This window comes from Lissotriton vulgaris, chromosome 1_1, assembly GCF_964263255.1.
Source record: "Lissotriton vulgaris chromosome 1_1, aLisVul1.2, whole genome shotgun sequence".
NCBI classification, from domain to species: Eukaryota; Metazoa; Chordata; class Amphibia; order Caudata; family Salamandridae; genus Lissotriton; species Lissotriton vulgaris.
Genome location: NC_141685.1, coordinates 176,245,401 through 176,317,489, shown reverse-complemented (window position 1 = coordinate 176,317,489; position 72,089 = coordinate 176,245,401). Strand labels below are relative to the sequence as shown.

Genomic DNA, 72,089 nt, shown 5'->3' with positions numbered 1-72,089 from the left:
TTACATGAAAAGACATTTGAGACATAGATGACTACCCCCTATATCGGATGTACTGCTAAACAGTACAGATACACCGTTGTAACAGTGCAGAAATTCGGAGATTCGGAATACTAGATATACTGCTAAACAGTACAGATACACTGCCTAAAAACAGTGCAGACCGGACTTGTGTACCCAAACCCGTCTAGATACGTCCCAGCAATGGTACTCACCGGGAAGCACGGAAAACAGAAGGCCTCGGAAAACTCGACTGGACTCGACTCGGAACTTCGGAAAACTTCGGGAAACTTCGGAAAACTTCGGAAACCTGGTGGGCCTCTTGACACCTCGGACCTTGCTTCTTTCGGCTAGGCTCTGGTCGGGATCCTCCGCACTCCTCACCGCCTCGTCTGGGCACTGATCGCAGTCTTCGTCACCTCCGTGGGTCAGAGGGAGATGCAGGAAATCCTGCCGGTACGCGTATGGTCCTTCTAACTGATGGCAGGGGACAGAGCTTGCAATGCGCCAACCAGCGCGTGAGGTGGGGGAGGGGTCCCTGTTCGGGCGCCAAAATGATGTAAATAAATAATTTACTCTCTTAATTTCTATGCAGGTAAGTACTTAATCAATAATAACTCAGATCGGATGAAAAAAGACAGAGTCCGTGGTGTTAGAGTTCTAAGGGGTTTTATTCCTTAAAAAGGAATGGTCATGGCCAAGATATCATGTTCTGACCACCACAGGGGTGTCAGAAGGGATAGAGCGCTAACATTTTATTAACAGTACATAGCTTATATACTTATTGTACACCATTGGAAACAGTATAGAAGGCGTAACAGCTGAGAGAAGACAAGATAACAGTATACACGTGGTACAAGTGCGTAATCAAGAGGCGTGAACTAGAGGTGTGTGCTAGAATCGTCACGGGTAGGTGTCACGAATGGGTGGCACTAACAGGAATGTTGTAATGTCAGCAGAAATCGGAAGCTTGGATGCGCGCGCAGCTGCATGACGTGTAATTGGAGGGGTGCAGGGGACTTGACATTTACACTGACGGAAAGAGACAGAAGTCTGGCATGTCAGATCAACTTGTACTTCTATCAAATCTGATATCTGATGTTTAGGAACTAAGCTATCTGGGCAGAAAGGTCTCTAGAGCAGAAGCTATTCTATACTTGCTGTGGGTGCGTGTATAAGCGCCTGAGTGTCTGTATGAGAAGCGTGGGGGCATGGGCCTTCCATGGAAGCATGGCAACAGAAGCTATGAATTACTTGCACAGAGACAGGCCGGCCCTTTAGCCCTGCAGCTGAGGAAGGATGTTTACTGAAGCTAGCAGGCAGGAATGTATTTTCGGGGAGGGAAACAGATAACTCGAAGGTTATAGTCAATCTTGGCAGGCAGCAGGCTGAGCTGAGCACGGAGGGCCGCGCTAGAAGTAAGTCGGAGTTCACGGGTACGGGGGCAGCCTGGGCAGAGGCCCTTGCAGTCAGAAGCCAGAAAGGAGGCTCGGTGGCAGAGATTCAGGGCCTACTTCAGCCAGGGCTGGAAAACATAGGAGTACACTACAAAAAGACGTTGGCATAGCATACTTAGGACCATTCAACCCATTCATGGTGGGTCTGAAAGAGGACATGTTAACGGTGGACGCAAACGTATTTGCGTCTTCATAGCTGATACAGGAGGGAAGTTACATGCACTTTAACTCGTACATGGAGTCGGTGGGGTACGCGCTAGGGAACATAACTTGACCAAAAATCTATATTACCTCAGTTCAGAGGTCTCAGCTCTCATAGTTATACCCCTAAATGTCTTTGAAGTTTGTTGTGCTCAGGGGTCCCTGACCCCTGCCTAAATCAGTTCTGCATGTCTCCCTCCCAGTGTCGCCTTTCTCTCTTTGATACTGGGGGTCTGTAGCCTTAATCACTCAGCAGGAGATGGGTCAATTATTTTATAGCAGCAACCCAGGCCTTTTCACCTCCTGGGATTCTCCTCCCCCTACTACTCAGATGCAGGGCAGCTGGTGCCATCTCAACCCCTCCCTGGGTCAGGACCTCTCCCAGCTCCTCTCACCTCTCACATCAAGACAGTCAATCCACATTCAGCAGAGACCCACAGAAATGCTTAAAGCACAAAACTCGAAAACAAGGAGGGAGCCAGGCCCAGATGGACAGGTGAGGAGGCAGGGCCTTCTTTAAACAAACACACAAAAGAGTGCCTCACCACCTACATTAGAATCCACACTTAAGGAGAGTTAACCACGCAAGTTGTCGTAATCAACTGGGTATTTTTATTTATACCAACGTTTTTTATCAATTAATCAAAGTTTGTCGAAAAATCATGAATGAGAAAACACACAAAGACAGTTATCAGCAATACATATTTACACCAAAATTAATGGGCTAGTCATTAAGCAAATGAATTGTGGTCTAATGGAAAGCATTCAAGCATAAATGACAAAATAATTTCAAAAAACAAACAGAATAATTTAAGCATGTGCAGTATTAAACAGTGAATTTACACAAAATGGGAAATGGGTTTAGTGCCCAGAGAAGGTAAGAGAAAGGGAAAGAAATTAGCAATGAAGCAATTACAGTTTGTAACTCTTTTTACAACCAACAAGAGCTGGTGTGAGGGAACAGATCACAATAATTCTTTGCTAACTGGCCGACGCGTTTCGATTCCAGGTAGTGGTTTCCCGGAATCTCATCAGGGCGCAATGAATCTGTCTGTGGGGTGAAAGAGGGTAACCAAATTTAATTTATGAAATGGTAGACACTAGGCCCTATTTAAGTGACACCTCGTTGTTTATAATGAACCTACCAGTGTAGGCGTTGAAATGAATTCAAAAAAGAGCACGTTGGGTCAGAAAGTGCAGGAATGGGCTTTTTGTTATGCAGTCACAGTGAGGGCGGGGGCCACCTGAAAGAGCGAAAGAGCCATTAGATTGCTGGCTCCAACTTACTGTGAACAGCCGGTGAATGGAAAAGAAAAAAGCTTACTGTCAGCTGGGAAGCTTTAAGGAAAGCTGGCGACTGGCATTGTACTCAATTAGTTTTCCATGACGATATTAGGAAGAGCCGTGCAGGGCGGGTACTGTAGAGGCAAGAGGGCATTCACATCAGGATCACATACGGGAGTCACTCAATTGCGCTTTGTAACCCTCGATTGGAAACGTACCTGACGGAATCAATCCCGGTACCGGGTGGCCTCGTGTTTTTAAATTTTTCTTATCCACGTGAAGTCAGGATATTCAACGGCATCCGCTGCAAGAATTAGCGGAGTGGGTTGGTAAAAAAGTTAAGCCAAGCCGTGAATTCAATGGCACGGTAAGAGTGTGGAGGAGCGTATCATACCTGTGTCTGCCTCAGTCCTGGTAAACGGCGTACTGCACTGGTTTCAGCGTGAAAGTGGGTGTGTGTACCTAATACAAGCCCTCAGATGGAGAGCTAAGCCTTATGGGAGATGTAGTTTTGCATGTGTCTGCACAAAGCACGTAAATGCCTTGCATCAGTGAAGAGGGGCCCCGTGTATACGGGATTTCTGCAATACATTTTTTTGAGGAGGAACGAGGCAAGGCGAACAGCGGGGGCTGCTGCAAACCGCCAAGGCACTATGGAATTAAAGTCTTGTGATTTCTGATAGACTGTTGAGGCCTTTTTGTACACTGTTCAACTTAAGGATAAGATATGCCTCCTTTCTAAGGAGCATTCTGTCCACGTCTGCGTTGCGGCGTAAAGGTCGGAATGCGTGCAACACAGTCCATTTGAGGTCATTTTCGTTATGTTTGGCTTCCAAAAAGTGTTCAACCATCGGGCATTCAGGGTTTTGTTTTTAATCCGGGACCTATGCTTGCAGATGTTGTCTTGTTTTCCCTATATAGATTTTTTCACAGGGACACAAGACCAGATACACAACATTCTTGGTCTTGCAGTTGGAAAATTCGGTGTGTTTCCATCTGGTCTCTCCATATTGGAACTCATCCCCTTCAATGGTATTGGGGCAGACAACGCAAGTGCCACACTTGTGGTGCCCTGTGACTGGTTTGAGATTCCACTGGGTTAATAAGTCATTTCTCTTTTTAGGTAGTGAAACATCTGCCCTCATGATTTGTTGTCCCAGATTTTGATTTCTCCTGTATGCGAACAACGGGCGGGGAAATGGACATTCAAGGTTACCCAGCAAGTGCCAATTGTTCAGTACAGTTTTCCTCAATTTATGGGTATCTGGTCCAAAAGTGGTGACGCAGACTAGCCTGTCCAGTGCTGGTTTTGGACGCACTTGTAACAGGGTTTCTCGAGGGGTAAAGCGCGCTCTTTTAAGAGAGTGCTTCAAAAGTTGCTTGGGGTACCCCCTTTCTTTCATTTCTAGACAAAATCTTTCGGCATGGGACGAGAAGTCTTCCAAGTGCGAGCAGTTTCTCCTGATGCGCAATAACTGCCCATATGGGAAATTTGATTTTAGTTTTCGATGGTGGGCACTCTTGTGGTGCAAGATCGTATTTCTATCCGTGTCCTTTCTGTAGAGGGATGATTTGAGGTGACCGTTCATGCATGTTATTTCAACATCAAGGAATGTCATTCTTTCGTTGCTGTGTGCGATAGAGAATTTGATATCCCCATGCCTATTGTTCAGTCAATCGTGGAACGCCAACAGATGGGTCTGGCTCCCCTGCCACAGGAGCCAGACGTCATCTATGTAACGAAACCACTGCGTGACATGTTGTTCGAAAGGGTTGTTGTTGTAGATGAATTTTTGCTCGTATTGTGCCATATACAATACGGCCATTTCTGGGGCATAAGGGCACCCCATCGCGGTGCCCTTGACCTGCATGAAGAATTCCCCATTGAATGAGAAGTAGTTCTTCTTGAGGGCGATTTCTGCAAGCTTAAGAATGAAAGCAGTGGGTACGTGGTGTGGCCTTTCTCTCATATCGAGGTATATCTCCATCACCTCTAACGCTTCTTCCTGTGGGATCTGCGTGTAGAGTGAGGTGACATCCATTGTCACCATGAGTTGGGTGTCTGGGTTGAATTGGGTACCCTCTACCTTAAGAAGAAAATCCGTAGTGTCTCTTAAGTAGGATTGAACCCTGGTCAGGAATGGTTTTAAAAAGAAGTCTACATATTGAGAAAGTGGTTCAAGGCAGGAGTCGCACCCGGAAACAATGGGGCGTCCTGGGGGGTCGTGGAGGCTCTTGTGAATTTTGGGCAAGAGGTAGAGAACCGGAGTTCTGGGGCATTTTTTGAGGAGATATTCATGTTCCTTTTTGCCCAAAAAGCCTTCATCTAGCCCTTTTTGTAAGATGTCAGAGATGAGCCGTTGGATTTCATTCAAGGGGTCATCTTGTAGGCGTCTATACCAGACTTGGTTATTGACGTGTTTACTCCCTTCTGCCAAATATTTCTCACGTGCCCAGACAACCACTGCCCCGCCTTTATCGGCCTGTTTGATCACAACAGAGGTGTCTTCCTTCAATGCTTTTATGGCTGCGCGTTGTCTTTGGCCCATATTTTGTTGCACAAAATGTTTGCTTTTTTCAAGTTTGTCGATAGATGACAATTTATTTATTTATTTATTTATTAATGAAATTTTTAGAGCGCGAACAAAGGCCCTTGGGCGTCTCGGCGCTGTAGTATCTGCAAAAGTCAACCAAGGAGGGGAAGAGAGGGTCTACTGATTAAAAAGCCAAGTCTTGAGTTGTTTACGAAATGACCAGAGTGAGTGGCTTGATTTAATCGAGGGAGGCAGAGTGTTCCAAAGTCTGGGGGCTGAGACAAGAAGTCTTCTGTCTCCCCATGAGACAGATTTGCTGCGTGGGACCACCAGATCATTCAGACTGGAAGAGCGTAAGGTTCTGGGCGGGCAATAGGGGGTCAGATTTTGAGTGAAAAAAGCTGGTCCCATGTTATGCATGGCCTTGAACACTATGCATAAAACTTTGAATTTTATTCTATTCCTTATGGGTAGCCAATGTAGTTCTTTGATGGTCGCAGAAACAGAATGAAATTTGTGGATTCTGCCCAGAAGCCTAGCTGCTGAATTCTGGATTAATTGCATTTTGTTCAAGACTCCTTCTTGAGCATTCAAGAACAGGGCATTGCAATAATCCAGGGTCGACAATACCAAAGAGGTGACCAATGTTTTGCTGGCAGAGTCTGGGAGAAAAGGAAGAATTTTCTTAATTAATCTCAGTTTGTAGAAGGCAGCAGAAGTGATCTGGTTAGCATGAGGGAGAAAAGTAAGACGGTCGTCAAAAATGACTCAGAGGTTCCTCACCTTGCTAACGGGCTTAGGGGGAAGGCCCAGTGACGCGGGCCACCAACAAGAGGACCATTCCGGTGTCAAATGACCGAAAATGATTACTTCCGTCTTGTCGGAATTTAATTTTAGGCAATTGGAAGCCATCCAGTTTCCAATTGTCACCATGCCTTGATTGAGGTCAGCTGCTTTTTTGTGTCCATCGTTCTTAATGGCAAGAACCAACTGTGTGTCGTCGGCATAGGAGGTCAGGCTCATCCCGTGGGCACGAATGGTGTTGGCCAGGTCCGACACATAAATGTTAAAGAGTGTCGGACTAAGGGATGAGCCTCGAGGAACTCCACATGGCAGCGACAGAGTGGGGGAATGGAATGATCCCAGTGTAACCCTCTGTGTTCTATTGGCCAGGAAGGACGCCAACAGTTTCTTGGCGTTATGTTGGACACCAATGTTTTCGACACGGCCGATCAAGGTGACATGATCGACCGCGTCGAAAGCAGCCGACAAGTCGAGCAGTATTAGGACTGCGGTCCCCCCAGCATCCCGGATAGATCTTATATCATCCGCAGCTTTGATCAAAGCCGTCTCCGTCCCATGATATTGGCGAAAACCAAAATGGGAGTCGTCGAGGAGGTGGTGTTCCTCTATAAAGGCCGACAGTTGTAGGTTCATGGCCTTTTCGGCTATTTTTGCCAGAATTGGAAGATTGGCAATTGGTCGGTAGCTCTTTAAGTCGTCCATGTCAAGATGAGGTTTTTTTAGCAGGGGTTTAATGAGGGTTTGTTTTAGAGTGGTTGGGTAAATACCTGAGGTAAACATAGAATTGCAAATGGAAGTGATGATAGGCAGCACCACTTCAATTACAGGAAGTAAAACTTTAAAAGGACATGGATCCAGAGCTGAACCTGATTTTATGGTGGATATAAGATCCTCTACCTGAGAGCTGGAAATGTCTTTGAACTGAGAAAGAGTAGGTCCAGTCCGAGGGGTAGTCGATGAATTAGAGGGGGAATTGGTGGTATTTGCAAAGGCAGCGTAAATGTCGTTGACTTTGCTATAGAAGAATTTGGCTAAGGAGTCGCATAGCGACTGAGAGGGTGGAGGGGTTAGATTTGGGGAGCAGCCGGCTAACTGTTTAGTAGTTTCATACAGTGCCTTACTGGAGTTTCTTGCGAGTTCAATTTTGTCGCTAAAGTATTTTTTCTTAGCCTCGAGGATCATAGATTTGTATCTGACCAACATTTCTTTATACTTAATTTTAGCCTCGGCGGTGTAGTCTTTCCGCCAGTGCCTTTCTTTGTTCCTGCACTGCTGTTTTTGAATTCTTAGCTCCTCTGAGTACCAGGGGGCCGATGGAACGGATCTGTTCCGGGATCGTTGTTTCAGAGGGGCTAGAGAAATAGCTGCGGAGCCTACCCACTCATTGAATTGTATAGTGGCAGTGTTGGGATCATCTGAGAGAGAGGGGGTGGAAGTGGACAAAAGAGTTTTTAGTTTGGTGGCGTCAATATCACTCCAAACCGGGAAAGACTGCTGTGGGGAATGGGAGTGTGATTTGGGGGAGGCGGAATCATGGATCGCCAGCGATGCCAGGATGACATAATGATCTGACCATGTTATGGGGAGGATTTGGTCAACATGTTGCTCCGGTAAATTAGTAAAGATGCCATCCAAAATATGGCCTTCCTCATGTGTAGGGGCTCTGACCAGCAGGGAGAGACCGAAAGTGGTCATGTCAGCCAGGATGGTAGCTGTGTCCCTGTCCTTGGTGTTATCAAAATGAAAATTGAAATCGCCGAGGACAGTTAGGGAGTTATCCAAGGCGGAAGTTTCAAGGGTTGCCCTAAGGTCCGACATAAATCCGATCCTTGACCCCAGGGGTCGGTATAGTAAAATCCCTTTAAAATTATAGGTTGGAGACAACTTAATGGAGAATTGCAATGCCTCACATGATGCTGAAGATATTGGGTTACTTCTCACGGTCAAATCATCACGTAGGATGATTGCAATTCCACCACCTTTCTTACGCTGTCTATCCAATCTCTGGATAGAGAAGCCTTTGGGAACAGCGATCACTAAGTCTGGGTCGGACGAACTGTCTATCCAGGTTTCAGTCAGGAATAGTATATCAATTTTGTTGTCTTCAATCAGGTCAGCTATGTCCTGTCGGTGTTTACCGAGTGACCGGACATCAATGAGAGCCATGAGATAGGGTTTGGATAAGTTTGGGAATTTACAGGTATTGGCAAGAGCAGGTTTAATCAGGAATGGTATAGATATTTTGCAGCAAGAGCAGATGTGGGCAGAGTCACGAGCCAAGAGTGAAGGGTCGAGTGCAGAGCATGATTGAAGTTGAGGGGATCGTAGCTGGGGCAGCATACTCGCGGAGTATGTAGTTTGTAAGATCATAGCGGGTGAACCAGGGGGGGTGGCCCTGGGCCCGGTCCAGGCGCGGGCGGGCGCAGACGGGCCCGCCTTTGGCGCGCCCGCTGCACGGACGGGTAGATCTGTTGCTTTTATCCATAACAGAACAGGGTGGGAGGAGGGTGGGAGGAGCGATCACCTGGGCCGGCAGCCTTGCCCTACCCAAGATGGCGGCCAAAGTGGCTGTGCTCGATGTGAGCGCCTAATAACGACGGCGCTGAGAGGGGAGATCAAGAAAGGTCTTGGGCGAAGCAAATCTCGCACCAAGGTGGGGACTGAGCAATTTAAAAGAGGCAAATAAAAATTTATACAAGTTTTAAAAAATGGGTTATTCGGCAGTCAATAACTCACGTTGTAAACAGTTTTGCACAAGGAAGTGCTGAGCTCCCCCGGCTTCCGCCTCAGGGGTTGAATACAGAATCCACGAGGGAAGTGGGAAGCGCCCTTAAATGTCCTGGGAGGGCGGGAGGAGCGATCACCTGGGCCGGCAGCCTTGCCCTACCCAAGATGGCGGCCAAAGTGGCTGTGCTAGATGTGAGCACCTAATAACGGCGGCGCTGAGAGGGGAGATCAATAAAGGTCTTGGGCGAAGCAAATCTCGCACCAAGGTGGGGACTGAGCAATTTAAAAGAGGCAAATTAAAATTTATACAAGTTTTAAAAAACGGGTTTTTCGGCAGTCAATAACTCACGTTCTAAACAGTTTTGCACAAGGAAGTGCTGAGCTCCCCCGGCTTCTGCCTCAGGGGTTGAATACAGAATCCACGAGGGAAGTGGGAAGCGCCCTTAAATGTCCTGGGAGGGCGGGAGGAGCGATCACCTGGGCCGGCAGCCTTGCCCTACCCAAGATGGCGGCCAAAGTGGCTGTGCTCGATGTGAGCACCTAATAACGGCGGCGCTGGGAGGGGGGATCAAGAAAGGTCTTGGGCGAAGCAAATCTCGCACCAAGGTGGGGACTGAGCAATTTAAAAGAGGCAAATTAAAATGTATACAAGTTTTAAAAAACGGGCTATTCGGCAATCAATAATGGAAAGGGGCGACCACTCGGTCCCCCCGAACGTATGGTAGGGGGCCCTGATCCCCCCGGGAAACCATTTTGGGCGGGAGGCGTGTCTCGGCTGGTATGCCCGAAGCGGCGTAGCCGGGACGCGCCTTTTTCCCGCCCAAGAGGGGTTGTCCTAGACACCTACACCGTTGGCCACGCCCTGTAGGCAGACCGGAGGAGGGTACACGCCCTCCAGAAGAAGAATAAAAGGAGCAACATCCAAGGAAGCATCCTCTAGTTCCTGTGCTTGGAAGCTGCACCTCCTCGTTGCACGTGAGACCTCGACGGAACAAGGAGCCAATTTTGAGAACTTGTAATTTTTGTGTTTCTCTTTCAGCGACTCGGAATCTTTGGATCCAGGACCTCGTCGAGCAGCAAGGTTCGAATATCCGACAACGATGCCTGGCAAGAAGGTCGGAAAGAAGGCTGGAACCGAACAGATGCTTCGCATGCTGATGAAAGATATGGCGAGCATGAAAAAACAGATGGCGGCAATGAACAATACGGGCAGGCCGAAGAAAGTCATCGGACCAGCATTGCCGGGAGTAGTCCCCACTAGGAGAGGTAAAAGGGCCAGGAATAGGGCGGCACGGGGGGAGGCCCCAGTTCCCGAGTCACCCCCGGCAAGCCCGGTTAGTCCTGTTGAGGCCCCGGTTCCGATCCCGGACGCGGGACAACCGATCCCTGTTGTAGTCACGCCTAATAATGAGGGGGATATGCCTCCGGAGTTGGCCGCCCAGTTAGCCGCATGGCTGGGAAAAAATACCGAGGGTGCTACGGCGCCAGGAGACACGGCCGAAGAGGCCAAGCTACTAATGAAGCAGTTGCGGCAATCGAGGGATGCTGCAAAGGCGAATCTCCCTCTTGTTTCCCCTCAGGTTCCCTCGGAACGACCGGCGTCTGGCGTTGGAACAACAGCACGACCAGCTACCGATTCGGGTAAGCAGCCGTTGCCAATGGCAAGGGAGGGATCGTTACCCTCGAGAAGGGAAAGGGTGGTCCAACATATCCCGCTGGCCACAAAAGAATTGATTTGGGCTGATAAATATGTGAATATGTTTTCTCTCTTGACTGACCACCACGAGGTGGAGCATGTTAAAAGTCAGAAGGATTTGTTGCACCCGAGCGCATGGCGTGCAAAAATGGCGGGATTCAGGGTGGATGAGACGATCTCTAATTGGGCCAGGGCATTTGCAATGTTCACTGCGATCATGGGGGAACGTAAGCCTGAGGTGTTGACTGAATTGGCTTGCTACCAGACACGTATAATGGATTTCTATGAAACTTATGAAGGCAATCAATGGTTGGGTTATGATAGTAAGTTTCGTAAGGCCAAGGAGCACGACTCATCCCTGACGTGGGATTGTTTCGACTCCATCTCTTGGCAGAAACAGCTCCTGCCGGGCACGACGAAGTCGTCTTCGCTTGGTGGGAATGGGTCGGAGTCCTCCCGCCATTATTCGGCGGCGCCCTTTCGAGCGGGCACCACTAGTGATCACCAACCAAGGAGTGGTGGGAGCGGGGGTAGAAAAGGGATCTGTTGGAGCTTTAACAGAGGCAAGTGCACGAGGCCACAAGGGACATGTAAATTCAGGCATGAGTGTGCGGGGTGCGGACACTCTTCACACCCTGAGAGTTCGTGCAGAGCCAAGAATGGTGATACAGGGGGTAGAGGAGGGGCCAAACAGGTCTAATGTCGACCAAGGGGCACCGCTACCTACCCCCGTGGACATCATGGCAATGATCCCCTGGCTGAATGAATACCCTGATCATGTCTCCGCTGGGGTGTTGCGAGACGGCTTCTCGTATGGTTTCCACATCCCGGTGGGGGATTTTCGGGGGGAATCACGGTGTAAAAACGAACTGTCGGTCCAGCAGCATACGACGGTGGTGGAAAGTAAGATTGCAAAAGAGGTTGCCCTTGGCCGGGTTGCTGGCCCATATAGGCACCCGCCAGTCAATGATTTCGTGTGTTCACCACTGGGTGTAGTTCCCAAGAAGGACCCAGGTGAGTTTAGGTTAATTCATAACTTATCGGCTCCTAGGGGTCTTTCGGTAAACGATGCGATTGATCCAGGAATCTGTACGGTACGGTACGCATCATTTGATGAGGCCGTCACCATGTTGAATCGCCTGGGGCCTGGAGCGCTGATGGCTAAATCGGATATTGAGTCAGCGTTCCGGTTGCTCCCGGTACACCCACAGGATCAGCGTCTGTTAGGTTTTGTTTTTCAAGGACGCTATTACATGGATAGATGTATGCCAATGGGTTGCTCCATCTCTTGTTCTTATTTCGAGAAATTTAGTTGTTTTTTGCAATGGGCATTCACCAGGGCCACGGGCTATGCCCAGGTTATGCACTACCTAGGCGATTTCCTGTTCTTGGGGCCAGCCGGTGACACGGAATGTGCACAGGCTTTACTGGAATTTTGCATGCTCATGAAGCAGTTTGGTGTGCCATTGGCACCAGGGAAGACGGTGGGGCCATCGACTTCACTCGAGTTTCTTGGAATTGAGCTCGATTCTGTGAAGGGATGCTTCCGTCTGCCTAAAGAAAAAGTGGTGAAGTTCAGGGCTTCTCTAGAACTACGCATTAGCAAAGAGAAAGTAACTCTCCATCAGTTACAGCAAACTGTGGGACAGCTTAACTTTGCCCTTAGAGTGATACCAATGGCTCGCCCCTTTTCCCGCTCTATTGCACAAGCCATGGCCGGTCTCAAGGAAGGGCACCACCCACCGCACAAGACTGTCGGCAGAGGTTCGCCAGGATATGCGCATATGGTTGGCATTTCTGGCGGACTTCAACGGTCGAGTGGTGTGGAGCAAGCCACCAGCTTCCTCAGAGGAGCTGGGGTTATGGACCGACTCGGCGGGGAGTGTGGGATTTGGCGCCATCTTCGGTAATCAATGGTCGGCACAAACATGGCCGACGTGGTGGCACGACAGTGGGCTCACAGGTAACATTGGGTTTCTTGAGCTGTTCCCCATTTTTGTGGCCTTGAATGCATGGCCAGATGGGTTTCGTGATCGCACAGTGGTGTTTTGGTCCGACAACATGACCGTGGTCGAATGTATAAATAATCAGGCAGCACGCTGCAAGTGGATATTGAGATTACTGAAGGAAATTGTACTACAGTGTATGAGACTGAACATCCAGTTTAGGGCAAGACACCTGCCGGGTGTACTGAACCAGGCGGCTGATGCACTCTCTCGTTCCCACATGCAGGCCTTCAGGGGTTATCTACCTTCCGCGGACTTGGTGGCGGCACCATTTCCCGAAGCTCTCTGGTTACTCGGTGCCCCGGATTACAGGACCTCGTGGGAGCAAGTCTAGCCCCCAGGGCAAGGAAGGCATACGAAGGAGCGTTCCGTTCCTATTGGTCATTTTTGGGTCCAGCAAGAGGGGATCATTGGGGGCAGGAGGAGTATGTCCTGAAGTTTCTAGTGTCACTCCACCAGGCAGGCCGATCAGCGGCAACGGCCAATAGGCACCGGGCCGCCATTGCCTTCATGGCGCAGGCGCATGGCATCAAGGACCCCACATCGTCCTTTCTGGTAAAGAAGGCTCTGCGTGGGTGGCAACGCCCCGAGGGTCGTAGAATGGACGAGAGGCGCCCGATTGGGCTAGAAAGGTTGTCCCTGTTAATGTCCGTACTCCCTGCGACATGTTCATCCCAGTCAGAGGCAGTACTGTTCCGGGCCGCTTTTGCATTAGCATTCCATGGGGCTATGCGGGTGAGCGAGCTGGTGGCGAAGAATAAGCAGGATACGGGGGGAGGTCTGTGTCGAGAACACATTCTGATCAAGGGTGATTCAATGGTAGTCACAATAGCCAGGTCCAAAACCGATCAGGGAGCTATCGGGGACAGTTGTTGTCCAGCGCGTGCGAGAGTCCCCCATGTGCCCAGTGAAATGCGTTGAGGAATATTTAGCGCAAAGGGCGGTATCATGGGGGGGAAGCCTGCTGAGACACAACGACGCCACCCCACTGACTAAGTTTCAGTTTCAGTGGGTGTTAACAATGGCAATCGCGGCAGCGGGCTTGGACCCGAGCGATTTTGGGACCCATTCCTTTCGGATAGGGGCTGCTACAGAGGCTACAGCCAGGGGTCTGAGTGTTGAAAAGGTGAAACAATTGGGACGTTGGTCCTCGAACTGTTATAAAAGGTATATGCGGTTGCACATGTTGTGAAGCCAATGTCATGCACTCACGCTTCTTGTCTTCTGTTTGGTTTACAGTTTCGCGGGCAGGCTATGCGGGGCGGACTGTGCAGTTGACCCGACCCCTGGGGACCAGCGGTCAAAGATCACCGGCTGAGGAAAGAGTGGTGTGGGTCGTTGGCCACTCATACGTGAGGCGTGCCGGGGACGTATTCAAAGCAGGTGACATGATTCACGTCGCTGGGGAATACGGGTACAGGGTGACCTTCCACGGAAGGGGCGGGCTCTGTATTGACCATTTTCAATGTTTTATTGAGGGACTGTTAGGGCGGACGAGGTCACCGCCGTCTGTAATCATAGTACACCTGGGAGGCAATGATTTGGTGACCATTGGTCGACGAGTACTACTCGAGCGAATTCTATCCACTGTTAGTTGGTTGGCAAGAAGGGTCCCAGGGTGCACGATAGCATGGTCACACATGATCCCCAGGAAGGTGTGGCGGGGGGCCCTCTCTGTGACCGCTTTGAATTATTCAGTGAAGAAAGTCAATAACAAACTTAGTAGGTTGTTTCGCTCAGGACAGTTGCATTGTATTCCACATGGATGTATCCGAGGGGACCACTTATATCTCGAAGATGGTGTCCATTTGTCCCGGGAGGGGAATGTCTTACTCATAGGAGACTTCCTAGCTTGGTTAAGGGGTTTGTAAATCCATGACCTTTAGTAGGAGTTTGTGGGGGGTCCGGATAGCCGGTCAACTATCCGGCCTGTGGCGGTAAGGTCATGATCGGTGAGCAGTAATTTCAAGATCCCTAGAGGTGGGGCGCCACCCATTATGGATGGGAGCGCCCGGGGGGAGGCGGCCATTGGCCCCTCACACGGGGAGGCGGCACCCTCGAAGTATGGGGCCGCCTAAAGGGAAGGCGGTCATAGGCCCCTCCCAGGGAAGGAGGCGGCTACGTGCCCCTCCTACGAATTACCCGGGCCAGGACATCCGCGACGGCGGATGTGGTAAGCAGTGTGGGGTGGGAGGGGGGTCTACGCTACCTTCTAGACACCTCACACGAGTCCTCGGACGACCACTAAGATGGCGTCGAGTTAAATAAGGGGCCCCCGCTAAGACAAGGGAAATTGGAAGTTGGCACAGAGGTACAGTCCTCTGTGCGCCCGCCCCTCACAAGTGAGGGGGGAGTTCTGGAGTAGGGATCTGACACCGGTTACGACCTTGCCGTTGGCCCGTAATGTTAGGATGTACAATTTTTATTTAGAAAGTATGCATTTACAGGATGTCTAGACTCGGCTAGGAGAACCTTTGTATTAGAGATTTGTTGAGGTTAGCCAATACGTGTGTCTGCATCGTAATGTCATAAATGAAAATTGTACATGATATGAAACTGTTATTTTAATGTTTTAATTTTGTTTCATATTTTAATAAATACGGCCGGGAGGGTAACTCCCTCCCGCCTTCCAAAAGTTCAAGAACTGTGTCCGTCTTCCCATCCTTGGGGATTGTGTTGGGAGGGGGTGACAGGCATCCCGGCCATATGGAAAGGGGCGACCACTCGGTCCCCCCGAACGTATGGTAGGGGGCCCGGATCCCCCCGGGAAACCATTTTGGGCGGGAGGCGTGTCTCGGCTGGTATGCCCGAAGCGGCGTAGCCGGGGCGCGCCTTTTTCCCGCCCAAGAGGGGTTGTCCTAGACACCTACACCGTTGGCCACGCACTGTAGGCAGACCGGAGGAGGGTACACGCCCTCCAGAAGAAGAATAAAAGGAGCAACAATCCAAGGAAGCATCCTCTTGTTCCTGTGCTTGGAAGCTGCACCTCCTCGTTGCACGTGAGACCTCGACGGAACAAGGAGCCAATTTTGACCCACCCACCAGCCCCTTATGGCAACGATTAGTATTGCAATTCAGTTGATTTGCGGTGACAATATCTCTTTTTTCCAGGTTTTTATGTGTAATAAAGTTTGGATTGTTTTTTGATGCAATAAAATGATTTGCTTCATAGCATGTTTTCTCACTCAAATTAAGCGGAGTATCACAGTCTAGTTTAAAGATGTGTTACATGTGTAGATAAAGGTTATATCGCAAATGTCCAGTTTAACTGCTTTTCCGCTCTTCATTAGGTTCAAAACGTCGTATTTATTTAGGTCGGGCGGTAAGGTCATGATCGGTGAGCAGTAATTTCAAGATCCCTAGAGGTGGGGCGCCACCCATTATGGATGGGAGCGCCCGGGGGGAGGCGGCCATTGGCCCCTCACACGGGGAGGCGGCACCCTCGAAGTATGGGGCCGCCTAAAGGGAAGGCGGTCATAGGCCCCTCCCAGGGGAGGAGGCGTCTACGTGCCCCTCCTACGAATTACTCGGGCCAGGACATCCGCGACGGCGGATGTGGTAAGCAGTGTGGGGTGGGAGGGGGGTCTACGCTACCTTCTAGTCAAGTCAAGTCAAGTCAAAACATTTATATAGCGCACTACATACCCAGAGGGTTTCAAGGCGCTTAGGAAGGGGGGGTGGATTATTTGTCAAAAATCCACGTTTTAAGCTGCTTTCTGAACGCAAGGTGGTTCTGGGTGAGGCGAAGGTAAGCGGGGAGTGAGTTCCATGTTTTGGCAGCCAGGTATGAGAAGGATCTGCCTCCCATGGTGGTCTTGTTGATGCGAGGAACAGTGGCGAAGGCTTGGCTGGAAGAGCGAAGTTGGCGGGAGGGGGTGTAGAAGGACAGTCGAGAGTTGAGGCAATCTGGTCCGATGTCGTAGAGTGATTTGTGTGCGTGGGTAAGCAGTCGGAAAGTGATCCTCTTATTGACGGGTAGCCAGTGGAGGTCTTTAAGGTGACCAGAGATGTGTTCGTTGCGTGGGATGTCTAATATGAGCCTGGCTGAGGCGTTTTGGATTCGTTGTAGTTTCTTCTGGAGTTTGGCGGTGGTACCTGCGTAGAGGGTGTTTCCGTAGTCCAGTCGGCTCGTGACTAGAGCGTGGGTGACTGTTTTCCTTGTTTCGGAGGGGATCCAGCGAAATGTTTTTCTGAGCATGCGAAGAATGTTAAAGCAGGAAGAGGATACGGCGCTGACTTGTCTGTTCATTGAGAGTGAAGAATCAAGGATGACGCCAAGGTTCCGTGCGTGGTCTGTTGGGATGGGTGCATTTCCGAGAGCTTCCGGCCACCATGAGTCGTCCCATGCAGAGGGGGATTTGCCTAAGATGAGGACTTCTGTTTTGTTTGAGTTCAGTTTCAGACGGCTTTGTTTCATCCATTCGGCGACTTCTTTCATTCCTTCGTGTAGGTTAGTTTTAGCGGTGCTGGGGTCCTTGGTGAGAGATAGGATCAGTTGAGTGTCATCTGCGTAAGAGATGATGTTGAGGTTGTGTTGGCGGGCGATGGCCGCGAGGGGGCTCATGTATACGTTGAAAAGGGTGGGACTGAGTGAGGATCCTTGTGGTACGCCGCAGATGATTTCAGAGGCCTCAGACTTGAATGGTGGGAGGCGGACTCTCTGGGTTCTTCCGGTGAGGAACGAGGTGATCCATTCCAGTGCCTTTCCTTGGATTCCGATGTTTCTGAGGCGTTGTAAAAGGGTGCTGTGGCAGACTGTGTCGAAGGCTGCAGAGAGGTCGAGGAGGATGAGGGCGACTGTGTCTCCATTGTCCAGGAGAGTTCGAATGTCGTCTGTTGCTGCGATGAGGGCGGTCTCAGTGCTGTGTTTGGCTCGGAAGCCAGATTGTGAGGGGTCGAGTGATTTGTTGGCTTCGAGGAAGGCGGCGAGCTGGTTGTTGACAGCTTTCTCAATGACTTTGGCCGGGAATGGAAGAAGCGAGATGGGGCGGTAGTTTTTGAGTTTGAGACACCTCACACGAGTCCTCGGACGACCACTAAGATGGCGTCGAGTTAAATAAGGGGCCCCCGCTAAGACAAGGGAAATTGGAAGTTGGCACAGAGGTATAGTCCTCTGTGCGCCCGCCCCTCACAAGTGAGGGGGGAGTTCTGGAGTAGGGATCTGACACCGGTCACGACCTTGCCGTTGGCCCGTAATGTTAGGATGTACAATTTTTATTTAGAAAGTATGCATTTACAGGATGTCTAGACTCGGCTAGGAGAACCTTTGTATTAGAGATTTGTTAAGGTTAGCCAATACGCGTGTCTGCATCGTAATGTCATAAATGAAAATTGTACATGATATGAAACTGTTATTTTAATGTTTTAATTTTGTTTCATATTTTAATAAATACGGCCGGGAGGGTAACTCCCTCCCGCCTTCCAAAAGTTCAAGAACTGTGTCCGTCTTCCCATCCTTGGGGATTGTGTTGGGAGGGGGTGACAGGCATCCCGGCCATACTCACGTTGTAAACAGTTTTGCACAAGGAAGTGCTGAGCTTCACCGGCTTCCGCCTCAGGGGTTGAATACAGAATCTGATAAGACCAATAAGACCTGCTCAAACGCAAGGACCTCTTTGAGGATGTTTTGATAAGGAACAAAATTGGACTTGTTTCTAAGACCCGTTACTTCGGTATTGGGTAGTGGCGGATGGTTCCAGAAAAAAAGTTTTTAGACGAATTTTGCGACAAAATTCAATCGCTTCTAGCTTTAATCTTGTGTAGTCAGTCTTTTTACATGGGACAAACTTAAGTCCTAGATTTAAGACAGAAAGCTCGTCTGATGTTAACGTTCTCGCAGATAAATTGACTACAGTGCTCGTGCTGTCTATGACTTGTAAGAGCGATTCCTGGTTCGCATCTCCCATGGTGGTTTGTAGCGGGATTTTGGCTGTTGGCCCTGCTCTAAAAAAGACACCTGCTTTTTTGTGGGGTTACGGTTGTCTGATCCAGATGAGTCAGATGAAGAAGTTTCCGAGAACGTTGTGAAGCGGTTTCTCAATCGTCCTTGATATGTAGATAAAGCCCTACGGGACTCTTGTTGGGTTTAATAATCCTCTTTCAGAAAAGGATACACCTGCTCAATTTTGAATGACTTGCTGTCCCTCTCATATTTGAAAGTTTTATCGTTAATGGTGTTGTCTTTGAAAGTTCTAATTTCTTTGTCTATTTTTTCCAATAGTGCCTTGGCGTCCGCCACAACCGGACTGCTCTTGATTGCCTCGATTAATTCCTCAATTTCTTTTTCCTCTTGTATACATAATCTTTGAGCGGTTTGTATGGTATGAACCATGAGGTCCCGGCTGCATTTTGTATTTATAAAGCTAAAGCCTTTTTTGTACTCTGTGTCCTCAATGAATATAACAGGGACATTTTTGACCTGTAGGCCCCAAGGAATGGTCCCACCCTTGAGGTGCCTAAGGAGAAAATGCCCGTGTAGTTCTGTTCGTACATGCTTTTTCTGTAATCTTATCAGCCTATCTGATTCGTTTTGCTGTTTAGCAGTAGTACTGAGTGTCACATTGGAGAAGGGAGAAGTGTCTATAAGGTTCTGGATATGGTTTTCGCTAAAAGATACCGTGTCTTTGTCTGCCATTGTGGAGGGAAAATGAGAAGTTTCCCAAGGATTGGTCCGTTAAGTTAAAGAACACGACAAGGGTGTCCTTAGACTCTCACGAGTGAAAACCCGCACTTTACTAGAAAACAAGGAGGGAGCCAGGCCCGGATGGACAGGTGAGGAGGCAGGGCCTTCTTTAAACAAACACACAAAAGAGTGCCTCACCACCTACATTAGAATCCACACTTAAGGAGAGTTAACCACGCAAGTTGTCGTAATCAACTGGGTATTTTTATTTATACCAACTTTTTTTATCAATTAATCAAAGTTTGTCGAAAAATCATGAATGAGAAAACACACAAAGACAGTTATCAGCAATACATATTTACACCAAAATTAATGGGCTAGTCATTAAGCAAATGAATTGTGGTCTAATGGAAAGTCATTCAAGCATAAATGACAAAATAATTTCAAAAATCAAACAGAATAATTTAAGCATGTGCAGTATAAAACAGTGAATTTACACAAAATGGGAAATGGGTTTAGTGCCCAGAGAAGGTAAGAGAAAGGGAAAGAAATTAGCAATGAAGCAATTACAGTTTGTAACTCTTTTTACAACCAACAAGAGCTGGTGTGAGGGAACAGATCACAATAATTCTTTGCTAACTGGCCGACGCATTTCGATTCCAGGTAGTGGTTTCCCTGAATCTCATCAGGGCGCAATGAATCTGTCTGTGGGGTGAAAGAGGGTAACCAAATTTAATTTATGAAATGGTAGACACTAGGCCCTATTTAAGTGACACCTCGTTGTTTATAATGAACCTACCAGTGTAGGCGTTGAAATGAATTCGAAAAAGAGCACATTGTGTTAGAAAGTGCAGGAATGGGCTTTTCGTTATGTAGTCGCAGTGAGTGCGGGGGCCACCTGAAAGAGCGAAAGAGCCATTAGATTGCTGGCTCCAACATACTGTGAACAGTCGGTGAATGGAAAAGAAAAAAGCCTACCGTCAGCTGGGAAGCTTTAAGTAAAGCTGGCGACTGCCATTGTACTCAATTAGTTTTCCATGACGATATTAGGAAGAGCCATGCAGGGCGGGTACTGTAGAGGCAAGAGGGCATTCACATCAGGATCACATATGGGAGTCACTCAATTGCGCTTTGCGCACAAAACTCAGCCACTTTCTAAAAGAGGGGCTTCTGAACACACAGACAAAACCACTTTCATAGAAAGATGTGTTATGACACTGTGAGTTCGTACATACTACACTTCACCTCTCCATTTTAAACTTATGGGAAACTAGGCTAACAAACACAATACCCAGCCTCCCCCATTCTGTCCTATGGGCAGGATGGCCTTTCAGCAGTGGAAAATGAAATGGAGTGTTTTTCCCTGTCAGGACATAGCACACACCTCAGTATATGTCCTGCCTTTTACTTACACTACACCCTGCCCAGGGGTTACTTGGAACCTACCACAGGGGTGCCCGCTGTGTACGCAAAAGGGAAAATGAGGCCTGACAAGTGGTTGCACTTGTCTGTACAACATGCTAACTTAGCAAACTGTGCGCAGGCCCTACACTGCCAGCCTGAGTTCCCTTTTCCGCGCACCTTTGCATTACTAGCCCTGGCACACACAGTGCACATCACTAGGGACTTTACTAGTAAGGCAAACATTCCAATCATGGCCAACCAATTACCATTACACTTTACACAGGGAACAATTGTACTTTGACACTGATCAGCAGTAGCAAAGTATACAAAGCATCTAAATTGGCAACTCCATGTCAGGAAAACGGTCTAAGGGGAAAGCAAAGTTTAGGGAACTTCAACCAAAAAGGACAAGTCCTACATTTGCTTTCAAAATAAAATCTTCATTAAAAAAATAAAAGCAGAAAAATAACATTTAGCTATACTACTGTAACATTTCGGGTACCGTTTCTTTGCAGCTGCAGCATCATTTAGTAACGTGTTACTAGTATTTCCCCAAACTATTCATTCTGGGAAATCAGTGTAACCAGTTTCCGTAAGATTATGGGAACAAAAATAAACAAGCATCGGCAAAGCTAGTAGGTCTGAAATTCCTGGTCAGCTTTTTAGTTTTGTCAATGTGCGAATTGTTTTGGCATGGTTTATGTAAAACCTTATTGGTGTGGGAGCTGCCGGGCCCCTCACCATTATAACAAACTTTAGCAAAAGCAACAATTGTTTTTGGTCTCAAATACCATACACTGCCACTGTAGTTACTGGCATTGAGCAAAATACTGTGTGCTGATATGTTCCTTGTGAAAGCAGAATGCTGTCACTCAAAGTGAAGCCAGCCTATACAGAGAGAGAGAGACAACATTTTAATAAACGCAAAGCGTCATGGTCAACGCCAGACCAAATTAGGGGCTCAATTATTAAAGGAAGTCTATGTCCTTTGCATTAAGGGCAGCTATACAGCTTTTGTGAATTCCCAAGAATTTACATAAGTAGGACAAAAAATAGTACCCTTAGAAAATACTTGTGAACTGCATTTTGTCATGAGCAAATATGCATGTGTATCTTTGCTCATGCGAACATCTGAGTGTTTGCAAGTTCACTTTCTATCCAACCACTTTTTCCACCCAACTCTGGAAGGTTTACGGCTGCCATTGTAAGGAGTAAATTTCCAACATTTCTCAGTATGGGAAAAGATCAGAGAAGAGTTGTTGAAAACCCTTAAAATATGCAAGTTAGTAGGTTTGCACAGACTAAAAAGGGCATTCTAACCCTAGAACTATTGTTTACCACTACCTTCAGCCCCAGTATGTAGATCTGCAGAAACGTGGCAACATAAGGGGACCACAAGTATTCAAACACTACTCTGGTATGAGCCCTGGCATAATCAGAGAGGCTATATCGGAGCTCTTGTATAAAGAGATTGCTGCCATAATTTGTCACCACACTACATGGCACTAAAGGGACAAGAGGATTTTGTTACAGGACAAGTCGATTAATGAAGCAACCTGCCCCATAGACAAGTAGATATTTTTTTTAATTTCACACCCCTGGTCTAGATTATGTGACGGTATGGGGTCAGCTATGTCTTTGGCATATTTAGCTGCTGATTGCAGTTGTGCAGTAAGCTTTTCAGTGTCTTTTTAGGCTCTCTTTTTTTCTGTCTTGATTACCTGTGATGAAGGTGATCTGTCTTACTTTTCAGAGGTTTTTAGTACAAGCTATGACTCGTTGCGCCAGAGAAGTATTTATAGCTATAGTGTGTATTTTATAAGTTGTTTCTGTGTGAGGGTATGTTATGTAAGATTGGCAAAGGTCATCAATGTCCACCTCTAACATCTGGTTTGTAGTCCTGTTGAGGCGTATTGTTGTGTTTGGCAAAGGCATAGAGATCCATCTAGGTGTGCTTGATACTGTGTGTTTGTGGTGGTTGGAGATCTATGCGGTCTCCTAGTTTCCTGAGCCGTAGTTATTTCAACTCCCAGCTTAAGGTTGGCCATGATATTCCATAATTCTTGTCTTGCCTATTGTCGACTTTAAGTTGTTAACACATGCTTGCCCGGTAGAAGTAAAAATGTTTGTGGTGCTGGGAAGAGGAGGCTCTTATAAGGGTGTGCGTGCTTGTTCTTTGAGATATTGCTTGTCTGGTTTGGTGAGTTGTGCGAAGAGGTATACCGCACAGTGAGTGGTAGGAAGTTTTGATCAGACACTTGAATAGCTTACTGATGATTACTGATCTGCACAAAACTGTTCATCAGAATTCCCATCTTTCGACCTCCTCAACTAGTGTTCCATTGTTCTCAAGCTTTCTCTCTCGAAAATGCCTGGAGTCCTCTCATCCATCTCTCAAAATGAGCTCAGACTGTCTGTATTAGCTAATAAATGTTATTCCTTTGTGCCAGTTTCCATTCTTTAACAATCTCTGGTTTTAAATCCACAGGTGATTGAAATGTTGGCGTAGAAGACAAAATGGTGATCAGTAATAAGCAAATAATTGAAGACTATTAAAGGACCGATACTAAAAAAGTAAAGTTGCTTCAGAGCTCCAACAAGAGAAAAGTATCTAGGAAAAAAGATGTGGTGAGGAACTTGGATTAGAGTAAAATAAAGAATGTGAAAGCAGTTTTTCTAAATAGATTTCCTGCTGCTCTAATGGTATATGAAGAATGCCTTGGAGATGCTAACCCAGGGCAAGAAACCATCTGTCTGAACCAGAGAGGATAAGCATCAGTCTAAAGTTATATCCGATCCAAGAGAAGATAATACACACAGAACAAGTGGGACTTGAAGAGTTTTTAACAGACCTCTGCTAAAGGTATACTTGAGCATCATATCCAGTGAATTGTCTTTAAATCAAAAACACATATCTGTTCATCACTTATACAGTGTTAATGAAGCTGCTTAAAAGACCAGGTTAGGACGAAGATATCTGCTAGTTAAGAACTTGCAATCTGGGACCAAGGGAAGGAGAATGAGGGAAAATAAATGCACCTCTGTGACCAATGACCTATTGCTTGTAGTCCGGGTCCACATGTCCACTACCATTCTTACCCATTAGTAGTGACCTCAGGCATTTGTTACAGGGCAAGACCTGTAAAATCCTTAATATCCTCATTGTAGTCTTATATACAGACATAGAAGACCTCCGTTAGAAGGGTGAAAAGAAACAATGTGCTGCTACTGATACACAAGAGTATTCTGAATGTTCATGCCAATACATTATGTGAATATGTACCTAGCTTTCAAATACTGAACACTAACCAAATACCTAATCAGTGCTTTATTAACTCATAAATAAATATGTATGAGAAAAGGGTGAGAGAATCCACATGGATGTAATAAAGATGCAATAATCCCATGAGAGGCTTCCCCATAAGTATCAGGGGCTTCTGATGTTAAGGTTGTAGGGTGAATTAGGTTTCCTACAGAGGTTATAAATTGTGAATTCCACAGAGAATTGATCTTTGGCTAAATAAATGTCCACGGGTTAAGTTGAATAAGTGCAGCACATTTGAGTGGGTTATGCTAAACACCTGCTGAATAAGATTTAGTCTTTTCTTATGGCGTGTCTGCTAGAAAAATCCAACTTGGAGATATTAACTTCAGAAAGAAATCTTATCTCATAATGGAATGTATACAAGACAAAACCGAACTTGGAGATATTAGCACCAAAAACAAGTCTCATACATGCTCTGAATGTGAGAAGAGCTTTAGTAGTTGATCCAGTGTCAGTCGGCATGAGAATATTCACACTGGGGAAAAACTTCATCAGTGCTCTGAATGTGAAACCATATAAGTGCTCTAAATGTCACAAAAACTTTAGTGAAATAGTTAGTCTCACTCACCATGAACAAACACGTACTGGGAAAAAAACCTTATCAGTGCACTGAATGCCTAAAAAAGTTCAGTTATAAAACCTGTCTTATTCTTCATCAGAGAACTCACACTGGGGAAAAACCTTATCAGTGCCTTGAGTGCCAGAAATGCTTCAGTTATAAACTCAGTCTAACTTTACACGAGAGAACTCACACTGGGGAAAACCTCATCAGTGCTCTGAATGCCAGAAAACCTTTAGTCTGAAAAGTCACCTTACTGTTCATGAGAGCACACACAATGATGGTTGGAGCGTGTGGGCACTTTGGAGAAGGTGGAGTGGGCAGCATCAACACAGTCAGATCTGACCTATTTGCTCGTTTATGGTGGGGGTGGTCAGGGGGTGGGTGCTGTAGAGTGGGTTGGGGGAGGGGTGGGGTGGGGTAGGGGCAGGGGAGGTCATCAAAGTAGACAGGGACAGTCATACACAAGGGGTTGACAATTGGCTTTTCACACATTATGAATGCGTAATTTGTTAATTGCAACTATTAACATTTGTGTGTTAAATGACCTCATGAAAAGGGGTAGGGTAGCACTTGATATGTTTTATCTCAAGGCAGACATCATATGTGTGCAAAAGACACACCAAGTGGTAAGCAGTACTTTTCAAGGAGCACGTAAATGGGGGTGGCAATTTTGGCTTGGAAAGGCGGAGGCATGTTCCCAAGGGTTTGGGGAGACAAATATGGATGCTGGGTCATCGCTCAGTGTCAGTTCCCCAAAGAGGGTTTTACACTTTGTTCAGTATATGGGTCAGTCTTAGATGACCCAGCGGTGTTTGTGCGGTTAAACTCTGAGTTATCCTTGTGGCCACTCCCGCTCATCATGTGTGGGGATTTCTATATCAATTTGAATGTGGATTCGGTAGACACGGGCCCTAGAAAGTATAAAGGTCGTACATCTAAGGCTCTTCGGCCCCTGCTGGATCTAGGCTCCACCCATGTTCTGAGGGACGTTTGGAGACAGAAATATATATCAGATCCTGGTTTTACATATTTGACGTGAAGTTTTCCAATGGCAAGATCATTAATATGCTCGCTAATATAAATGTCCCATATTCCCCAGAATGAGATCATTGTCCTTGCAGACCGAAGCTCCTTCTGGGATTCCTTTGCCACACTAGTTGAAAGCATTTGTGAATAACATCATCAACAAACTAAAACCTGTTACCACCTGTTCAAAAGCCTGCAGTGCCAAAACCATTAAAAATGACCAATATGCCTCAGCGACAGTCATCACCATATTTGTCAAAACATCACTGTTGCTAGGAAACATTCGAGACATACATGCTATTATAATTACACCTCTTGTAAAGCCACCTGTCAGTGACCTGAATGTCCTTGCCAAATATAGAGTGATTTCTGGCATATACGAGTATTACTAAATCATGGAAGTTTCTTAGTGACTTCTAGCCAGTCATCAGGCACCAAATAATTATTAAAACTATCCTATTGAACCTCAGGTAAGCATTCCTCTGCCAGGGACTACAGTAAATGCTGCATATTGATCCTCCTAGTCTTTTTCGTAGCTTTATATAAACACAACCATATCATTCTCTCTTCTCAACTTTAGACCTCTTTTGGGCTCACATGTGTTCGACTCCAGTGGCTCAGATCACATTTAACTAACTGCAATGATCAGTGATGTTTCTGAGGGCTCATCTCTCGGACCAACTCTCTTCACTGACAAAGGCTCCACTCACTTCTATGCTCGACAACACCAGCAGTAGCTACCACCATGCTGACAATACCATAATACACATTAAAATCCTAAAATAACTAGAAAAAAGGTAACTGCATCATTGCCTCCAACACATACAGAAATGATTGACAAACAATTGGCTATGTCTGAATAGCAGCAAAGCTATAGACTCTGTCTAGTTCCTCTCTCTCAACCCAATAAATCAGTTAGAAACCTTGAAATCTTTTTCAACGATGAACCGTCTCCACTTGCATTGTCTTTTTTCTTCCTCTTCTGCTGCCTTTGTGGACATCCACCCTACTGTATGGAGGGTCCAAACTCATGAATATCATGTCAAATTCAACAAACAGATGAGGATGTCAACATTTTATAAAATTCTGACCATCACCATGCAGCCAAGTTGTCGAAGCTCCAACAAGAAACAAATGTGGGATCACGCTGCTTCACCTCCCAGCAGGTTCGCCCCTAGGCATCAGGGTGAATGCAGTTTGCCAGGTGTATGTACTTGCAAAGTCTCTCGAGTGTTTCTCCAGGTAGGTGCAGATTAGTGCTGGCCATCTCTAGACACGTGTTTCTGTATTGTTATCCGTCATCAGTAGAGGTTAGGCAATTCGAATGTATGGGGTTGCTGAGCATGCTGCCAAAGTATTCTCGGGTCACAGTACCACTCCAGTCGCGCAGGTGCCTCTCCGCGAGCTCGTCAGCTCAAACTGCTTGAGGGAGCCGTTTAAACAGGCGATTTGGTACTTGCCAAGTCGAGTACTTATCACAAGGATGATACAGACTTAGCCCCTCAGCTTTATGTGATCACCAATGTCCATGGCACCATGACTGTGGCCTGGCGAGATGCAGTATTTATCTACATTGGCGAATACCCCAGGCCAATAAAAATATCTCAACACAGTCTGGGTTGTTAGTTCAGGCCCACTGTGACCTACTAGAAGGTGTGAATGGGCAAAAAATAATATTTGATCGCGAAATCTCCGGGGAACCACTAACTGTGGGAGATCGTCTTGTTTTCCTATCCGGTATAGTAAATTGTTTTTGATAATCAATGAGGACAGTAACACTGGGTTCCTTTGATTGTTGCCACGCATTCTGTAGGGTGGGTTATTGGAATTGAGCATACTGAAACGACCGGTCCGAAAGCCAAGGGCCTGTATGAGCAGCGTACAAGGGGGTGTAGGAGTCTCTCTCAGTGTGCTTTTGAGCAACAAGATGAATTCAGGATTGTCTGTGCCCAAAATGAGTCGTTTGAGTAGATTGTCCAATACTCCCACCCTACCTAGTAGAGTACTGTCATTGGGTAACTTGATGGGGATTTCGGCTAATGGATATGTTCTGATGTCTCATGAACGCAGCGGATGGGTATCTTTTTCTCCGGGCAGATCTGAAAGTCTTTCACCAGTGTGTTCTGTACGACGGACTGCCTACAACCCGAATCCAATAAGGCTGTCATGTTTTTCCCATTGAGTGTAAGACTTACGTAGAATCCAGAACCCATTTCTTCTGTATATAGGATGGTTTGGGGTATGCAACTGACAGTACTTAAACAATGTGGACAGGCCCACTATGTGCATGTAATTCCTTGTAGTCACTGTTTGTGGCATGAGCTAGGACCCATTGGACCCCTCACACACCAACCTAGTTGGTGTCATGCTTCATCATTGGGGTCCCAACTGAGAGGCCGAATGCCCCCCGGTTGTGCTACGACGCTTGATTACAGCGGAGTTGGTGATGGTGGGTAAGTGTGATATGAAGTTCTACAGTTAAAAATACCTCTGAGAATCCTTGCCTTAATTTTGTTATTGGCCCATTTCTTCTGTATGTGGATGGTTTGGGGTATACAACTGACATCCATCGGTCCATCGGTCAGTCAAATATACTTTTATTGATTCGTTAAAAATCGTAAAAGGATGCAAACCATCATAAAACACAATACATTAAATGAGCATTTGTATTTATTAATTTGTTTTTAAAATGAGAAAGAAGAAAAAAATGACCTTAGGGTCGTGACCACAGTTAAAAAGCTGACAAGTAATACAATACATTTTAAGAAATGCCAGGCAATAGGTTATTTGTAAGCTACTTGGCTTAAATCAATTTTTTCCGATTCCTTTGCTGCTATTTTCCAGAGTTTTATGGCACTACAGGAGAGGGGAATTGAAAGCCCTCCAAGACACCTGTTGACTGCAGTTCTGCAAGTTTTTATTTGTTCATTCCTAAAAAAACTCCAGAAGAAGGGAGTTACTGGTTTTCAGTAAAAAAGGGCATGTGCATAGTAAGCGTAATAGTGACTCCTCCCCTTGACAACAGAGGCGGCATTCCTTAGATGGGGGAAAAATCCTTTACAACGAAACTTTTACAACGCAGTGCTATTACAACGCAGGTTTTACAACGAAAACCATTACAACGCATTGCGCTGGGGGGCGCTCTAGGATAGGGAATAGATTTAATTTACTATCCAACACCTTCCCTAGTGTCCACGGGGACTGGAGTTGGAATAGTAAATTAAACTATCACTATCCAGCACCCCAAAGCACTATGCGTTGTAAAGGTTTGCGTTGTAAAACTGATGTTGTAACAGCATGCGTGGTAAAAGCATGCGTTGTAACGTCATACATCCCTTAGATGGCCATGTAAATTTCCATTTGGGGGTCGAATCCTTTGAGGGGAATGATCCCATCCTTAGCAACATCAGGTAATGCTTTTTGTGGTAGGAGAGGTGTTCAATCAGATACTGTTGCGGCTTTATCCTCTGGTAGGCCTGTATCACAGCCCAAGCGTGATGTTTTTTTGCAAAGTTTATTTTATCAGTTAACAAGGAGATCTGCTTGATTGCGGTGTACATGACGCTTCTGAGACCAGAATATGTTACTGGTGTTAACCAAGCCTCCTGTAGCTGTAATGCCGACAATGATTCCTTCAGGATTGTCATGGTTGAATTAGCTAGTCTTCCTTGATTTTCAATGTCAACCCAACAGCGGTGGGCTAGGGTGTTGTCTTCTGACTCCCTCATCCTCCAATAATACTTTACTAAGGAGCCTTGTCTGGCCATGACCTGAATTTTTTGTCCAAATTCTAAACTGATTTGTTCCTGTGAAGTATATAGATTGTGCTGTATTTAATATTGTAAAAACAACAATTGATGGACAGAATGCAGAACAAGGTCATAAATTCACCTCAGTACAGAGATCTGGGCCTAAATCCATCGTTTTTTTCCACTCCACACCACCCTAGTTCAGACATGGCCATATGCAAATCAGCCTTGACCCTGTGCCTCATGGGAACAGTCCAGCCCGAACTGGCCAACCCTGGCTTTCCTTGACCAGAATCAAGCATCCTAGGACCGGTTTCTGGCTATCAGCCGTCTTCAGCCAGGATAGCTTGACTCCAGTGGTGTGGAGAGCATGGGACTCACATCTGAGCAGACCCATCCCAGTCGGGGTGACAAATGCAAAAACAACAATTGATGGACAGAATGCAGAACAATGTCATACATTCACCCCAGTACAGAGATCTGGGCCTAAATCAATCGTTTTTTTTGCACTCCACACCACCCCAGTTCAGACATGGCCATATGCAAATCAGCCTTGACCCTGTGCCTCATGGGAACAGTCAAGCCCGAACTGCCAAGCCATGTCTTTCCTGGACCAGAATCAAGCATCCTAGGACCGGTTTCTGGCTGTCAGCCGTCTTCAGCCAGGATAGCTTGACTCCAGTAGTGTGGAGAGAATGGGACTCAGGTCTGAGCATACCCATACCATTATTGTAGCATCTTTAGTATTCATGATTTCTGAGCCACACGAGATGCAAGCAGAAATTCTGTGGAGATCACTTTTAGCAGATGACAGGTAGAGCAACCTACAAGCTATTTCTTCAGGATTTTAAAGGCAAATAACAGTGGTTTTGCTTTTGTGCGTCCTTGTTCCACATGTAGCTTAAAATTGAGTTTGCCGTCAAGCAAGAAGCCTAGATATTTATAGGAAGTATTATGGGCCAGTGATTGTTCGCCCACTTTCAAGGAAAAGGAGTGCCTGTTCAATGTTTTATTATGTTTGGAAAAACACATGACTTTTGTCTTTTGATGATTGATCGTAAGATGATTTAAAGTAGAGTAGGCTCCTAGTCCAGTGATCAATTTGTGCAGGCCAACTGGTCTTTGTGATATCGATACAATGTCATCTGCATATTGGAGGCACGGTGTCGGTATTTTGTTAGGGTGTCATGAGCAAAATCTTGCAGTTTTTGTTTGCGGTTTCTAGAAGGTTTTGTGTGTCTTCTTTTTACTCTTGTACCCTCAAAGCACTTAACCCCGGACTACCACACGCCTGCCACCGAGCCACCCCGAAACGCACACACGGACCCATCACCTGCCTAGCTCGCAGATTCACCTGCCTCTGAACCTGCACAACTCCCGCCGGACCTAACGTCAACAACCTCAATTGCATCCTCCTCAACACCCGCTCCGTCCACAAGCACGCCGTCGAACTCTGGGACCTCCTCGACACAACAGCACATGACGTCGCCTTCCTCATGGAAACCTGGATGAACACCTCCTCGGCCCCTGACATCGCCACAGCCATCCCGGACGGCTACAAGATCACTCGGAAGGACCGCATCAACCAAACCGGAGGAGGAATCACCATCATCTAAAAGAACACCATCAGTGTCACGACCAACACCGAAGACACACTCTCCGCTGCCGAACACCAACACTTCCAGATCCACACCGACCCCAAAACCACACTCAAAGGAAACCTCATCTATAGACCCCCGGGCCCGCGCACACAATTCAGCGAAAGCATCGCCGACTTCATCAGCCCGCATGCCCTCGCCTTGCCAGAATACATCCTCCTAGGGGACCTGAACTTCCACCTGGAGAATAAAAACGACACCAACACCACCTCCCTGCTCGACAACCTCGCCAACCTCGAACTCAAGCAACTGGTGAACTCCCCCATCCACTACGCCGGCTACACGCTGGACCCCATCTTCTCCGCTAGCAACCACGTCTCCTTCAGCCACTCCACTGGACTACACTGGACGGACCACAGCTGCATCCACTTAACCTTCACGAAATCAACATCCCACCACCGCACGCTACAGATTCCCCGCAGATGCTGGAGCAAAGTCACCACAGACCAGCTCACCACATCACTGAGCCAGAACCCACCAGCTGACACCTCTGACACCAACGATGCAGCCCACAATCTCGCACAATGGATCACCAACTGCGCCGACAACCTAGCTTCACTGAAGACCCCCCCAGGCAAGACCAGCAACAGGAAAACCACATGGTTCACCAACGCCCTCAAAGACTCAAAGAAATCCTGTCGTACTCTCGAAGAAATCTGGCGCCACGAGCGGACGACAAAAAACATGACAGCCCTCAAGAATGCCACTCGCAAACACCACCAGCTGATCCGCACCACCAAAAGGACATCATACAAAGAGCGGCTGAACAACAACACCCACAACAGCAAGGAACTCTTCAACATCGTAAAAGAGCTCTCCAACCCCAGCGCCAGCAACAACATCACACCATCACAAGTCCTCTGCAACTCCCTCGCCACGTTCTTCCACCGCAAGATCGCAGACATACACAACAGCTATGATGCCCAGGCTCCGCCTCCAGTCATCAAACCAATGACCCCCACCAACACCCTCAACGTCTGGACCCCGATCAGCACAGAAGACAACACCCACATCATGAACACCATCCACTCTGGCTCTCCCTCTGACCCATGCCCCAATCACATCTACAACAAAGCAGACACCATCATCGCACCCCACCTCCGGAACATCATCAACAACTCCTTCACATCAGCCACCTTCCCTGAAAGCTGGAAGCACGCAGAGATCAACGCCCTTCTGAAAAAACCCACAGCAGACCCTAAGGACATCAAGAACTTCCGCACCATCTCTCTTTTTCCCTTCCCGTCGAAAGTCATCGAGAAGACCGTCAACAAACAGCTGACAGCATTCCTCGAGGCAAACAACTCGCTCGACCCTTCCCAGTCCGGATTCTGAGCCAACCACAGCACCGAGACCGCTCTCATCGCAGCCACCGAAGACATCAGGAACCTGATGGACAAGGGGGAATCAACCGCTCTCATCCTCCTAGACCTCTCAGCCACCTTTGATACCGTCTGCCACTGCACCCTAACAACCCGCCTCCACAACACTGGGATCCAAGGAAGAGCCCTGGACTGGATCACCTCGTTCCTCTCCAAGAGAACCCAGAGAGTCCGCCTCCTGCCGTTCTGCTCCACAGCCACCAAGATTATCTGCGGCGTACCCCAAGGCTCCTTGCTCAGCCCAACTCTCTTCAACATCTACATGAGCCCCCTCGCCGCCATCGCACGCAAACACAACCTCAACATCATCTCCTACGCCGACGACACCCAACTTATACTCTCCCTCACCAAAGACCCAGCCACCGCCAAGACTAACCTCCAGGAAGGAATGAAAGATGTTGCGGAATGGCTGAAGCTCAGTCGACTGAAACTGAACTCAGACAAGAAGGAGGTCCTCATCCTCGGACAAACCCCATCCGCCTGGGACGACTCATGGTGGCCCGCAGCACTGGGCACCGCACTGACACCCACTGACCACGCACGCAACCTGGGATTTATCCTGGACTCCTCCCTCACGATGACCAAACAAGTCAACGCCATCTCATCCTCATGCTTCAATACCCTACGCATGCTCCGAAAGATCTTATTGATTTATTTATTTATTAACAGTTTTCTATAGCGCGGACATGACCCATGGGTATCAGAGCGCTTAACATCATAAGGTATAGGTTACAGAAAGATTTTACATATAGCGTTGAGCTTAAGATGAGCTTGAGATGAATGTCTGACGATCATGACAAGTCTTCAGTTGTGCAAAACTTGATTATGGGAGGAATTTGCTCATAAAAAAATTCTTAATTTCTTTCTTGAATGTTGTTGTATTTCTAATTATTCTAATGTTTGCAGGAAGGGAGTTCAAAATCTTGGGAGCTTCACCTGAGAAAGTCCTTTCGTATGTTTTTTTATTCTTAAAGATAGGTGGTGTCAGGAGAAGATAATTGGCACTCCTGACAAGTCTGTTTTTTCCTGTGATTTCTATTTTGTGGGCGAGATATTTAGGTGTGTTATGGTGGATTGCTTTGTGGGTGATACATGCCATTTTCATCTGTACTCTGGCCTCGTACGGTAACCAGTTTAAGGCCTTCAGGTGAGGTTTGATGTGGTCGAATTTCCTCGATCCTGTAATAAGACTTGCCGCAGCATTGAGGCATGCTTTTAAGGGTGCTGCTGAAATTTCTGGTAGGCCAGCAAGTGTAGTACAGCCATATTCGATCCTAGATATGACCAGCGATTGCTGCGCCAATTTCAGGTCTGTCTCTGTTAAAAAAGATTTCATCTTTCTCAAATAGTTCAAATGGAAACAGGCATTTTTTGTCATAGAATTAATGTGGGTTTTCATATCCAGGTTCTCATCCAGTGTGATTCCGAGGGATTTCGCCGAGTCAACTAGAGTTGGGATGCAATTTAATGCTGTAATACTTTTGGACCATTCTTTGACTAAGGATTGATTTTTTTGTGGTGAGAGGAGTAAGAATTCGGTTTTGTTAGCATTGAGCTTGAGATGATTGTTAGTTAACCAATTCAGCGATGTTTTGAGGGCATCATTCATTGTAGTTATGTCTTTCAGGCTAACGATCTTGATGTACAGTTGCGTGTCATCTGCATACATGTGATAGGATATTTTTGAATACCTTAGAATTTCTGTGAGAGGTTCGATGTATAAGTTAAACAGAGAAGGAGATAATGTGGATCCTTGCGGGACTCCAAGTGTGTTTGGGCATGAAGGCGATAGTGTGTGGTTTACTAGGAATCTCTGTGTTCTGTTCTTTAGAAATGATTCAAACGATTTCAATACCGTGCCAGACATTCCCATCCTTTCTTGAAGTCTGATCAGTAATTTTTCATGGTTTACTGTGTCAAATGCTGCTGATAAGTCTAGGAGGATGAGCAGACACGATTAATTTCGATCAAGAGCTTGCAGTGCATCATCGACAATGTGAAGGATTGCTGTTTCCGTGCTAAGATTAGCTCTGAATCCCTATTAGCAGTCATCAAGTAAAAATAGTTGTCGATATGTTTACTCAGTTGATTCTGTACACATTTCTCTATGAGTTTTTGCGAGAAAAAGGATGTTGGTTACTGGGCGGTAGTTGTTTGGATCTGTTGGGTCCACTGTGGGTTTTTTAATGATCGGGATTACTTGTCCCGTCTTCAAGCATTCTGGCAGGCATCCCTGTGAGAGTGAGGCATTTATAATGTCTGTCCATATTGGAATCATATTATGGCTGATTTCTTTCAGGCATTTCAATGGTATAGGGTCATTAAAATGGTTATTGGGTTTTGTGGATGCCAGGGCTATAGCAATTTCATTCATAATTTGAAGGTGTTCCATTGTGCCTTGTTTTTGGTTGTCCTGTTCTCATAGTTTGGAACGGAAGGCGGAGTAGGCGTGATGTCTTTGATGTTATCCGCAGCGGTCTTAAGCTCTTCTCCCAACTTATTGGCTTTGTTAATGAAGAAGGTTGAAAATTCATCGCAACTTAGTTGTGTTTTAGAGACCTCTTGGACAGATTTTGCTAGTTTGTTGGATTGTTGTTTTATGATTTCGAATAGTTTACGTGGTCTGTTTTTGGCGTTATCCAATTCAGTTCTGATAAGTTCCTTTTTTGTGTTGATGATCTACTTCTTATAATCATTTCTGATTTTTCTGAGAGATTTCAGTGTAGGGGAGGATGGGTGTTGTCTCCATTTTCTTTCTGCTCGCTCTAAGGTACGTCTTTCTTCATTCAGCATTCCATTGAACCAAGGATTTTTATTCTTTTCTGTAACTCTTTTTAATTTGAGTGGAATGGTGTCATTGACTATTTTCGTTAATCTGGTATTGTAATGGTTCGTTAGGTCGATCACATTTTTCAAGTTGTCAGGTGGGTTCAGGTTTGTCTTGCAACTTTCGGATAGCAGATCCATATTAGAGTCTCTGGTATCTCGGATCCATTATTTCATTTTGGTAGTTTGAGTAGTTTTTATTTTTTCCTGTGATTGTATTCGGAAGGTTATGGCATGGTGATCTGACCAGTCTCACTGTTCATTGGAGAGAATTGAGATGTCCTTGCTCTTCGAGATAATCCAATCCAGTGTAGCTCCTTTTGAGTGCGTTGGTTGAAGACATGCTTGGGATAGTTTCAGATCTTTTAAAAATTCTTTAAAGGCGTTGACCTGTTTGTCGTTGTTGTCGTTCCAACGAAGATTGAAGTCACCTAAAAATATATTATTGATGTCAGAGTTGGCGTTAGCAGTGATGATTTCCATCATTTGGTCAATGAAAATCATATTGTTTCCTGGTGGATGATATAGGGCATGTAACTTGCAGATCTGTTTGTTTGCCGATCTTATGTTGAGCCCTAGGTATTCGCATGATTCAAAGGGGTCAGATTGAAATTGGCTAACTTCTAAATTTGACCTGTAGATACAGGCAATACCTCCCCCAGTTCTTATCTGCTTATCTAGTCTTAATATGTTGTATTGCGGTGGTACCAGAAGGTCGATGACTGGCGATGAGGATTCAGATAGCCAGGTTTGTGTCTATTTCTTGATTGATGATGATGTCAGCTAAGTCCGAAGCATGTTTCGCCGCAGATCGACAGTTGAGCAGCAGACTTTTTAGAGAATTCTCCGATCTGGTTGTGGTCATGTTTAACGGATCAAAGGATATTTGGATTTGTTGTAAGTTGTTGAAGTTCAATTCTCCTACCTTCCTAGTAGATTTTCTGTTTATGTCTATCTCTACTCTTTTTATTTCTTGTGTTATCATGTGGTTTGATGATTCATATTCCTGGGGTAGTGATGTTATGTCTCCGGTGGATCCCCACCGAAACCAGAAAGACGGTCACCCAGGCCCTCATCACCAGCCGACTGGACTACGGGAACGCCCTCTACGCTGGAACCACAGCCAAACTTCAGAAACGACTTCAGCGCATACAGAACGCCTCCGCACGACTCATCCTCGACATCCACATCAGCCCACCTGTGAAACCTGCACTGGCTCCCCGTCAGCAAGAGGATCACGTTCAGGCTCCTCACCTACGCACACAAAGCTCTCCATGACATAGGCCTCGAATACCTCAACAACCGCCTATCATTATACAATCCTACCTGCCCATTTCTTCTGTATATAGGATGGTTTGGGGTATGCAACTGACAGTACTTAAACAATGTGGACAGGTCCACTATGTGCATGTAATTCCTTGTAGTCACTGTTTGTGGCATGAGCTAGGACCCATTGGACCCCTCACACACCAACCTAGTTGGTGTCATGCTTCAGCATTGGGGTCCCAACTGGGAGGCCGAATGCCCCCCGGTTGTGCTACGACGCTTGATTACAGCGGAGTTGGTGATGGTGCGTAAGTGTGATATGAAGTTCTACAGTTAAAAATACCTCTGAGAATCCTTGCCTTAATTTTGTTATTGGCGGCTCAGGATATGTTTAAAATATGTGTAATGCAACTAGTAAGGATTAATTACCTATCAGTTGACTATGTGTGGCGGTCTACATGTTTCAGCCCCAGCTGAGTGGTTAACGTGGCTTTCTTCAGGACCAAGAAGGTGATAAGTGAGCGGCGAAAGGTGAATGAAGCTGCTCTGTGTTTGTGTTTGTCAATCTCTGAGTCTGTTAGAATTTTATAATCCTAACAGACTCAGAGAACATGGTAGAAATTCGAGTTTAATATGCCTGAACTCAGAATAATAAAATACATCTTTTAGTGGTGTTTATTTTAATATTCTGCGTTTGCAAATACCACTTTTAGAAAGTAGGTATTTGCTTGTCTAACCATTCAAACCTGCCTCTGCTAGGTTGTTTTTTTGTCTGGTTGTGTGAGTGACAGGGCTGGGGAATTCCATGAGGCAGGCTGCGTCACCCAGTGGTGAATAGAGAGATCTGCATCTAGATGGCAGGGAGGAGTTGCAACTGAACCTTGAATAGGGCTGAGCCTGCCTTCCACAATGCTGACTCCAGCCCCTGGGGAGTGGCTGATGTCTCTGCCCTGCACACTGAAAGAAGAGAAGGAGTCCTGTAAACAAAGAGCTCCAGGACTGTACTTGCCTTCCACAATGCTGGCTCCACCTCCTGTGGGACATCTGATGTGCATGCCCTATATTGTGAAAGGAAATGAGAAGTCTGGTAAACAGAGTGCTTCAGAACTGGATTGAACTGGGCCCCACTCCCTTCAGAGAAAAAAGGATTTTGGGGTATAAATATTGGGACCCTGATTCCATGAAATGTAGATTTTCCTAGTTATTATGACGGAAAGTCTTAATTTTATTAAAGACACGGAGGCGAGTATTATGCTTTCTTATCTTGCATTTTATTCTATAGCAGCCAAGATAAGTGCAAGAAACTACAGTTCCCAGAGGGCCAGGCAACAACTGGGCCATGGGAATGAGAAAAAACGAGAGTACAGTAACCAATCAGCAGTCACATTATAGATAAGAGAACACACTGACTGCGCAGCTTCCTCTTTTCCCTGAGAGCCAGTCAGATAACGATTGAAAATAAAGGAAATATAGCCATAACCAGAAAGAACGCCAAAGTCCAGGAGCAGAAATCCTTAATCACTGGAATCCAGAGCCAAAGTCCAAGGAAAGGATCTGAAGAAGGAGCTGGAAGGACCGGAGGGGAAATCCAAGCAGGAGATGAACGGAGCCGCTGGAGAGTAGATCTTCTATGATGAGGCAGGCGGTAAGGCCGGATTCGCTGTTGGGAGGGAGAACACATGTTAATAGTGTAGCGGCGGGATAATACTCGCCTCCGTGTCTTTAATAAAATTAAGACTTTCCGTCATAATAAGTAGGAAAATCTACATTTTATGGCAAGACCGGAGGCTCCTATTATGCTTGTTTAAAGCAAATCAATAACATCAGAAGCAACAGAATGAATAGGCTTACAGTAAAACATGCGGAAAATACAGCCATTGGACCAATCTGCTGATCTCAGTATGTCCTCTAAACGGGAGCCAGCCCAAAAGGCCTTAGAAGCCATGGCTCCTCTAGCCGAATGTGCTCCGAAAACAGAGACATCAATACCGGCAAGGGTCATAACCCAGCGAACCCACCTGGCGAGGGTAGGGGAGGAAACAGGGAGGTGGGGTTTACGAAAGGAAATGAGGAGTTGAGAACAAGAGGGCGTTCTGAGATCAGCGGTCTTTTGTTCATACATATTCAAACACTGTCCCACACAAAGTTGGGGTTGATCGGGAAAATAGGGATAAAAAACAGAGTCTAAATTAGTCTTCGTGCGTCTTCGAATCTGGAACAGCACACCTGTAGGGGAAAATTGGCGAGAAGGGACATCCAAGGCTCTGACATCAGAAACTCTTTTGATAGACACCAAGCAAAGTAACATAGTAAGTTTGGCCGACAACATTTTGAGAGACAAAGCAGAATTAGAGGGCCAATTCAAAAACTGTTTGAGTACAACAGAAACATGTAAATGTAAATGTGTAAATGTACATGTATTTATATAGCGCAAATCACCCACATCGCAGGCATCTATGCGCTTGCTTAGGGAACCCGTCCTGGTATTCCCCTGTGAGATAACCCCGGCAGGGTCTCCACAGGGTGAAAGCCAGGCATCCCGCCGCGAGGGGCCATTGTGGAGATTAAGCAAGCTATTGCCCAGAGTCGCAGAGTGTGAACCCGTGAGTCGAGTAGGCACCGGGTCGAGAATTATCGAGTCCGTGGAATTATTGAGCCCAACCCCCGTCGAAGCGGGGAATTGATCCCTGGTCCAGGGCCGATCTCAGCTTCCGGGTCTGCCGCCTCTAACCCCTGAGCCACACTTCTCGGGAATAGGAGGATAGGAATAGGAGGGTTTTCAGCCGCTTTCTGAAAAGTAGATAGTTGGGTTCTGTTCTTAGATCACGGGGTAAGGTGTTCCAGAGGCGTGCGGTATGAACCGAGAAGCGTCTTCCACCAGTGCGGGCCTTCTTGACTCTGGGGATGGTGATGAGATGTTCCTGATCGGAATGGAGGGATCTTGGGGCTTTGTAAGGTTTAATGAATTTAGCTAGGATCGGGGGACCTTTGTTTTGCAGCAATTTGTGGGCCAGGCAAAGGGCTTTGAACTGCACTCGTTCTCTAACCGGGAGCTAGTGGAGGAGCCTCAAAGCCGGTTTGGCTGAGGCTCTGGCAGGAGTGTTGGTGAGGATCCGGGTGGCCGTATTTTGGATCCTCTGTAGCCGGTTCAGGGTGGCCTCAGGAGCGCCCAGAAAGATGGAATTACTGTAGTCGATCCTGGAAAGTATTAGGCCTTGGATCAGTAGTTTTTTTGCGGTAGGAGGGAGTAGGGGCAGGATCTTTCGGATTGATTTGAGGAGCCCAAAGCATGTCCCGGCTACTTTTTTTGCCTGTGTTGCAAACGATAGATCTTTTTCCAGCCAAACGCCCAAGCTCTTAACCTCGGGTTTTGGGTCTGGGGGCGGGCCTAAACAGGGTGGCCAAATGTTCTGTGACCAAATGTTCTGTGACAGGGAGAGTCCCTTCTGACCCAGGAGGAGGATGTCGGTCTTTGAACCGTTGAGTTTGAGATGGGATCGGTTCATCCATCCTTGTATCTGCGTGAGACAGTTGTAGAGGTCCGCAGGTTGTCGGCTTGGGTGAGATAGGCCGAAGGAGGCCGGGCCGGGCCCACCCTCTTGATCCCTCTTTGTGTTACATTCACGACAATGCCTTCGCCTCCACCTCGGGAGACCCCCTCCAGGGATGGTGCCTCCAGCTCAGGGACTTTGGACAATTACTTCAAATCTACCAAAGGAGAGGCGGACAAGGAAGGTTCGCTTGAGAAACGTAGGGTGGAGCGCAGGCGCTCCATTGAATCTATGAAAACCAGGCCCTTGACTGATATTATCCCTTACCCCACCACTCAAGAGGTAGGCATGCCACCTAGTAGTCTAAATAATTCGACTCTCGAGGACTTTCCAGTCTTATTAAGGGAAACTCCCCCTACCTCAGGGATAGCGCCTGGAAAAAACACTGAGCCAGCCCCTCTTGAATTTTCCCATACCCCTGTCAACCTGGTAACCCAAACCCCACCAATCCAATTGGCTAATAAGAGCAAGTCCAAAATAAATGTAGTGGTGGAGTTACACAGGCCCCCACCGAGTAAACGTGCTCGGAAAACAGCGGGGAGGCGGGGGAAATCCAAAATATCACATCTTGACTTTGGCAAGAAACGTTCTAACACCGTTCTACCGGGGAAGCCCACGGAGATTGTGCCCACCATTCTATCTCCTAAGCTCTTAAACCCCAGTACAACTGCCACTACTAAAGAAACAGAGGTTACTCCGTTGAACTCAAATTTTCCACTTTCTGCTAAGGGGAGCATCGAATTCCTACTTCGCTCCCTTCTGCAGCCCATTTCAGATAGTTTAAAAAAAAGTCGAGATTAGGCTTACCCTACTAGAAACTTCTCTTACCACTCTGAACACTCTAGTAAGCAAGCAGACAAAGTTAGTGGAAACCAATTCCTCTGCTGGGGATCCTTCTAAAGTAGAAGTCGCATCTAATGCCAATAAAGCCCCCCCCAGAAACACGCCACCTGCCCCCCTCTGCAACCCCTTATGGCCATCCAACTCCAGGCACGGCACAATAAGCCAAGCAACAGACCTACTCACCAAGCGGATTTAGCCCCCCATAGTTCTCAAATAGAGTCCACTGGAATGTATCAAGAACAGGTTAATGCCCCCCCACCCACGCCCGTTTGCCCAATTCCCAGACCACGGAGGCCAGACCTTCCGCCCGAAGCTAATAGACTAATGGTGGTCTTAGCTGGTGCCCCCCACTTAAGATCAGGGGAAAATGAGGATTACCAATCCCTTAAGAAAAAGGTAATCAAATGGCTTAACTGGAATCGACCCTTGCCATCCCATTTTAATAATGAAATCATCATGGTCAGAAGGGTCCCATGGCTAGGGAAGACCAGGAAAACCATAGTGGGGGACTGTATTATGGTAACTTTTAAGGATCCGGGCACGGTTCGACACATTTGTGGAGGAATGAACCGATCCCTTGATTCCACCATACAGACCCTCCCAGTATCTTTTTTCTTTCCCCCGATCCCTAGGCACCAGGTCCCAACACACGATGACTGGACCAGGGTGGAATATAGACGCAAACACAAAGGCTTTGCACAACGCCCGTACTTTCAACCGCCAGACACACCTTTTTGCGATTTTAATCGCTTTAACTGTCTGAACGATTTGGATGGGGTCGACTGACTCACTGTTTGTAAGGCAGTGCCAGGGGTCTCGGGCTCCTGTGGCCCCCTGGAATTCCCCACTGCGCCCCCCAGTTCAATTTCCGGCCCACCGAATGACCCAGTTGCTTTGGACCACGGCAGAACCGAATCTTCCTATTTAGCCACTGATGGGACAGTTGTTGTGGAGAGGCCAACTATGGTCCCTTTTTCTGTGGGCGTTGGGGAGCCGAGATCCACAGTGTCTCATGCATCCTTAGCTGCTCCCGCTACGGGCTCCGCAACCCAAGTGGAGCCTGAACTCGCCTCCTCCAACCCTCATGCTACGGCATCTGCTACCTCTGAACATTTGAGGATAATCTCCTGGAACATCGCGGGATTAGCTAGCAAATTGGAAGAGCCGGCTTGGGTAAAGTACATAGAAACAGGAGACATATGCATGTTCCAGGAAACCTGGGCCAGAGAGGACTATGGACATCAAGGCTACTCATCATTCTTTATCCCAGCCAGGTGGGAAGGCAAAGGCCGCCCTTCAGGGGGCCTAACGACGTGGGTTGCTGCTCACCTGGGCTGTGTGGCCACACGGCTCCCATTCAACTCTGAGGACATCCTTGCGGTTTTATTAACATGGCCAAACAAAGTTAACCTCTTGTTGGTTAACATCTATTCTAGGCCGATGGGAAGGGCAAAAGAATCGCCTACCTTTGAAGATCTCTCGAACTTTTTATCTGAACTGTCGACCGATTTATATTATGTGGTGGGTGGGGACTTTAACTCTCACTTTGAGCCACTCCCCGGCCTACAGGAAGGGTTCCTATCAGAAGAAGAAGTTAGGTGGGCAGTGCCAGGGGCTGATGTGCCATCTCCGAAAGCTTGGACCCCACTGGCACTGCAGATTAATGCCCTTACGTTAAGGTTTGGACTCAGAGCGTGCAATGGGCGAATCAACTCCGACATACCAGGTAAAAACACTTACAACCGTCGGGGAAGAGAGTCTCACCTGGACTATGTCCTGGTCCAATTGGCAAGGTGGTCAACAATACAGGATTTTAGGGTAATAGACAGGTTGGACAGTGACCACAATGCCCTCGAGTTAGACCTTGTCCATCCAGCACCTCAGGCCCTAGTGACCCATGAGGAAGGGAATCGCCCCACGCTCCTCCTAGCTAACAATAGGAGAAGAATTAGATGGGAGCATATGGTCACAAACAAGAACAAACTCCCACTGCTCTATGCAGACATTACCCCTATCCTGGAAACTGTTGGGGACCTTGACAATGTGGCAAATAAAATAGATATAAGGAGTAAACTGTTTGGTGCCCACGAGGAACTCATAAAAGTTGCGGCACCCCACTTCACTGGTAATCTACGTAAATCAAGGGAGAGGTGCCTAGGCAAAACACAATGGTATAATGCTGCCTGTAGACGGGCCAAAACAGAACTCCTTGGAGCAATTAAGGAGGGCGTAGGAGGGGATCGCCTTAAGCAATGCAGGCAAGCCTACACGAAGCTTCTTGTTCAGGCCAAAATAGAATGGGAGGAAAACCAGTGGGAAGAACTCACAAAGGCCCTAGTAATACAAGATCAACGCCTGTTCTGGAGAATTGTGAATGGGGGATCGGGGAGTTTACATTCGGCAGTGGAGCCTAACATAGCTCCTGGAGTGTGGCAGGCCCACTTCGAGTCTTTATATAGCGCTGAGTCCGAAGAACTTCCTGTGCCAATCGAACTAGAGAGGCAGGGCCCGCAGGCGGATCAAATAACATTGAGTGAGGTCACTGCTGCTATTTCAGGTCTGGCTTCGGGGAAGGCGCCTGGACTGGATGGGCTACCAGGAGACCTGTTTAAGCAGGAGCCCACCGTCTGGGCGCCTTATCTCGCTGCTCTCTTTAACGGTATTCTCGGAGGGATGGAAATCCCTAGTACTTGGCTGGGGGCTGAGGTGGTCCCGATTTTTAAAAAAGGATCTCCCCTCCTCCCAGCCAACTACAGACCGATTAGCCTGATAGATGTAGCACAGAAGCTGTTTGGCAGGGTTCTCCTGAATAGGCTTCAGGAATGGATCGAGGAGGTGGGCGCCCTCAGTCCCTATCAGGCAGGATTCAGGAAAGGGGTATCGACTGTGGACCAGGTCTTCAGATTGAATCTGGTCTATTGGAGGACAGTGAGGTTCGAGGGCGGTAGTTTGTACACGATTTTCGTGGACCTACGAGCCGCCTTTGACCTCGTGCCCAGGGGAAAACTCTGGGCTATCTTGGCAGGGATGGGCGTACCACCAGATATTTTATTGACCTTGCAGAGGCTGCACCATAGTAATTATGCCCAGGTGAGGTGTGGGAGGTCGGGGGAGCTGACTGATAGATTCCCCGTTGGCAGAGGGGTAAGACAGGGCTGTGTGCTGGCGCCGACCCTGTTTTGCCTCTTCGTCAACGGGGTTATCGCCCATCTTAACGCCACCGACTACACAGATGCCCCTAAATTAAATGGCAACAGTGTGCCCGCAATAATGTTTGCGGACGACACACTGTTGCTATCTAAAACACCCATGGGCATTCAAAGGATACTTGATGCCTTTGTAGCCTTTTGTCAGGATAGAGGGCTGGAAATCAATGCTTCAAAAACCAAATATATGGTATTGAATCCAAGCCCCAAACAGCGCCCGAATCCCCAACTGGGAGAAGCGCGGCTGGAAAGAGTGGCAACGTTCGAATATCTCGGCGTGACACTCAACGAAAACATGACCTGGGGGACCCACCAGTGCAGGGCTAACCTTAAATTAGCACAAATCACCGGGGGTATATCCCGGATGATGACCGGTTCGACCTACCGCCCACTGGGGGCCTTAGTTCAGATATATAAGGCCCAGGCCAGGGGGGCGATCTTGTATGGGGCTGAATTGTGGGGCCACATTCCGTGTCGGAACTTGTCCTCCACGGAAAATAGGTTTATAAGACAAATAACCGCACTTCCCCCTAGCACTCCACTCCTTCCTTTAAGGCTCGATTTAGGGCTACGGCCACTGGCCGACGAGATTAGTCTAAGACCCATTGCCTTCTGGCGCAGGCTATGGAGCGGTGACGATCTCGCCGATTATAGGGCGGAACTGGTTGAACTATTAAAGCACCCAAAGGCGCTCAGTATTCCCTGGGTTCAATATATCCAGTCAACTTGCACCGATCTGGGGCTCCCTGAATTGTGGACCGAACCAGCAAATACAGCACCTAGAATCTCTAAGAGATCTCTGGCGAATCTGTATCACGAACATAAAAGGGCAAGGGTCTTAGCCACCCAGACAGAGGGGTCCCTTTCTTCCTTATTTCTGCAAACTAAGGATCTCTATACATTTGAGAAGGCTTTTGATCCCATACATCCAACACTCAGCAGAAAGTTATTTCTCCAGTGGAGATATGGTACATTGCCTTTTCGGTCCTTTACCAGCAACTGGTCACAAGTCCCTTCCACTAAGTACTGTCCTCTTAGCGTTGAAAAAGAGGAAAATGATTTGCATGTGATCTTTTTCTGCCCAGCTTATAAGGCAGCCAGAAAGCATTGTCTGCTGCCTTTGATTAAGAATTTGGGTGGCAGGGAATACGCACCTATGTATAGGATTTTAAAATCCGATGTTTCCGGCCCAACTGTTTTTGCACTTTCCAAATTCTTTACGAACGTTTGGTTTATCCGTAATCGTTTTTTGAAAAATGCTGGGTAGACTTTAAAATCGCTCTTATTTTTAATACTTGTTTTTATTGTTGGCTCTGATCTTAAAATCATGTACTGATGTTTTATCAAATTTGACAGAATCTATGTGATTTTATTGTATGTGTATCTTTTATGACCAAATGGTCGAAATAAAGATTGAAAAATGAAATGAAATGATAGGGAAACCACTAATTGTGTATCGTCAGCGTAGCTGACGATACTCACTCCGAAAGGGATGGCAACCTCCTCCAATGGGGACATGTAGATATTAAACAATGTAGGGCTCAGGGAGGAGCCCTGAGGTACGCCACATTGGAGGGGTTTTTCGGAGGAGCGGGTGTTGTTCTCCCAGATCTGAAAGGACCGATGACCCAGAAAGGAGGATAGCCAGGATAGTGCTTTTCCTTCTACACCGACACTCCTGAGACGGTGAATCAGGAGTTGGTGGTTGACGGTGTCGAAGGCCGCACTGAGGTCGAGGAGGATCACTGCCACTGATCCACCAGCGTCGAGCAGTGCTCTGGCCTCCTCCACCGCCACAAGGAGGGCGATGTCGGTGCCCTGCCCTGGGCGGAATCCCGTCTGCAATCTTTTCAGCTGATCATTAGTTTCCAGAAATTGTGAGAGTTTTCTGTTCACCAGCTTTTCGGCGACCTTACTAGTGCCCGGGAGGAGGGAAATTGGCCTGTAATTGGCCAAATCCGCGGGGTCAAGGGAAGGTTTCTTCAATAGCGCCTTGACAACTGCCGCCTTCCAGTTAGGGGGGACGACTCCCTGTTGCAGCGAGGCGTTGATAAGCTGGGTGAAGGGGGGGACGATCGTGGGTGCTACTCTCTTAGGGAAACGTAACGGCGCAGGGTCCCTGGGGGAACCGCTTTTGATGTTATTGAGCGTGCTTTCGACCTCCTCGTCGGTCACTTGTCCCCAAGAGGTGAGACAGGGGACGATAGGGGTGTTATTGGTCTCTTTTTCCTCGCTCGAGTTGGTGGTTGGAATTGAGTTGAGGATTTTCTGAATCTTATCTGTGAAGAAATTAGCTAGTTTATAGCATTTTTCCTCATCTGCCTGGGGTCTGGTGGGTTTCTGGGTCCGGAGTCGGGGACTTTAAGGAGTTCTTTTAGAATAGTGAAAGATTCCTTGCTGGAGCACGCGGAATATTCTATTCTTTTTTGGAAGAATAGACTTTTGGTCTTACGGAGGGTGGTTTTATAAGTTTGTAAAGCGGTGTGGTAAGCGTCCTTTTTATCCTTAGCCTTATCCTTTTTCCAGGAACGTTCCGTTTTCTTACATTCCTGTCGTAGGGTCTTAAGCTCCGGAGTGTACCAGGGAGCGGGGGTAACTCGTTTGGTATGTTTGAGAGTGGTCGTTTTGGGGAGGAGTTGATCCAATGAGGATGTGATCCAGAAATTGAACTGTTCATCGGCGATGATAGGATCAGCGGAGAGAGTAGGTATAGAATTTGCAAGGGTGATGGCCCATTCCTCTGGGACAAGCTTGTGCCAACGTCGATCGGTGACTCGGGTTTTGGAGGGTTGGGAGGGGGCTATGAATAGATGGCAGGAGATAGGGATTAGGAAATGATCTGTCCATGGAAGAGGAAGGGGGGAACCAGTGGTAATGTCCGCGATATTAGTCAGGACGGGGTCCAAGAGATGTCCCTTGTCGTGGGTGGGTCCATTATTGACCAACCGAATGTTAAATGACCTCAGGTCATGCAATAGATCGGATGCTATGGAGTCTGTAGGATCTGTGAGGTGGAGATTGAGGTCGCCCACTAGGAGGAAGTTGGGGGCGGAAGAGGCTAGTTGTGCCACCGTCTCAGTGAGGGCGTTGATGAATTTTCCTGGTATACCCAGAGGTCGATATATCAACAGTCCCGTTATGGAGTGTGCCGGGGAGGTTTGGAGAGCGAAATGGCAGCTTTCGCAGTCTTCAATGTTTGCATTGCTGGTTCTGCAAACAAGGCGTTCTTTGTGGATTATTGCCAGTCCCCCTCCTCTCCCTTTAGGTCTATGCAGGGTTTGGATAAGGTAGCCTGGAGGAAGAGTGTTGACGATGTCAAAGTCTGAGCTTGCAGAGAGCCAGGTTTCTGTGAGAAACAGTACGTCCAGGCTATGGTCTTGTATCAGCAAATTGGTTTCGTGCGCATGCTTGGGGAGGGAACGGCAGTTAAGAAGGCCCATCTGTAGCTCAGGCTTTACCGGGGTCTGGTTGCCTGGGTTACAGCGTGCACAGTTAATATAGGGTTTGCCTTCTACGTGGATGTAGTGACATTCCTGATTTTTTCCAGGTGGAGAGCCCGAAGCGTGTCACTTGTGTACACCAGACGCTCAGGCTCAGTTCTGTGCTGGACTCTTGGTCTAGAGCGATGACGTCTGAATAAGCTAAACCTTGGCGAAGGTGCCTGATCTTTAGGCGTTGAAGGGCCCGATAGTGCAGAGGGCCCGGAAATATCGCCTGAATAGAAGAGGAAAGAAGACCGACAATCCTGGCCAGAGATCTGAGGGAGATGACAGAAAGATGGAGCACAGAGGCAATCTCCGCCTTGATTTTGGAAATTTTGGAAAGGGGGAGGCGTAAAGACGCCGCCACCGAGTCCACAAGGAAGCCCAGAAATTCCATGTTCTGAGAGGGAACCAGAAAAGACTTTTCGAGGTTCACAAGGAAACCCAAGTCCAGAAGAAGACACTGAGTGGTTTGGAGATCTGCAAGGAGACCCTGTTTGTCCAAATTCAGGATTAGAATATCGTCTAAGTATATTATGAGCCTGATACCAAGGGAGCGAAGAAAAGCGACCACCGGCTTTAGAAGTTTTGTGAAGCACCATGGTGCAGAAGAGAGACCAAAGGGAAGAGAGGTGAAACAATAGGTCACTCCTGACCACTGGAATTGAAGAAATTTCCAGTGAGACTGGTGGATAGGAACTGTAAGATAGGCATCTTGAAGATCCAAGCGAACCATCCAATCGCTCGGCCGAAGGGTATCCCGCAGATGAAGGATCGTCTCCATTTTGAAATGACGATACACTACAAAGTGGTTGAACCATTTTAGGTTTATGACAGTGCGTAATTTCTTGTTTTTCTTTTGGACTAGAAAAATGGAGCTTAAAAAGCCTGTAGAGTCGTAGGGAAAAACTCCGATGGCTTGTTTCTGTAAAAGGGACTTTATCTTGGTTGAGATGAGGTTTGCCATGTGAGAAGAGAACACTAGAGGAGGAGGGAAAGAGGTCTGGACAGGAGGAGAGTAAAATTCTATAAGATAGCCTTGAACTGTGTTGAGGACCCACGGGTCTACACTTATAGAATGCCATTTTGGAAGAAACAGTTGTAACCGACCCCCGGCAGGAGGGAAAGAAGAAAGGCTTACCTTGTTGACTGGAGTTGGTGTTGCGATAACCTTTGCGCCCTCTGCCGCGGAAACCACGTCCTCGTTGTGGATAAAACTGCGGCTTGTATTCTTGGGAGTTGTCGTAAGAACCTTTGGAGCCTTGATTGTAGGGACGGCCGGAAGAGCGACCCCTGCCTCGTCCGGCCCGTCCAAAAATCCGAGGGGCGAAAGTCTTTTTTATGGATTGTTGAGCCTTGTCAAGAAAGGCAAAGGTAGAGACAAAGCGACCGATGTCGCGAACCAAATTCTCCCCAAAGAGGAGGCCATTTGCCTTAGAGCCAGGGTCCATAGGAGCAAGGTTAGCTAACTTGGGGTCCAACTTGATCAAAAGACCCTTACGTCTTTCGTGGGTAATGGCTGCGTTGGCATTGCCCAAAAGGCAAAAGGCACGTTGAACCCACATGGAGATGTCATTGGCTGAAAGATCTGAACCATCAAGACGGGCAGACTCTGCCATGTCGAAGATACGGGCCAAGGGACCAACAATGTCCAACATTTTGTCTTGGCATGTGGACCATGCTTTATCAACCCCGCGTCGAGGGTCTTTACCAAATTTAGAAAAGAAGGTAAGGAGAGGTTGGTCAATGGAAGGGACAAGGGTGTGATTTTATCAGGGAGGGCAGGCTTGGGACATTCAGACTTTAATCTGGAATGCACAGATGCTTCTAGAGGGAGACGAAGACGAGCAGAAATGTATTCACCAACGTGATGTGAGGGAAACCATTCAGTTGAGTTGGGATGACGGATGGAGGACGGGTCAAACATAGGGAGACCCTCCGAGTCATATATTGGGTCAAAGTTAAAGGAATCACTCTTGGGAATTTTGGGGGGAGGGGGGTCAGTGACGTCAAAAATATCGCACAAGTCGTCAGCATCAGGCATGTCGTCATCCATGTCCAAGATGGTGGAAATTACTAATTTCTTAGTAGGAGACTCTGTGTGCTTGGATTTTTGTTTTCTTTTGCCCTCTGAACCGACAAACCCCTCCTTAGCAGGAGGCCTGGGAGGCACTTCGTCCTCGTCCATAGGCGAGTAAGACTCGCTAACCAATGCTGACGCCCTTTTAGGCTTTTGCACAGGAGCAGAGTGTTCCACCTTGCGTTTTCTGCTATCCCCCACAGATTGGGCCAAAACCTTGGACAACATGCTGACCATAGAGTTCTCCATGTTCTTTGACATTCTTTTCATGGAGACTTCAACTGCCTGTTCGACAGAATTATTAATAAACTTGTGAAGGTCCTGTTTAAGAGACCCATTGTCCATGTTAGAGGGATTCTCCTCAGAGGAACTCTCATTCTCCATGTTATTGAAAAGTGGCAGGTAAAGGTTAAATTTGTGAGGAAAGAGAGGGAGGCGTGTATAAGGGGCGTGAACAGGGGCGGGTCGAATGTAGAACACGGAGCGAGGAGACTGGAGAAAGACAAGCTGAAGAAAAGGGCTCCGAAGTGCACAGAAGCAACCGCTGTGGAATGCGGTGGACAGAGGTGGCAAACGATGCACCGAAGAACAGCTCCAGAAGCGGTAAGAGCCTGCGCGAGGAGCACGAGGACCGCGGAGCAGGGAAAAAACAAATAGAAAGGGCGGGAGGGGGGAAGAGAAGCCGGTAAACAGAAACCGGACAACAAATAAAGCGCGCGAGAAGCGCGAACTCAGAGGCGCAATAGCGCTAAACGATGCAGTAAAACAATGCAATAACAATTAACATTAATACCAAAGTAAAAATAGTCAAATATCAATAATTAAATTGCGAGCATAGATAAGGGAACACTTATCTGACTGCGAGCAGCAAGAAAAGAGGAAGCTGCGCAGTCAGTGTGTTCTCTTATCTATAATGTGACTGCTGATTGGTTACTGTACTTTCGTTTTTTCTCATTCCCATGGCCCAGTTGTTGCTTGGCCCTCTGGGAACTGTAGTTTCTTGCACTTATCTTGGCTGCTATAGAATAAAATGCAAGATAAGAAAGCATAATAGGAGCCTCCGGTCTTGCCATAGAATTAGATCACTTTGCACTACAAGAAGAAACCTTTACTGAGGAGAGACTATTCCCAAGCTAAAGTGCTGCTTGGGGGATTGGCCTGCAGTGGTTGCCTTACTGCCAAAGGAAGGAGAAAGGAACTTTGTGTACTTTGCTTTCAACTTGTGAAGGATCTCCAAGGGCTTGGAAAAGAGCTTGCCTCCTGTTTAAGTCTCAGGGACAACAGACTTCACCCCCCAGCACCCCAGAGTTCTTTTTGGAAGTGCATGTTGCTGTTTTGGGCCTTCTGAGGAACTGCGTGTAGCAAGGAGCTGGAAGCGCGACTCACTGAGAAGAAGCGTGTCGCCGTCTCTGTGCCTACCGGTGCAACTCCGAAGGAGGGTGTCGCCACTTGAACTGTCGCACTGCACCGCATCGGAGAGAAGCGTGGCTCAACGAATAGGAAGTGTGTCGCCATCGCTGCTGCTGCCGTCGCAACTCCAAAGGAGGGTGTCGCCGCTGTAGTTGTCGCACTGCACCACATCAGAAGAAGAATCTCGCAACAAGGTCAGAGTGTGTCGCCGTCGCTATGCCTGCAGTCGCAACTCCGAAGGAGGGTGTCGCCGCTGGAACTGTCGCATCGCACCGCATCGACCAAGAGCACCTTGCATTCCCGAGAAGCGCGCCTCCATGAGAGCTGGTGCCGTCGCATTTTGGATGTCGCCTCTGTAGCTGTCGCACCATGCGGAAGCTTCACGCATCGTGGGAGAAGAGCGTCGCCACTGGATGTCGCCGCTGTAGTCCACGCATCGACCCGAGAAGTTTTCGAATACCCGAGAAGTGTGCCGCATCTGAAAGATCTTCATGTCTTTATTTCGTTGCACCTGAACTTTGACACTTACCAATCATTGCGATATTGCTTTTCATGGAAGCTCAACGCAACTTAAGGTACATTGTTGCAGGGTGTCGCATCTAAGAACTGAACTGAACTATGCTTAAATCTACCATCTTAAAGTAATCATAGTGTGTATTTTTGTCGTTTATGGTCTTGTGGTAACTCTATATAAAGTCTACTTATTTTTGCTACAAAACCTGTGTGGTGTCCATTTGTAGTGTTGTCACTGGGTCACTGTATGTGGTCACAACTGCTTAACTCACAACGCCTCTGAAATAAGCCTTGGCTGCTCGCGGCACGTTACCTAGAGGGAGAGCAGGGGCTATTATAGGAGTTTAATACCCTTACCCTGACTAGAGGAGAAGGTCCCTATTTCTCACAAGTACCTACCTGTGCCAACTAGAGACCCCCAAATCTAACAGTAAGTCACAGCATGTTTCTTTTGGGATGTTTAGCAACGGTCAGTCTAGGCTGTTTTTAACACAACATTTGGTTATCCATTTAGAGCTCTCCTGTGCAAGCTCAGTGGAGTGAGGAACATATGTGTTTTCGGTCATTCCAGTATACCTGTTGAATCACTGAGATAATTATTTCGTATGTTATTTGGCACCTTGGTACATCTGGTAGTGGTATTCAAAACGCACTCACATAACAGCTGGGTTATATATGGAGACTTGAGTTTTCTGCTGCATCCTTCATTCACCACAAGGTGCAGAAGTCACTTATTTTTTTCATATCCTTGGTACTCACATTCTCACCCTTTTTTCTTTTTCATGTGCAAATCTTATCATTGATCTGTAACCACAACTTCTTGTGAGAAAGTAGCTCTATATATACTGGACCAAAGTAAGGTACATTTTGTATAGAGTCCACAAACCTCAGAAGTATAACACAGGTTAAAGTCAGGTCTGGCCTTACTCTCTTAAGTGGTAGCTTGGTCAAGCAGTAAGGCAGTACCAGAGGACAGTGTAAAGCAAATGTCGTACACACTCAGTCAGCAAAAGGCTTCACACACTCAAGAACTGAACACTAGGCCAATTGTTTTTATTTCCAAAGATATAGTTGTTTTATTTTTTAGAACCAACAGGTATCAAAATATACTTTTCTCAATATGAGTACTCTCAGGTAATGACTTTGCAAAGAAGCAATAAACTTTTTAAACACAATAGGTACAGGGGTTGCAATAGGCAACACAATTCTGAACACAATTTAACATTGAGCTCAATGGGTATTTCAACATAAATGCAGCTGACTACTTTATAGATTACTTTGGTAACTCGGGGACTGGATCCTAGATTCAGTCCTGAGGTCTAAGCTGAAAACAGTTTAGTAAAAATGTTTTAGTTATTGCAATGATTTTTAAAGAATAAAAAGGTATTTTAAAAGTTGACACAAAAACTTTCAGTGAAAAACTAGCAATGTTATCCAATGGATGGAAATTCAAGTCACAGGTAAAGTAGGTTCTCGTTACTTTTTTAGTCCAGGACTGGACTCCTAGGTTCAGTACTGGGGTCTCTACCTAAGACAGGTAAGTATTTACGGTTCATTAGTTGATACGATTTTTAAGCAATATTTGTAATATTTTTTGGAAGAAATTTCAGAGAAAAACAGTCAATGGTTTCCTATGGGAGAAAATTCAGGTTATGGGTAAATACAGTTAAAATGACTTATGCGGTTCAGTACTGGGTTGAAAGGTTCGGTACTGGCTCCTCTCCTGATTCCAAGTGAGTATTTCGAAATTCGTTACTCTGCTGATTTTAAAGAATATCTCAGAGTTTCAAAACTTCACACTTAGAAGATTTATCGAGTCAAACAGTCAATGTTATCCTATGGCAGGAAAGTGGGTTATCGGTTTCCAGGTAAGTACTCGACTGGTGAAGTTAAGGTTCTGGGCATAGACTCAGGGGTCTCCCATGGTCGGAAAGGTACAGTAGGTACACCCTCAGCCGCACAGGGGCAGCCGGGTGCAGAGAAAGTAGGCCCAATACAATCAAATGGAGGGTAGAGGGCCTTCGGTTGGTGGCTGCAAGCAAGCAGGCCACACAGCTGTGGGAGCTGGGCTACTGGTCACTTGCTCAGGGCAAGTGGGGAAGTAGAGTAGAGTAGAGTAGTAATTGCGCTTCCAGCGGCATTCGGGCGGCTGGGTGCAGGGTGCTTTTGAGCCTTCGAGCGCATAATGTTATTCAATGGAAAAGGTAAACAAGCATTTGCAATGCAATAGGTCTCGTATTTGAGACATTTTGAGCATTTGCCATTGTAAATGACAATGCCTTTTATGTATGTGTTTTGAAAACCTGCAAGCAATGACTATAAGGACAAAGTGCACATAAATAAAAGGCTTTGTCATTTACAATTCCAAACGCTCAAAATATCTCAAATGCGAGACCTATTGCATTGCAAATTCTTGTGAGTCGCTAGTAAGTGGGGTTTCTACAGCAATAGCACATCTGGCTAATATTTTTTCAGAGACTGTAATTCTGTCTCCTCTTAATCTTTATCGGCCAAGCCATTCACTTTCTACTGAAGGCCAAATATCTCACATCCCCACTTATTTGTACATGCGCTATCACACCAGCAGGTGTTATACATAAAGGACATGGCTGGGAAAGCCATGAGGTCAAACTAAATTCTCTTTAATGAACATCTACCCACATCTCCCCCCTATTGAACCAACCCCTTTCAAATTCCACCCCATATCTTGCACACTAAGAATACATTTACCCAACTTCTCAAGGTTAAATACTAAGTTTTGGTACATCTACACCCAAAATGTAGATCCCCTCCAGAACATTATGTGGCTGTGAAATACCCATGAAACCCTGCTGGCTTTCCCATTTGATGTGGAAACAACTCATTAAGTACTCCTAATCTCGGTCCTTTAATTTTGTGGTATGTGCAGTACTCCTAACTCAATGCAGGTTACAAACTACCTGTTGGACTTGGCCCTTTTTGCAGGGTCATCCCTGAACTTTTTGACTTCCTCCTGTATTTTGTCTGACATGTTTTTGTTGGTTTTATGACTCTGGGCAATTTACCACTGCTGATCAGTGCTAAAGTGCATTTGCGCTCCCTATTGTAAATTGATGTATGGATTAGTGATTCCATGATTGGCTGATTTGTTTTACTTGTCAGACCCTAGTACAGTGCACTGAGTGTGCCCAGGGCTTCTAAACCAAATGCTGTTAGTGGGCTTGCAGCACTGTTTGTGCCACCCACAGAAGCATCCTGTAAACATGTGTCTCAGGTCTGCCATTGCAGAGCCTGTGTGTAGTCTGGTACTGCCATGCAGACTGGGCAAATGCACCCACTTGCCAGTCCATAAACCTTCCCTTTTCTTCATATCAGACACCCCTATGTTAGGCCCAAGGGCAGGGTGCATTGTAAGTATAAGGTAGGACATGCCATGGTGTGTGTGGCATGTCCTAATAGTGAGTTACAGCCATTTTCGTTTTTCACTATTGTAAGGCTACCTGTTCTCCATAGGCCAGATTGGAAAGTTAGATTATTACATTTTATAACCCTAACCTACTCAGGGAACATGGTAGAAATTCGAGTTTAGTATGCCTGAACTCAGAATGATAGAGTACGTCTTTTAGTGAAGTTGGTTTCAACATTCTGTGTTTGAAAATACCACTTTTAGAAAGTAGGTATTTTCTTGTCTACTATACAGGCCTGCCTCTGCTCGGTTGTTAATTTATTGTCTGGCGTTTGAGTGACAGGGCTGGGGGATTTTAGGAGACAGAATAAGTCAGCCCAGTGGTGAATAGAGAGATCTGCATCTAAATGCGAGGGAGGAGTTGCTCCTGGGACCTGAATAGGACTGTGCCGGCCCCCCACAGTGCTGGTTCCATCCCCTGTGGTGCGTCTGATGTCTCTGCCCTGCACTGTGAAAGGAGAGAAGGAATCATGTCAACAGAGTGTTCCGGGGCTGTGCCTTTCCTCCACAATGCTGGCTCCACCTCCTGTGGGGCGTCTGATGTCTCTGCCCTGCACTGTGAAAGGAAGGAAGGAGTCATGTCAACAGAGTGCTCCAGAACTGGTTTGGACTGGGAAAAGGCCCTTCTGCCCTCAGAGGACAAAGGATTTTGGGGTATAAATATTGGGACCCTGATCCCAAGAAATGAGATCACTTTTGGACTAAAAGAAGAAACCTTTGCTGAGGAAAGGAACCTAAATAAACTGAGGAGAGACTATCCCTAAGCTGAAGTGTTACTTGGGGGATTGGCCTGCAGTGGTTGCCTGACTGCCAAAGAAAGGAGAAAGAACTTTGTGTGCTTTACTTTCAACTTGTGTAGGATCTCCAAGGGCTTGGAACAGAGCTTGCCTCCTGCTGAAGTCTCAGGCACAACAGACTTCACCCACCAGCTCCTCAAAAAGTCTTCCTGAAGTGCCTGCAGCTGTGGTGGACTTTTTGGGGGACTTGCCTGTCGCAAGGAGCTGGAAGCGCGACTCAAGATCGAGAAGCGTGTCGCAGAACTGCCGCTGCTGCTTTGCAACACGAAGCGCCCCGCATCACTGTAGAAGAGAATCTACGTCGCCGCAGATGCCGCTGCATCTCCGAGAAAGGCGTCGCAGGGCCTGTCACGGCTCATCATCGAAGAGGATCGACGTCACCACAGACGCTGCCGAATCACCGAGAGTAGTGTCGCAGGGCCTGTTGCGGCTCGCATCGTTGTGGAAGCAACTCGCATTGCCAGGAGAGAGGATCGATGTCGCTGCAGACGCCGCTGCATCACTGGGAAGCTTGTTGCAGGGCCGGTCGCGGCTCGTATCGAGTAAAGCATCTCACATCGCCGGAGAAGAGGACTGATGTCGCCGTAGACGCCGCCGCATCACTGGGAAGCGTGTCGCATCAAGGAGAGAGAGTCATCTTTATTTCTTTGCACCAGAACTTTGCTGACAGGAGTCGATGTTCGCCACGAGCATCGACTCCTGTCAGCACCCGGAACCCCATTGTGGACGGCACGTACTAGCATTCCTGGGACCATCGTGTTCCCCTTGCTTAGCAGACTTGCTGTTGCGGTCCTGCGTTAATCATTTAACCTTGGCGACATGCCTAGTGCAAATATCGCTACGTATAATAAGGCATGAATTTTGATTGTCCTGATGATGATCCCGTAATGCCCTAAAGGGATCGAAACGTCGTCGACACTTGACACTGGATGATTTGATTTGATTATGTTGTAAATGATGTTGAGAGGCAGATAAAAGCTTAATGGGTATTTATTAAGCACTACAGAGAATAACTGGTGTTCTCATCAGAAAGCCAGGGAGCTAACTGACAAGGAAGAATCCAGACAAAGCAAAGCAGAATGTGACATCAGGAACATAGAATGTGAGTCTTAAAGCGATACAGCAAAATACAAGTAAAGAGAATACAACATATCCTCTTCCCTTCGCATTAAAAAAAAGAATAATGATTAAAAAAAAACAAGATAATAAGCACATGCTCTTCACTACACGAACCAAGGTCACTCACAAACAAAATCTTGTAAATAACTCGGGGTCTCTTTCATCCATGCAGCGACAAGTTTGGTACCAGCTGCACGCCCTCTCATCATACAAAAGGGAATTTTCCCAGTCACACCATTCTCAGTAGTTCTATAGGCCCGAACCAGATCATTAACTAACTCTCTCACATTCGCCCTAGATGAGAGGGCCATCTGGATCACTCCTTTAACCATTCGGTTCGCCCTCTCAACTATACCATTACCCTGTGGGTTGTAAAGTGAGGTCCTTGAATGTACGATACCACATTTTTCCAAAAAACTGGCCATCTCCATAGAAGTTAATTGTGTTCCATTATCAGTGATAATCCTCATTGGAAAACCTTCCTCCCTGAAAATATCCCTCAACATAGTAATCGTGCTACCCGTAGTGATTTCCTTCATAAACTTAACTACCAACCACTTCGATGAAACATCCACAACCACCAAACCAAACCTCATATCCTTACTCAACTGGTAAAAAGGACCAATAAAATCAAGACATATAGTGTGCCACGGACACACAGGGTCTTATATCGCGCCACATCCAGTCTGACCGCCAACCTTAAGCCTCTTCTCAATCTCCACACAATCCGTGCATCTTTCCACCCACTGAGAAATCTCCAAGTCCATGCCCGGCCACCAAAAATGCTTCCTCACTCTACTCTTGGTGAGAGACTGTCCTAGATGACCCTCGTGAGCTAACTTCAATAAAGTGAACCTCACCTCCTGTGGGGGAATGAACTTATCCTCCTTCAGAATAATAAGCCCTTCATTGTCCAAGATAGACAAATGCTCCAAAACCTTTAGATAAGGGCGAAGAGCAGGAGATAAACAACTATCTCTCCTTGAACCCTTCACAATTAGGTCTTTCACCTCTCTCAACACCTCATCCTTAGCCATAGAAGTATTCCACCAACTTCTGCTAACTGCCCCAGCACACATGTCCACCACCTCATCCACAGCTGCCACAGACCCTTCTGAATTGAGTGATTCCACTCCCGACTTGTCCACCATCTCCCAAGGAAGTGGAAGTCTGGAAAGACCATCAGCTTGGCTGTTCCTCCAACCTGGAATATACTCTATAGTGTACAAGTATTCCTGGATTCTCGCAGCCAGCCTAGCTAACCTCGCTGATCCCTTGCCAGCCCCACCAGGTGATAGGATTTTAACCAAAGGTTTGTGATCCGTCAACAATGTAAACTTGAACCCCCACAGATACATTCTATAATACTCGCAACCCCATGCTGCAGCTAGAGCCTCCCGCTCGATTATAGAGTAATTCCTCTCTGCCGTTGTGAGAGTTCTTGACGCAAAAGCAACAGTCTTCAGTCCAGAATCATGCATCTGGGCTAACACCGCGCCAACCCCCACAGCACTTGCATCCACTGTCAAAACGGACTTACGGTTGGTATCAAACGGTGTTAAGATACCAGCATCACAAATTTCTCTTTTGATCTTCTGAAAGCAATCTTCTTGTTCTACATCCCACACAAACTTGCACCCTTTCCTCAACAGCATCTTAATCTTTTCAGTTTTCCCTGCAAAATTTCTTACAAATTTTGCATAGTACTCGATGAGACCAAGAAAAGACCTCAACTGGTCTTTATCACATGGAGCTGGTGCATTCCTAATGGACTCTAACAAGTCTCTCTTGGGTCTAACCCCATTAACAGACAGAGTTTAGCCAAGGTACTCGACTTCCTCCACCGCAAACTTACATTTCTCTTTCTTTAGGGTCAACCCTGCCCGTTCCATTCTTTCCAAAACAGCTTTCAAAATCAAATTGTGTTCCTCTACAGTCTCCCCAAATATCAAAACATCGTCTTGAAAATACACTACGTTGCTCACTCCCTTTAATACAACTCCCATCATTCGTTGGAAGACTCCTGCTGCAGAGGCAAGTCCAAAAGGCATACGCGTGAACTGATAGATTCCTTCAGTTGTTATGAAAGCAGTCAATGCCTTAGAGTCTTGATGCAATTTAATTTGATGATAAGCGCTGCGGAGGTCCAACTTAGAAAAGTACTTTCCACCCTTTAATGACAGAACTAACTCGTTGATATTTGGCAATGGGAAGTTGTCTACAACAATGTTTTGGTTCAAGGTGCGAAGGTCCACACAGAACCGGAATTTTCCGTCGGATTTGGTTGTAATAACAATGGGAGAAATCCAGGGTGACGTTTCGATCTGTTCTATCACCCCTTGATCTAACATCTCCTTCAACATCTTCTTCACCTCCTCACGTGCAATAAATGGAACCTTTCTGACCCTGTGTTGCATTGGTACAGCATCATCACGCAAAACAATCTTATGCACGTAACCTTTCAATTCCCCAATATGTTCATCAAACAAACCAGTCATGCCTTCAACTATCGACTCAGTAGTTATGCTATCCACTACCATCACTTGCTGTTCGGCTCTAGGGTTAATGACAAGACTGAGATCATACTGTTGTCCCCATCCCAAAATCGCAGGACCCGACTTGGCTACATAACCTTTCCCTTTTGCAGAGCGATCCTTAAATGATATTTCACATACCATGTATCCTATCAACTCTATACTCTCTCCCTGATATCCCACCCTCGTCGCCATGTGTTGTAAATGATGTTGAGAGGCAGATAAAAGCTTAATGGGTATTTATTAAGCACTACAGAGAATAACTGGTGTTCCCATCAGAAAGCCAGGGAGCTAACTGACAAGGAAGAATCCAGACAAAGCAAAGCAGAATATGACATCAGGAACATAGAATGTGAGTCTTAAAGCGATACAGCAAAATACAAGTAAAGAGAATACAACAGATTACTACTTAAATCACAACAGTGTTCCTGTGCAAATATATGTCTGCCAAATTTTGGAATGTATGCAGACTGCTTGCTCTTGCCTCATTCATGTTCATTTATGTCACAACTGTCTCTGATAAAGTAGTAGGACACTGGTTGTGTCCCACTTTTTGATATTGTATTTAATTGATTGGCAAAATTCTACTATTGTGTTATTAAACTCTGTCCGGCTGGACAGTTTATATAGACTTCATTTGTTGTTCTATATTCATTCCAAGTTATCAACTATTTGTTGGGGACCAATGTTCCTTGAAACAATATATGCACCCAAGGTCCCTCGCCTACCGCTCCTTTGGGTTTCCCTTGTATTGTAAAATAATATGTTGTGGAAGTGCAACGCATCATAAGGTACATTGACACAAAGTTTTCTGGTACACTGGATTGTGAACTAATCAAGAACGATCTGTTGGTCGCCCAGGTCAAAATCCTTTCCTGGAATGTGGCGGGTCTTGATAACAAACTGCCCATCCCAGAGTGGGGCTCTTTTATGGCCACGCATGATATTTGTATGCTGCAAGAAACCTGGGCCTTAAAAGAAAGTGGGGTTCAGGGGTTTGCAACATACGATATCCTGGCGAGCATGGGTGAGAGGGGTAGGCCTTCGGGTGGGCTGTCTATATGGGTTGGTACACATCTTGGTGTTAAGGCTTCTCAAATTCCAACCAACTCAATGGACGTGCAGTGCGTGTTGTTGAGTATGTTAAATGGGCCGGACATTGCCTTGATCAATGTATATTCAAGGCCAGTTAGGCGGGGTCTTGAGTCAGAGGCCATTGAGACCTTGTTAACCTTTATACAATCGATTGATCCTTCCACTGTGTTAATCCTGGGTGGGACTTTAACTGCCACTTTGAGCCACTCTTGGACCCGAATTTGAGCAATCCAGATGAGGTTGACTTGTTGTGGGCTGTCCCTGACCCATTGATTACTCGGGTGAAAGCATGGACCCCTCTGGTTTTACAATTGCAGTCATTCCCGTTAGCGACATCACTGCGAGCCTGTAATGGGAGGGTGAACCCTGACAGACCAGGGAAAAACACGTTTAATCGATTAAAAACTAGTTCTTCAGTAATCGATTATATTTTCATCGAGGCCAGGCATTGGGACAGGCTACACGAGTTTAGGGTTGTTGAAAGATCAGACAGTGATCATAAGCTTTGGTCCTGCCACTTAAACCGGGGAGTTTTGGGTTGAAAAGTCAAACTTCGGCTGAAGACTGCACCACTGTGCCTTTAATAATAACAAACTGTAGGCGCAGGGTTAAATGGCCAGATTTTCAGATGTCCACTAATAAACTTGCCGAACTATATGACTCTGTTAACCCATTCATTGAAGACATGGGGAAATCCGGCCATCTAGGTAGGGCATCTGAAATACACACTCAACTGGTAGCCGCACTCAAAGACATTCTGTATCCGGTGAGAAAACCAAAACACCCTCGAACAATAATATCTAAATGGTATAACGCCTCCTGTAGGAATGCCAAAAAGGCCCTTCTTAGAGCAATAAAAACTAACAACAGGGAGGAAATCAGGGCCCATCGCATCGTTTACAAAAAGACAGTTTGCAATGCCAAGAAGCAATGGGAGGCCTCTATGTGGGAGGAATTGGGAACCGCCCTTAAAGCTAACGATTTTAAATCATTCTGGTCCATAGTTGCAACAAGACTTAGTGGGCATACTCCTGTACTTGCCCCGAACATTGCTCCTCCAATTTGGGAAAGCCATTTCTGCGATCTTTATGGCATTCCTGAGCCTGATGAAAAGCTTGTTACTATCCTGGAACCTCAGCAGCCTGTAAGCATCAGCGGGGTGGAGCGGGGACAGTTAACTACAGTTCCTTTATGCCCCATTCCAGTCGAATTTTTCACCCTGGCTGAGGTAGAGACGGCCTTAGGCAAATTAATTCCTAATAAAGCTCCAGGTTTGGACAAATTGCCAGGGGATTTGTTTAGGACGCAACCGAAAATTTGGGCCCCTTATTTAGTCGTTTTGTTTAATGGTATCCTACAGAGAGAAGACCCCCCACCTACATGGTTAGGGGCTGAAATCATGCCTATCTTAAAAAAAGGGTTGTCCTTTAGTCCCTTCTAATTATAGGCCGATCAGCCTAATTGATACATCTCAAAAGTTGATGGGGAGGGTCATCCTTGATAGGATTTTAGGGTGGATTGAGGATAACGGGATATTGTCCATACTCCAGGCAGGCTTTAGGTCTGGTACCTCCACTCAAGACCAAATATTTCGCCTGCAGGTCCTATACTGGAAGACTGCCAAGGTGGAGGGTGGCAGCCTCTACCTTGTGTTTGTCGACCTAAGGGCAGCTTTTGATCTAGTTCCACGGAAAAAACTGTGGGGTGTACTAGCAGACTTGGGCCTCCCGCCCTACTTGTTACCCATCCTTTCTAGGCTTCATGATAATAATTTTGCCCAGGTGAGGTGTGGCATGCATGGCGAACTCACAGATCAATTTCCTGTCCAAAAAGGAGTTCGCCGAGGGTGTGTACTGGCGCCAACGCTATTCAGCCTCTATATAAATGGCCTTGTGGAACACTTGAATGGTGTAGTAAACAATGATGCCCCTAAACTAGCCACAGGTAGAGTGCCCGCTCTGATGTTCGCAGACGACACCTTGTTGTTGTCTAGAACATCATCGGGCATTCAGAGAATACTTGACGGTTTTGTGGAGTTTTGCGACCTTCGGGGGCTGGAAATCAACTTAAGTAAAACTAAATTCATGATTTTTAACCCTCCTAAGCATGGACGTCCAAATCCTGTTTTACACGGTACTCCCCTTGAAAGGGTTAAAACTTTTGTTTATTTGGGTGTCACATTAACTGAGAACTTTGGTTGGAATATGCAGATCGCTAAATCCACACTCAAGTTATCTCAGCTAGCGGGGGCATAAGTAAGGTTTCCAGGGCATCTACTTTTAGGCCGGCATCCCCAGCCCTAGAGATATACTGCCGGCAGGCTAGACCGGCAGCGACTTATGGGGCCGAACTCTGGGGGCACAAGCAGATTTCGAGTCTCAAAAGGGTGGAGCATTCTTTCATTAGAAACTTAGTTGAGTTACAACCTAGCACGCCTTTGATCCCTCTAAGATTTGACCTTGGCATGTTGCCATTAGAGGAGATCACTAGTGCGAGACCTATTATGTACTGAAAGAGGTTGTGGTCAGTCCCTGAATTGGATGCGTACAGAACAGAATTTTCTGAGATTTTGCCTCTTCTTAAGAACAAAAAGATCCCCTGGCTCCAGTATATTAGTGCTGTCAGTACCCGTTTAGGTTTTCCTGAACTGTGGGAAACTCCCGAGATTTTTTGCCTCGGGATATCCAAGAATGAACTTCTTTCTCAGATACGCACGTCAAATTATCAAATACTAATGAGCTCTGCATTACTGGGTAAGCTGACATCTGAATTCCTCCTAGTCAAACCTGAACCTAAACTTGAGGAATTTATGGACTTAATTGAACCCCCAGCTGCCCGAAAGCTTTATCTACAGCTAAGACATGGCACCCTTCCAGTTAGGTCCTTTACATCTAAATAGTCAAATCCTAATAGTGAAGGTTGCCCAGCTTGCAGCTATAAAATTGAGAACGTAACCCACGTACTGTTTTTCTGCCCTGCCTACTCTGCAATTAGAAAACGTTGGCTAATACCCATCTGCAAGAACTTGGGACTTTTGCACTTTACACAGGCATGTAGGATAATGACATATGATACACATCCACCCATCGTGTTCGCAGTCTTCCGTTATTTATTTAATATGTGGCGTAGGAGATTTACCTTTTTAACTTGATTGTTGTATATTTAATTTTGCTTAAATGTTTTGTATCATAATAACTTCTAGTTTAATTCTCTTTTTAAGATTTTATGACTATTTATTGTTTTATTGTCTGTGCTGATGTATTTCTATATATGCACTTTTTATGGTCTTTTGATCGAAATAAAAGTTATCAAAATAAAAGCAAAGTTTTGCATCTTAAGAATTGAACTGAACTAAGCTAACACTACCATCTTAAAGTATTAGTATTGTGGATTTTTAGTGTTTGTGGTCTTGTAATAAGTCTATATAAAGAATACATATTTTTGATATTAAACCTTGTGTGATGTCCATCTGTAGTGTTGTCACTGGGTTACTGTATGTGGTCACAAATGCTTTACACACTGCCTCTGAGATAAGCCTGTCTGCTCATGCCAAGCTACCAAGGGGGTGAGCAGGGTTTATTTTAGGAGTGTAGCCCCTTCCCCTGACTAGAGGCAAGGGTCCCTATTTGTCACAAGTACCTACCTGTGCCAACTAGAGACCCCCAAATCTAACACTCTCAAATCCTCAGCATCCTTTTTGTACCTTTTTAGTTGCAAAGATTCTAGGGGAGCCTCATTGGTTCCAGGGAGTTGTTTTAGCTCATGCAAAAATTATGTTAACACTCTCAGCTTTTTGTTGTATTTGAGCTAACAGTAAGTGCATAGGCTATGCCACACTCATGGTTACCTAGGTGAACTGTAGAAGGCCTACAACAGTGGATCTGCTCTGGTAGAGCACTATTATCTGGCACTCTTGTGGGACATTTACAAAAGACAACGCTGCAACAGCGGCACTGCTTGGAAGCATTCCATATGTGAAATATGCAAAGCAGCAACACAGATATATGGGCATACCTGTACATGCCTTAGCTAAGATTGTACTACTCAGATTTTATGCCCACCATTGTGCGAGTATGTGGGACAAGTCCATGTAGCTGTTTTTGCTTTTCTCTGACCTCAGCTAAATGTTACGTTGTACCCGTATTCGGTTAAGTGACTTTTCCCCCCGATAATCCATCCTGTGAATACGTTCCTGAGCTGGTGTACAGCTTGACCTGCAGCAATGCCAGAAGGATTGGTACTCTCAACTGTCACAAGCAGGTATGCGCTTGTGAATCACCATCTTTCTTATATGGCTTCACTTTATTGCATGTTTATGCACCACCAATAATATGCTGCAAAATGTTGGCACACTCCTCCGAACCTTGCTCCTGACACAAGATCTTCCCACATAGATTACAGTCCATTACCCACACTGTACTATGTACAAAAAACGTACTGGCCTTGTACCGGACCACTGGATAGCGCTCAGACACTTGTCATGAGTGTGAGGCGCAATACAAATTCTACAATACAGACAGAGTTAGAGATCTTGTGTTTGAAAAATGTAGCTCTAATCCTAGTGCTCAAGCCACCACTATAGGCCCCCGAACACTTCAATGACAAGGGAAGTCATTCGAGTGACCATCAATATTTCTACGTCTACTAAGTTCACCATGAAGGTGCAGTCTCCTGTTTGAGAGCCCGGATTATGCAGACATCAATGCGGCAAGCCTCTCTGTGACCAGTCTTTGTTTCCGACACTGCCTGTGAGGCTAGTTGGCACTGTTAGTATTGCTTGTTCATTAACACATTCCTTGGTAATTATGCTAAGTGACTTGTGTCTATTATAAGAACACCTTCTGCAATCAGAGGCTATAAAAAAAATGCGAGACCTATGGCATTGGAAAGAAGTGGCCGCCATTATCTCGGCTGCTTGAAAAGAGAAAGCACGCATGGCGCGCTGAATGTAAGCAAAGCACGTCGTGCCTGCAGTAAGAGAAACTCAATAAACAAAATAGTGCTTACAAGACTAAATAATACGTACCGTGTAACAACCGAAGAAAAAGGGCCAGTCGCCATGGGAGGTTACAAATGAAGACAAGGTGGTACTAAGGGGATCTAACAAGCCTCTTTATAAATCAGAAGCCAGCCTTTATGAAGGACAATGACACAAGCCAATGACAAATATGGGCGGAGAGTAGGCAGGGCTTCTATTCCATACTCCAGTACAGCAAGTCTCGCAGAGCAGCGCATGCGCCCTGACTCTAGGCGCGACCTAAAAAGTTGTTTTTTTTGTCATGTTACATGATGAACAATGCAATGCAGGACGCCAAACCTCAATTATTGCAACCCAGCCACTTCTACAGAAAAATAGCATTTCTTCTTACTCAGATTTCTAGAGTTGATGAGATTAGAGCTGATAGAGCTAAAAATGAAAAATGTGTCTGCTGGTGGACGAGTAGCACACATTACACCAGCAAAGGACACCTAGACGCTTACCATGTGCAGAGCTGAGCAAGTCCCTGTTGACTATTGGCCTACCAAAAATCTCTGCCTTCACAGCAAATCAAGCGCCCATTGGCACTGGCACTTAATCACCAACATAGACACTTTACTTGAGCACCAGCTAAGGAAATAATCCTTTACAGATAGATTAAGTTATTTGCCAAGAGTCACAGGATGTTGAGCAGATGCTGAGACTCTAACCTGGTGCCCCCGCTCCAAAGTCTGCAGCTCTGGTCATTATGCCACACCCTCTCCCCACTTTTATGGTTCGCAGTGGTTCTGTTTTAGGTGGCGCTAGCAGGAGAAGTAGGCTGGTGCAAGCTGCCTCCTGACGAGAGCCTCGTCACTTAGGTTTTGTACAAATTAAGCACTGATGACACCACTTTCGAAGGTCGTCCTCACCACAGTAATGGTGTCCCAATGGAAAACAGCATAGGCTGCAACGTATCCTTAAAATTAAGGTCACTCCTGAAAACAAATCCGGAAATGGAGTTCAATATAAGCAAAGACTGTGTAAATAGTGATCAAGGTATTAACTCCAGTTAACGGTTAGCTCACCTGGAGCATCCAAAAATATGGAATATTGCAAATAACAAAAATACACAGCACAAGATATTCAGCTGGTGGATAGGTACAATTCTGAACATACTATCTGGCCCATCTTCCTACCAACTCTCCCTTTCTCTGGATAGACAAATGAAGTATTTTGTATACTTTCACATTCTTGTCCAGACTTGTGGACGGTAATATGCTGTAGAGCGAGTTACTGATTGAAAGCCTATTCGTTCCATAAAGGGCTTCTGCTCTGGGACAGTTTTGTTGGCTTATAGCAAAACCACAATTCTGTGAGCGAGGGCGAGAACATTGGGCTTTCAGGAGTACGCATTGATCAATAAAGATGGATCAACATGAGATTGCCAGCCTTTCAAATGGACTGGATTAGGTGAGCTTTGGAAAGTAAGTCCTATCTGAACCTTAGATGTCCTTAGTTTTGCAAGTAAGCAACAAAAGGTTTTGCATTTGTAGTAGAGATGACCTAATTAGGGCAAACTAGCCCAGTACTTGTACTACTCTGCCGGTCCTTAAGAGTTGTGGTAACTACCTGGGGAATTGTTGAAGGTCTACCAGCACTGGGATTTGGTTCAAGTCACCCCACATTTTATAAGATGTAAGCTGCAATAAGGCAGCAGGTTAACATCACCTTCCTACATTCACCCCAATAACAATAAATGGCAAGGCGAAAGTAGGGCAGGGAAAGCTCAGGGCCTGGAGGTGGGACGGCTATTCCTTCACCCTACAGTCAAGTCAAGTCAAGTCAGAGAATTTGTATAGCGCACTACCTACCCAGAGGGTCTCAAGGCACTTAGAAAGGGGAGGAGGATTACTTGTCAAATATCCACGTTTTAAGTTGCTTTCTGAATGCTAGGTGGTTCTGGGTGAGGCGAAGGTGAGCGGGGAGTGAGTTCCATGTTTTAGCAGCCAGGTATGAGAAGGATCTGCCTCCCATGGTGGTCTGCAGAGACAGGTTCATTCTCATAAATCACAGCTGGAGGCTTATCAAGATCACCACTGGATTTGTAGGGTAGGAGGAAGCAGTGAAAGTCAGATCTTTGGGAAGGAATAAAGCACTCAAAAGAACAGCCATGCCCAACACTAACAGGAGACCCAGAGTCACCAGCCATGCCCAACGCTAACAGGAGACCCAGAGTCACCAGCCATGCCCAACACTAACAGGAGACCCAGAGTCACCAGCCATGCCCAACACTAACAGGAGACCCCGAGTCACCAGCCATGCCCAACGCTAACAGGAGACCCCGAGTCACCAGCCATGCCCAACTCTAACAGGAGACCCAGAGTCACCAGCCATGCCCAACACTAACAGGAGACCCAGAGTCACCAGCCATGCCCAACACTAACAGGAGACCCAGAGTCAACACTAACACGAGACCCAGAGTCACCAGCCATGCCCAACGCTAACAGGAGACCCAGAGTCACCAGCCATGCCCAACACTAACAGGAGACCCAGAGTCACCAGCCATGCACAACACTAACAGGAGACCCAGAGTCAACACTAACAGGAGACCCAGAGTCACCAGCCATGCCCAACGCTAACAGGAGACCCAGAGTCACCAGCCATGCCCAACGCTAACAGGAGACCCAGAGTCACCAGCCATGCCCAACACTAACAGGAGACCCAGAGTCAACATTAACAGGAGACCCAGAGTCACCAGCCATGCCCAACACTAACAGGAGACCCCGAGTCACCAGCCATGCCCACACTAACAGGAGACCCAGAGTCACCAGCCATGCCCAACGCTAACAGGAGACCCAGAGTCAACAGCCATGCCCAACACTAACAGGAGACCCAGAGTCACCAGCCATGCCCAACACTAACAGGAGACGTAGAGTCACCAGCCATGCCCAACACTAACAGGAGACCCAGAGTCAACACTAACAGGAGACCCAGAGTCACCAGCCATGCCCAACGCTAACAGGAGACCCAGAGTCACCAGCCATGCCCAACACTAACAGGAGACCCAGAGTCACCAGCCATGCCCAACGCTAACAGGAGACCCAGAGTCAACACTAACAGGAGACCCAGAGTCACCAGCCATGCCCAACGCTAACAGGAGACCCAGAGTCACCAGCCATGCCCAACGCTAACAGGCGACCCAGAGTCACCAGCCATGCCCAACACTAACAGGAGACCCAGAGTCACCAGCCATGCCCAACACTAACAGGAGAATCAGAGTCACCAGACATGCCCAACACTAACAGGAGACCCAGAGTCACCAGCCATGCCCAACACTAACAGGAGACCTAGAGTCACCAGCCATGCCCAACACTAACAGGAGACCCAGAGTCACCAGCCATGCCCAACACTAACAGGAGACCCAGAGTCACCAGCCATGCCTAACGCTAACAGGAGACCCAGAGTCACCAGCCATGCTCAACGCTAACAGGAGACCCAGAGTCACCAGCCATGCCCAACTCTAACAGGAGACCCAGAGTCACCAGCCATGCCCACACTAACAGGAGACCCCGAGTCACCAGCCATGCCCAACACTAACAGGAGACCCCGAGTCACCAGCCATGCCCAACACTAACAGAAGACCTAGAGTCACCAGCCATGCCCAACTCTAACTGGAGACCTGGAGTCACCAGCCATGCCCAACACTAACAGGAGACCTGGAGTCACCAGCCATGCCCAACACTAACAGGAGACCCCGAGTCACCAGCCATGCCCACACTAACAGGAGACCCCGAGTCACCAGCCATGCCCAACTCTAACTGGAGACCCCGAGTCACCAGCCATGCCCAACACTAACAGGAGACCCAGAGTCACCAGCCATGCCCAACACTAACAGGAGACCCAGAGTCACCAGCCATGCCCAACACTAACAGGAGACTCAGAGTCACCAGCCATGCCCAACACTAACAGGAGACCCAGAGTCACCAGCCATGCCCAACACTAACAGGAGACCCAGAGTCACCAGCCATGCCCAACACTAACAGGAGACCTGGAGTCACCAGCCATGCCCAACACTAACAGGAGACCCAGAGTCACCAGCCATGCCCAACACTAACAGGAGACCTAGAGTCACCAGCCATGCCCAACACTAACAGGAGACCCAGAGTCAACAGCCATGCCCAACACTAACAGGAGACCCCGAGTCACCAGCCATGCCCAACACTAACAGGAGACCCAGAGTCACCAGCCATGCCCAACACTAACAGGAGACCCCGAGTCACCAGCCATGCCCACACTAACAGGAGACCCCGAGTCACCAGCCATGCCCAACACTAACTGGGGACCCAGAGTCACCAGCCATGCCCAACTCTAACTGGAGACCTGGAGTCACCAGCCATGCCCAACACTAACAGGAGACCTGGAGTCACCAGCCATGCCCAACACTAACAGGAGACCCAGAGTCACCAGCCATGCCCAACGCTAACAGGAGACCCAGAGTCACCAGCCATGCCCAACACTAACAGGAGACCCAGAGTCACCAGCCATGCCCAACACTAACAGGAGACCCAGAGTCAACACTAACAGGAGACCCAGAGTCACCAGCCATGCCCAACGCTAACAGGAGACCCAGAGTCACCAGCCATGCCCAACACTAACAGGAGACCCAGAGTCACCAGCCATGCCCAACGCTAACAGGAGACCCAGAGTCACCAGCCATGCCCAACACTAACAGGAGACCCAGAGTCACCAGCCATGCCCAACGCTAACAGGAGACCCAGAGTCACCAGCCATGCCCAACACTAACAGGAGACCCAGAGTCAACACTAACAGAAGACCCAGAGTCACCAGCCATGCCCAACGCTAACAGGAGACCCAGAGTCACCAGCCATGCCCAACGCTAACAGGACACCCAGAGTCACCAGCCATGCCCCACACTAACAGGAGACCCAGAGTCACCAGCCATGCCCCACACTAACAGGAGACCCAGAGTCACCAGCCATGCCCAACTCTAACAGGAGACCCAGAGTCACCAGCCGTGCCCAACACTAACGGGAGACCCAGGGTCACCAGCCATGCCCACACTAACAGGAGACCCCGAGTCACCAGCCATGCCCCACACTAACAGGAGACCCAGAGTCACCAGCCATGCCCCACACTAACAGGAGACACAGAGTCACCAGCCATGCCCAACACTAACAGGAGACCCAGAGTCACCAGCCATGCCCAACACTAACAGGAGACCCAGAGTTACCAGCCATGCCCAACACTAACAGGAGACCCAGAGTCACCAGCCATGCCCAACACTAACAGGAGACCCAGAGTCACCAGCCATGCCCAACACTAACAGGAGACCCAGAGTCACCAGCCATGCCCCACACTAACAGGAGACCCAGAGTCACCAGCCATGCCCAACTCTAACAGGAGACCCAGAGTCACCAGCCGTGCCCAACACTAACGGGAGACCCAGGGTCACCATCCATGCCCACACTAACAGGAGACCCCGAGTCACCAGCCATGCCCCACACTAACAGGAGACCCAGAGTCACCAGCCATGCCCCACACTAACAGGAGACACAGAGTCACCAGCCATGCCCAACACTAACAGGAGACCCAGAGTCAACGCTAACAGGAGACCCAGAGTCACCAGCCATGCCCCACACTAACAGGAGACCCAGAGTCACCAGCCATGCCCCACACTAACAGGAGACCCAGAGTCACCAGCCATGCCCAACACTAACAGGAGACCCCGAGTCACCAGCCATGCCCACACTAACAGGAGACCCCGAGTCACCAGCCATGCCCAACTCTAACTGGAGACCCCGAGTCACCAGCCATGCCCAACACTAACAGGAGACCCAGAGTCACCAGCCATGCCCAACACTAACAGGAGACCCAGAGTCACCAGCCATGCCCAACACTAACAGGAGACTCAGAGTCACCAGCCATGCCCAACACTAACAGGAGACCCAGAGTCACCAGCCATGCCCAACACTAACAGGAGACCCAGAGTCACCAGCCATGCCCAACACTAACAGGAGACCTGGAGTCACCAGCCATGCCCAACACTAACAGGAGACCCAGAGTCACCAGCCATGCCCAACACTAACAGGAGACCTAGAGTCACCAGCCATGCCCAACACTAACAGGAGACCCAGAGTCAACAGCCATGCCCAACACTAACAGGAGACCCCGAGTCACCAGCCATGCCCAACACTAACAGGAGACCCAGAGTCACCAGCCATGCCCAACACTAACAGGAGACCCCGAGTCACCAGCCATGCCCACACTAACAGGAGACCCCGAGTCACCAGCCATGCCCAACACTAACTGGGGACCCAGAGTCACCAGCCATGCCCAACTCTAACTGGAGACCTGGAGTCACCAGCCATGCCCAACACTAACAGGAGACCTGGAGTCACCAGCCATGCCCAACACTAACAGGAGACCCAGAGTCACCAGCCATGCCCAACACTAACAGGAGACCCAGAGTCAACACTAACAGGAGACCCAGAGTCACCAGCCATGCCC

At 47.1% G+C, this 72,089-nt stretch overlaps 1 pseudogene; it reads right to left on the bottom strand.

Moving 5' to 3' along the window:
* Nucleotides 1-35,512: 35,512 nt before the first annotated feature.
* On the bottom strand, nt 35,513-50,072 carry LOC147738058 (uncharacterized; annotated as a pseudogene).
* Nucleotides 50,073-72,089: the final 22,017 nt, after the last annotated feature.